This window comes from Marmota monax, unplaced genomic scaffold, assembly GCF_021218885.2.
Source record: "Marmota monax isolate L192 unplaced genomic scaffold, Marmota_monax_Labrador192_F-V1.1 WCK01_AAM20220418_F8-fsc00034, whole genome shotgun sequence".
In the NCBI taxonomy this organism is placed as follows: Eukaryota; Metazoa; Chordata; class Mammalia; order Rodentia; family Sciuridae; genus Marmota; species Marmota monax.
This window is the reverse complement of record NW_026693934.1, coordinates 12,032,499-12,104,587: the sequence shown is the minus strand read 5'-3', so window position 1 is coordinate 12,104,587 and position 72,089 is coordinate 12,032,499. Positions and strand designations below refer to the sequence as shown.

At 42.9% G+C, this 72,089-nt stretch overlaps 1 long non-coding RNA gene across 2 annotated transcripts; it reads right to left on the bottom strand.

The window, feature by feature from the left end:
- Positions 1-17,747: 17,747 nt before the first annotated feature.
- LOC131424920 (uncharacterized) lies at positions 17,748-65,486 on the bottom strand. Of its 2 annotated transcripts, XR_009228568.1 has the most exons (4): positions 65,339-65,486; positions 28,072-28,170; positions 27,022-27,133; positions 17,748-17,987 (listed from the first exon to the last, which is right to left on the bottom strand). It is a non-coding gene; the product is annotated as an uncharacterized LOC131424920 (long non-coding RNA). The 2 variants fall into 2 exon arrangements; XR_009228567.1 differs by lacking the exon at positions 17,748-17,987 and having other exon boundaries at positions 26,167-27,133.
- Positions 65,487-72,089: the final 6,603 nt, after the last annotated feature.

Sequence of the window (72,089 nt, the reverse complement as noted above, 5' to 3'; positions counted from 1 at the left end):
TCTAAGTGGACTGAGCACTTACTTTGCACCAGGTATGACCTACTCATTAACTTAATACTTATAGCAGTGTTCTGAAGTAGGTGCTTAGTTATTAACTTCACCAGATTAAAAGATGCCTAAAGAATTGGTAGAACATACTTCTGGAGATATAGGAGGAGGTGTTTCCAGAGAAGATTGGCATGTAGGCCATCCAATTGAGTGGGAAATTCTGCTCTCAATTTGGGAAACACTATCCAATGGTTGGGGGCCTGGATTGAACAGGCAAGTAGAAGACAATGAATCCTTCCCCCCGCCCATTCTTCCTAGAGCGGGCACATTTCCTGCTGCTGCTACCCTTGCATATCAGACTCCAGGTTCTCCAGGAGTAAGCTCTGGGACTACTTTCATTTCATCTTACTTTCATTCCAAGTCATCAAGTTTTCAGGGGGTACTTCTTATGGTATTGGCCCTGTCTCTGCACTGTGTCTACAGAGAGGAAGGTCTCCCCTCAAGGAGGTCACAGAGACAGCAGCAGTACCGGTCACCAGCAGCCTTCTGAAGATTCACAGGTCTTCATCCTCATTCTGGCAGCTGCATCGTCGACCTCCTTGGTTTCCAGGTTTTTTGACTTCTTGGACTGAGCCATGCTATCAATTTGTGATGATCATGGTGGAACTTTTCAGACCCTGCAATCATGAGGGCCAATCTAATAAACCCATATTCTATTGGTTCTGTTTGCTTGGAGAACTTGGAGTAACACAATTTTATTATTTTTACCCTATTTTACAGATGAGAAAGCTGAGAAAAAGAGACCTTAGGAAGTTAATCCAGATTGCAGAGCCCAGTGTGGCAAGGCCAGGATCTGAACCCAACCTCCAGCTAGTATACTTAACCACTTCATAATTTTTTTAGAACCTTCTGGTTCTGAAATAAGAGCTATATTGAGTTTCTGGGAGCTTTGGATCTGTTCAACTTAAAGGACTGCAGGAGAATTACCTCAAGAGGGCCCAGACACATACCTGCAGGATGTAAGGTGAATGAATTCATCCACAGTCCTGAACATACCCAGCCAGTTTCCCTGTGTACAGAGCTGATCTTACTTCCAGCTAATGAAAATGCTTTCCACAAACCCCCAGAAGTCAGGGCAAAGAAAACCTCAGAGATTTCCAACAAGGTATTTGTTTTTCAGGATTTCCCCCACCTCACCAGGGATGTAGCCTAAGATGGGTAACACAAAGGTACATCCTTCCAGAAATGTTCTACCTGGATGTAGACACAATCCCTAGAGTAGCGATGGGAAAGCCTGAGGGATGAATTTGAGCTAGGAAACTGTGTACATTGTTGAAGACAGAGAAGAATTCGTAGAATCCTGAGTGCATAGAACACAGAATACCACAGTGCACCAAGGTAGGAGTTTTATTCCAAGTCATCAAGTTTGCACAGAGTACTTCTTATGGTACTGTCTCTACACTGTGTCTACAGAGAGAAATGTCTCCCCTCAAGGAGGTCACAGAGACAGCAGCAGTAATAGTCACCCAAAAATGTCAATATGGTTTTCTAAGAGCAGAAATAGAAAGAACCACAAGGTGCTTCCATATACAACCCAGAAGATGATGGGGTGGGGGGAGAAGAGAAGTTGGCCAAGCAAACCTTCCTAAGGAAGAACTCTGTTGATCTGAATAGCTAAGTAGGAATTGATGATCTGAATCATCAATTATTGAGTTAATGAATGGGAGATTGGGGGAAGTGGAGGCTTACCAGGCAGAAATGGCTGTGGAATGTCCAAAGTTCTGAGTATTTGATGGATGTATGAGGAACAGGGAAGGTGACAGGGGCTAGCCTAGAGAAGCAGAGAAAGATGCCCACTGGTAGCCTTGAGGTTCCAGCTATAAGGTTTCTATAGTTATGTGCCACATAATGACATTTTGGTCAACAGCAGATCACGGGTTAGACAGTGGTGCCACAAGATCATAATGGAGCTGAAAAGCTCCCATTGCCTAGTGAAGCCCAGGTATCATACCAAAACACAATGCATTCCTCTGGTGTGTGCAGTGATACCCGTGTAAACAAACCTGAACTGTCAGCCACATAAAAGTTTAGCACATGCAATTACGTACATACAGTACCCACGACTTGGTAATGAATGACTGTGATACTGGTTTATGTGTTGACTATACTTTTATTGCTATTTTAGAGTGTACTCTTTCAACTTATAAGAAAAAAAAAACTTAATGTAAAACAGCCTGCTGAGTGATGCAGGCAGTAGGCTCATACATCTTGTTTACTGCATTGTCTTCTTGACTTTATCAAGAAGCCACTTCGAGCGACAAACCTGTACCATCTAGGATCATGTGAGAGCCGCACTTTAGAATGTCTGCACAATAGCAAAATCCTCTAACAGGGCTTTCTCAGAATGCATCTGTGACTCTTTGGCTTTGTCATCCATGGAATCCCCTGGAGGATTCTAAGCAGAGAGTGGCATGATTTAGAAATATCACTTTAGTGTCATGAGACATGGGTTAGATGGTATCTTCACCCACTGCAGGCCAAAGGGATAAAAACTCTCACTATTTTTTAAAATCCTTAGTCTAGAGGAATATATTCTCTTTGGAACAGAAGTGAGCAGAATGCAAATATCTTCCCTGGGCATCTCCTCTTGTGTCTCTGGGTAATTTCTCAAAACTCATCTTAATACATTAGCATTCACCAACACCTAAACACCTACAGCATGGGAGGAGTTTCTTAGATTTGGTGGCAAAGCAAAAGTAGGTGCCCCAAAACATGTTGCATAGGAAAGGTCATTTGATTTATTTTTCTATCATTTTTTATTCTGTTAGAAGTAATGGCTCCAGTCAAGATAGCACGAGTAAATTCCCTCTTCAGAAGCATCTGTTCTAAGTATATGGTTATACGAGATAAAGCACAGGAAAGAGATTATCTCAAAAACAAAGAGAACATTTCTGTGGAATCAGAAAACGAACAAAGATGCAAAGAGCACCAACTTGCTGAAGTAGAAACAGATCTGGTTGGATCGTAGGTAGTAAAAATGTTCACCTGGAAAGGAAGACATGGCTCAGGAAGCCAGACTCACAGAAAATGGAGAATGATGACTAAAACTAAGCTGACACCTCGACACATCCCAGTGAAGCCACAGAAGAGAGGGGAAAAGAGAGATTGCACCCCAAGGAATGGCATTTGGGCTGATGGGTAATGTCTTTACAGCAAAAACCACGTCAACAGATTATCTACAAAATGCTGAGCAAAAATTAACTAGAAAGTACCAAATAGGAACAAAAAAGATGGTGGGCAAAGTCATGAGCTAAAAGATATGTGAAGGATTGAGTAAAGAGATCTATAAATACAATCAGAATTTTAGATGGGGAAGAGAGAAATGGAGAGCAGCCACAGGTAGCTGGGAACTTTCCAGAATTAATTAAAGACACAAGTCTTCAGAATATAAAAATCCTAAGATTTCCCAAGCCAGATAAACACAAAGAACCTACACCTGGGCATATCATACTGAAACTGATAGACGGCAATGAGAATGAGACTATAATAGAAGTAACTAGAAAGAAAATACAGGCTAAATTTTAAAGTATCAACAATTATTTCAATATAAAACTTCTCAGCAGCAACAAAGGAAATCATAAAGACTGAAAAAATATTTTCAAGGAGAAAGGAGAAAAAACTGTCAAACAAGAATTGTATACTTATCAAAACAAACTTTTAGAAACATGACGAAACAGGACATTTTCAGCAAAACAAGAAATTCTTATTAAAGGAAATTTCTAAAACAATTTAAGCAGATGAAAGTAAGACCAGATAGAAAGTTTAAGATGCAAGATGAATGATAAGTAAAAATCATGAGCAAATTTAAACACATACCATTTAATAAAAGAATAATAATAATTATCATTCCTTGTGAGATTAGAAATTTTATGGTCAAGCTAAAATGTTGGGTATCAATACCAATAATTAGAAAGAAGAGTTAAAATTAGACAGGTGTGAGTTCTGTGTTGTTTGGGAAAATGACAATTATAAATGACAATTAAATTTTGACTTTGAAAAGTTAAACATACTTGTTAAGTAAAGTAACAGGGCAAAATCTATAAATGAGAAAAATATTTAATTCCAAAGAAGGTAAAAAAAATAGACATATAAAATTTTGGATTAAAAGCACAACATGTGTCATTGGAAACCAATCCAATTATATCCCAAAGCTAATATATCAGTTATAAACTTGTGTGGATCTAAAAATATGGTCTTAAAATATATAAAGCAAAAACTGATGGAATCAGCAGGAGAAATAGGCCGACTCACCATTATTTTAGGAGATACTGACCCAGCTGTCTTATGAATAGACTAAACAAGCTAACGAAGAAAGGGAGAGAGAAAAAGAAGAAACAGACATAAACAATTTGAAAATCACACCAATCAATATGATGGAGATCAGGAAGATAGAGACAGACAGCTAGACAATGATAATAGATGGATAATTTTTACAGTTTGGATTTGAGGTGTCACTCAAAAGCTCCCATATTTATGTAGGAATATTCAAGATGAAATGATTGAAATATGAGAGCTGTAACCTAATCAGGCCATGCTAGTTTAAATGGACTAACTAGGTGATAACTGTTGGCAGGTAGGGTGTGGACGGTGGATGTATGCCCTAAAAGGGTGCATCTTCCTGTGCTCTCCTCCCACTTCCATCCCTTTGCTTCCTGACTGCCAAGAATGGAGTAGGTCTCCTCTACCACACCCTCTGCCATGATGCTCCTCCACCTTACCTTGGGCTCAAAGCAAGATTCAGCTGACCTTGAACTGAAACTCTGAAATTGTGAGCTCAACATCAATGTTTCCTCCTTTCAGCTATTCATGTCTGATACTTTGATCACAATGACAAAAAGTTAACTAACACATTGATTTTCAGTGTCCAACAGCAAAAGAGCACACATTGTCTTCAAATATAAGTGGAATATTTACAAACATTGCTCATCAAATAGAACCAAAAGGAAAAAGAAAAAAAAGTTTCAACTACTTTCATTGGATTGGGATCTTGGTATCTTACAGACTCTATTCTTTGATCCCATTATAATTAAATTATGAATAAATAACATAAAGATAATTTAATTATTATTGTAATGCATTCCACTATTGTCATGTATGTAAGAAATTTTTTTAAAAAGTTAAAAAAAGATAATTGATGCACATACATAAATTCAACAAAATACTTTGGAATAATGTGTCAAAGAAGACATCATCATAGAAATTAGAAAAATATTTAAAATTGAAAGATAATAAAAGACTGCATATCAAAATTAAATGGAATGATAATTTGATACATAGATGGAATTTATAGCCTTAAATGTTAATATAAGGAACAAGAAAGGCTACAATTTAATGAGATAAGCACCTGAGTTAAGAAGAATAATAAATACACCTAGTGAAAATGGAAAGAAGACATTAAAAACCAAAGCAAAAGTTAATTTAAAAAAAAATAAGAATACTCAATAAAGAGAAAATAAATATCAAAGATTGCTTCTTTGAAAAAAATGGCCAATTTTAAAACTTCAGAAAGAAGTAATCAAGAAAAACATGAAGGAGGCATGAATAAAAAAATTTAGGAATAAAACAGAAAACATAACTTTAAATGCTACAGATATTAAAAAGCAATACAAGGACATTATGAACCACACTATACCAATAAACTTGAAAACTTAGATGAAATGTGTAAATTCATTAAAAAATGTAACTTACCAATGCTTAAGAAAAATAAAAACTAGAAATTTGGAATTGTCCTATAACCATTAAGAAAACCTAGAGAGAAACCATCAGGACCATGAAATTCCATAGAGAGCTATATCAAATATCCAAGAGATACACAATTCTAATTTTACTTAGACTCCTCCAAAAATCAGGAAATGAGCTCATTTTATGAGGCTGGCTTAACCTGGATACCAAATCTCACCACAACAGAATAAGAAAATAAAAGAACAGGCAATCTGTCTAGCATGAATCTAGTCCATAAAATGTACTGGTAAACTGAATCCACCAATTTTTTAAGAAAGCTTATGTATTGTGACCATGTAGCCTTCCTAGGAATGTAAGATTGATTTCTCATTTACTAAAAATCAATAAATGAAATTCACACATTCACAGATGGAGGGAAAAATCATGCAGAAAAAGCATGCAATAATAATACAAACATCACATATAATGGTAACAAATTGAGAGCATTCCTTTAAAAATACATAAAAACAACAAACAAACAGAAACCTGCCCCAGGTGACAACTGTGTTTTCTGCAATGAGTTCATGTTCAAGGTAATGATAGAACTGGTTTTGCTAACAAGTCTTGTTTGCTTGTGGCAGTGTGTTCAGTGTATGCATCAGCTCTACCTGCTATAACAAATACTACATACGGGGTGTCTTCAACAACACACCTTTATTTCTCATAGCTCTGGGGGCTAGAAATCCAAGACCTTAGCCTCTGGTGAAGGCCCTCTTCCTGGCCTGCAGATAGCTGCTATCTTGCTGAGTCCTCACATGTGAAGGAAGAAGAAGAGAAAAAGAGAGAAGGAAAGAAAGAGAACACTCTGGTGCCACTTTTTATAAGGATAAGAATTCTATTGTGAGGGTTCCACCCTCATGCCTCATGGTCTCATTTATGCCTAATCCACCTACCAAGGACCCCATCTCCTAATACCTTCACATTGAAGGTTAGGACTTGACCTACAAATCTGAGGTAGGGAAACAAAAACATTCAGTCTGCAACAAAAGGAGTCCTCTATTTCTAACTGTCCATATTACAAAGGATATCTCCAGCCTTGCCTGCCTATCGACCTTCCCTTCTTCAAGGGCATGCCATCTCCCACACCTCCTCTGAAGTTTTCACAGGACCCTCCATGCTCACAGAAATTCACCCTATGCACATAGTTGGTCCAGGGGGAAGCACCTGACTGCAGGAAGACCATGCATTTTCAGTAGTTTGGGAGAAGGGCCAGGTGCTCCTGTAATCCCAGCAGCTCAGGAAGATCATGAGTTCAAAGCCAGCCTCTGCAACTTAGCAAGCCCCTAAGTAACTCAGAGAGACCCTTTCTCAAATTAAAATATAAAAAAGGGTTGGAGATGTGACTCAGTGGTTAAGCACCCTTGAGTTTAATCCTCAGTACCAAAAAAAGAAAGAAAGAAAAAAGAAAAAGAAAAGAAGTTTGGGATAAAGTGTGCTGTGGTAGAAAGGAATGATTCTGCATGATTCACAAGTAAGTAAAATCTAAAAAAAAAAAAAAAAGCTGAGGTTGTATTAAGGAACAAATGATTCTCAGCTCTTAATACCCTGCCTCATTCACTCAATGTGGTACTGGGTTGGCCCTTTTGGGTGTTGATTGTGAAAAATTCATATAGAATATTGGTCATTCTGAGTAGTATTCAAGGTCAAAAATTGGTACCCAAAGAGCAGGATTCTATGCTATTTATAGAAGGCACACTCTGGGATCTATATTCTACTTAGTTCATTTCTGCTGCTATAACTCAATCCCTGAGATATGGCAATTAGGAACAGCAATTCATTTACCACAGTTGTGGAGGCTAGAGACTCCCAGATCAAGGCATTGCCAGATTTGGCTCTGCAGAGGACCTGGTCCCTGCTTCTCAGGTGGCACCTTAACTCTGTCCTCAGGAAGAAACAAACACCATGTCCTCACATGGCAGAAAAGATAAAAGGGCAAAAGGAGGTGCATCTAGTTCCCTCTACCTCATTTTAAGTGACTGTTCCCATTCATAAGGGTTTTACCTTTTTAAAATCCAATCTTATGATACCATTGCATTGGGGATGAAGTTTCAACATGAATTTTTAGGGAGTCACCAGCATGCAAACCATGGTCACAACAATTGGAAAATTCAAACATGAGGCTTTGTTATGAAAAGCAAAGATTCTGCTTTGTGTCCTTTGAATGTTTGTGGCCAGGAATGTCTTATTCCCACTTCTTAGGATAAGAAATTTTTTTAAATCTTAAAAAAAAAACAGAGCCATAATCTTTCAGGAAAGGAGTTAGTGAATGCCCCCAAAGTACATTTTCATTAGTAGGATCTGGTAGTACATGAATAAAAGCTCATATTTATCTAGCAGTATTACTCTGCCTGCATCAACATGACTTCTCACAATTTCTAATAAGAAATGGAATTTAGTAACTCAATTTTCAATTGCCATCCTGTGCTTTTCCATTCCAAGTCAACCACTTCATAAAAGCATTACATATTTCCCATCTCATCCAGCCTAACACATTCCATTAGCTGCCAGGAGTAGGTGAAGGGGGCAGAGAAAGGAAGGCTTCCAAAAGTCAGCAAAGTGCAATAAAAAAATCTTTCATTTAGTGTTTAGTGTGTGCAAAATATGTGTTACATATACTGGCATGGGCTAAAAATGCACATTATCTAATCTGATTCTAATGATAACAGTGGCAGCTATGTATTGTTTTACCCTTTAGTAAATGAGAAGACACTGGATCATGGAGACCGAGGGGCTCCAGCACATTAATTCTTTTCTTTCTTTTTTTTTTTGGCCTTTGCATTATTTCATTTTTTCTTCCTTTTAATTTATTTCTTACATACATGAAAATAGTGGAGTGCATTACATTCATAATTATCCATTCACAGCACAATTTTTTATAACTCTGTATATAAAGTATGTTCACGTCAAATTATTCCATTACACATGAGCTCTCTTATTACACATGCAACTGTGCCTGATCAAATCTCCATGTTGATTGCACCTGGAACTTAATGGGCCTTAATCCAAATTCCTCATTTCCATGCTCAAGCTTGTACCTCCTCTAGTCTCATTTCAGTGACTGGCAATTGCCAAAGGGTCAATCTTTTCTTGGGGAGTGAGAATCAAAGATGGTACCCATTTCATGGAAACAGCCCAGGGGCTGCTGTGTGGGGCAAGCAAGAAATACCCCCTGTAGGTGCTGTCAGCGGTAGATTATTTGCCATATGGTTGCCATTCTTCACTTGAATAAGACTATTGAGTAGTCCCTTACTACACTGCCTCCAAGCTGGCCATGTGACTTACTTTCACTAAGCATATGGAAGAAGTGAAGGTATGTCACTTCTGAGCCTGGGTCTCAAGAGGTTTTATAGCTTCTGCTCTTATTCTTTTGAAATTCTTCTCTGGGACTACCATGTGAAAAATATGGTCTAGTTTCTTAGAGAATGAGACACCACATGGAACAGAGGTGACCCTTAATCAGCCAATAATAATCATAGCCAACTGACAGGCAAGTGCTTGAAGGCACCCTTGACCATCTGTCCCTAAATGAATCACCTGGTAACTTCTGCCATATATATGACTGAGACAAGACCAGCAGAAGACCTCCCACTTGAACCCAGATGGATGACCCATAGAATTCTGCACAAAGGAAGTAGTTTTATTATTCAGCCACTAAATTTTGGTATGATTTGTTATGCAGCAAAAGATAACTTCATTGTGAGAAACTGATGCAAAATTTGGAGGTACTAAAGATCGCCTGGAATGGACATATTTGAATACATCATTTGGTTCATGGATTTACATATTTCTGTTGAGAAAATATTGTGGAATGAATTGAGTATATTAAGCTTCAGTAGACACTGCCAAACAGTCTTCCAAAACAAATTTCATTTATTTACCTGTTTACTTTTGCAGTGAAACAAGCCAATTTCTCTGAATGAACTATGCTTTAACTAGAATTGTGGCAAAGCACTGAATCCTCCAGTGGTCTCTGGGGAGATTTTGCCAGCTTCAAGATCATCCTGGCATGTACAGGCTGCATGAAGGATTGGAAATAACATCAGAGGGCTTTGGAGCTAGAAGGGTCTGCAACTAAATCCTGCCTCTGTCATGACTGGGACCTGAGCATGTTCTCCTTGAATTGATCTGCCTCTGGCCACTGGACTTAACTTGTTTGAGTGTGTTATGCAGGATTCTCCAAAAAAATAGAACCAACAGGGTGGGTTTAGATAGTTGTCCCTTGTTATCCATAGGGGATTGGTTGCAGGATCCTAGAAGATACCAAAATCCGTGGATGCTCAAGTCCCTTATATAAAATGACATAGTATTCACCTGGAGCTTACGTGCATCCTCCTGTGTACTTTATCTCCAGATGACTTTTAATACCCAATGCAATGTAAATGCTATGTGAATACTTGTCATACTGTGTTGTTTAGGGAATAATGACAAGAAATGTTTAGGGAGTTATGAGAAGAAAAAAGTCTGTACACATTCATTGTAGACACAAAATTTTTTTAAAGTATTTTCAGTTCATAGTTGGTTGAATCTGTGGATGCAGAACTCACAGATACAGAGGACTAACTGAATAAATACATTCACACACATACACATACATAAATAATAATAAAATAAATCAAAGTGTGTGTGTCTGGAGGAGGGGGGAATGAGAGAATTTTAAGGAACTGGGTCAAGTAAGGGTGGAGACTTGACAAATCCAAAATCTGGCAGGCTACAGACACAAGGAAGATTTGCAATTTGACAGTTTTGACATCTGCTGACAGAATTCCATCTTGCTGGTGGTTGTGAGGAGAGTGGCAAGAGGAAAATAAACCTTTGTTCTATTAAGATCTTCAAATGATTAGATGAGGTTCACCCACATTATGGAGAGCAATCTGCTTTACTTGGAGTCCACCAATTTAAATGTCAATCTCTTCCAAAACTCACCTTCACAGAAATATCCAGAATAATGTTTGCTCACATATCTGGACATTATGTTCCAGCTAAGTTGACAGAAAATTAGTGTCACAATGAATCTCAGTTTTCTTGACTTATGAATGAAAGTTATAACCCTTTCCTCGGAAGGTTGGTTGAAAAGACTTCCTAACACAGCCTATCAAGGCTACCCCATAAAGCCTGTCCCTGTGACAGACTCCCTGAAGCCCTGAATATGCCCTCCTGGACTCTGGGCTCCTGAGGTAGAGCTGTTTCTTCCTCCTGATAAACTATAAGAGGATTGACTGATGAGGCCAGGATCAGCTCCACACAGTGATTTTTTCCAAGACTCTTGTACTGGATGAGTAGTCAACGCATCTCCACCAGATGTCCTTGAGGGATGGCAGTGTCCTACTCATTTCTGTAGCAACAGCCCATCACAAACCCTGGCATACAGGAAGTGTGAGGAATGGTTGTAGAACTCGATGGGCCGAAGGGATTTTAGGGGGACTTTGGGTTTCCATCAACTGCTTTCCCAGTGCTGCTCTTGCCCTTTGCAATAGGCTGCGTGCGACCTGCCTACTCCTTCTTGTGTGCTATGGTTTAGACCTGGAATGGCTCCACAAAAGTTCACGTTTTAGGCAATACAGCAATGGTCAGAGGGGAAAAGATGTGACAGACAGCTGTTATCTCATCAGTGGATTAATCCATTTGATGGATTGTTCCTTTGAATGGACTCCTTGGTGATAACTGTAGGCAGGTGAGAGGGAGGAAGCAGGTCACTAGGGACAGGCCCTTGGGGATTATATTTTCCTCTGGACCTTCTTTCACTCCATTGCATGTTCTCTTCTCTCTCTCTCTCTCTCTCTCTCTCTCTCTCTCTCTCTCTCTCTCTTTCTTGCTCCTTCCTGGTTGCCTTGTGCTGAGCAGCTGTCTGTCCTTCATCACATCCTTCTGCCAGGATGTTCTGCTTCATCTCAGCCCTAGAACAATGGAGCCGTTTAACTATGGACTAAAAACTGAAACCATGAGCCCCAAATAAACTTTTTCTTCCTCTAAGTCGTTCTTGTCAGGTATTTGATCGCAGTGATGAAAATCTGACTAACACACTGGTTCACAGCCAACAAGCGGGACTTTGCTCTAAGTTCTGATTCGCATGTTTACCTCCCCCAGACCCTTTCACCAAGTCCACTGACAGCTCTGTCACCTCAATATGCCAGGCATCTGACCTGCTGCCCTCCCAACTTCAGGAACTCCTGTGGGGCAGCCCAAGTCTGTCTGCCCGGTGTCATCACACCTGCTTCCTCTTGGGGGATCTCTCTCTGCTTCCCAGAACCTCCAGCTGCCTCCTCACACTCCCAGATGACTTCTTTGTACTGACCAACCACTTGGTGTCCTGCTTGACTTGGGTTTCTGTTTTCCTCTGGCACCATAAACCTCACCATATTGAAGAACCTGCTCGCCATCTTGAGGAGCAAGTGTCCTCACCCCACCCCCATGCCCTGGTCCACACTTTTTCCTCCCAGAGCTCCTCTGAGCTCACTGGGAGAACATTCTCTCACTCTCTCTTAGAATCCCACACGTTGGCACATATATGACTGATGATCCTTTCTTCCTCCCTTCTTTCTGGGAACAGGATCCTCTTGTTGAAGGAAATCCCCACTCCTATCCCATCTGCTTGAGCCCTGGCTGTCCTGGTGAATGAACATGTTTTGATAAAAATGAGAATATCTGTGGAGTCACACAGAATCTGAGTTTTTTTATTTTATTTCTTAGCACTTTGGGCAAATTGTTCCATAATTTTTGAACTCCAGAGTCTTCAATTTCTGCCATTCACATGTCTGTCACATGACTTTACTGGACATTCAGATGCCTGACTCAGGGTGAGCCAGGACAGGTGGCTCCCACCCTTCACTGGCCATATCTCCCCAGATGCCCGGCACCCAAAACCCAGCCCTATTCTGTACTCTCATGGTGCCTAGTCTGAGGTTTGACTCCCTCCCCTCTGCTACACAAACACAGAGCAAAGGGCAGAGCTGCCCTAGCTTCTCCTGTAAGCAGGAGAGGGCTGAGCTGATCCAGGACAGACATCGTTGTGTTGGGAGGGTAAGTGTGAAGGGAAGAGTCTTTCCCTTGGTGGTGGTGCAGGCGGAAGGCAGAGGCCTCAGGGCCCAGAGTCACCGTGTTTCCAAGCTCCTGGTGCAGCCCTGGAAGGGCTCCAGTGCCCGAGGTGTTGGACTGGGCCTGTCAGAAGCTTGCTGGGCTTCCTTTTGTCCTTTATTCCTCTTTCCACTGCTATCCCCTTTTCCCCCTGTCTTTTCTCTGAGAATGTCCCTGCTGTGTGCTGAAGAGGGCTCTGCTCCCTCAGGGTGAGTGTGACCTTGTTTCCTGCAGCCTGAGCAGCGGCCTCTCCTCTCTCCTGCTTGTGGAGCTTGTTACAAGTCTGCAGTTGTGACAATTGTGATGACCTATGTCCTGGGTCCTGTCTTGCCACATGGTTGAGCATGTGTCCTGAGTTGTATTGAGCTTGACAAAGACCATATTGAGATGTCTCCTTCACTTGTATGTCTTAATGGCAAGACTAGGAGCTCTTTGAAGCAAGGACTGACTCCATTTTGCATCCAAAGTTCTTAGCTTGGCACATAGAGGGCACCCAGTGGATGGCACCTGCTCTTATTAGGTCTCCATAGCTCTTCTGGTGATAGAAATTTGAATCCCGTCAGCCATGGAACAGTCAACCCGCAGGCATGGACTATGTGTGGGGACGCAGGAAGAGTCCAGGTGCCTCAGCCATGACAAAGCAGACTGAGCTGCAGCTTTTCTGGCTACATATTTGATGAAGCCTTCCTGGTTATCTACGTGGTAGCTCCTATGGCTGCCTTGGGATACCTGATAGGGTGGGATGGAGTGCTCAAGTTTTCGTTTTGTTTGTGGTTCTCGGAATAGAACCCTGGATGTCATGCATGCTAGCAAATGCTCCACCACTGAGCTGCACTCCCCAGTCCCCGGACTGCTCATCTTTAAGGCCCTTGAACCCAGCATGCCATCCCCAGAGGAATGCTGTTGTAGTCAGCATTTGCGTTGCTGCAACTAAATGACCTGACCGGAACAACTGTAGAGGAGGACAAGTTTATTTGAGGGCTCAGTTTCAGAGGTCTTAGTCCACAGAAGATTGGCTCCATTCCTCAGGGCTCAAGGTGAGGCTGAACACCATGGTGGTCATGTGGCAGAGGGACACAGCTTATATAATGACCAGGAAGCAGAGAAAGAGAGACTCCCCACTCCATATACAAAATATATCCCCCATAGCCATGCCTCCAATGAACAACTTCCTCCAGCCACACCCCACCACTTCAGTGACCACTCAGTTAATCCCCATCAGGGGATTAATTCACTGATTGGGTTAAGACTCTCACAACCCAGTCATTTCTCTTCTGAACCTTCTTGCATTATCTGACATGTGAGCTTTAGGGGGACACCTCACATCTGAACTATAACAAGTGCTCACTTAAAAACTCAACAATGATGCTTCTAGATCTGGTGAACTGATGATGAACACCTCCTATAAGCTTTATGTTATCCCTAGTATCCCTCTGCTTTCTCTCCCCCCTTACAGAGGGGAGGTAATTTACTCTAGCAGTATGAGGTCACAGGGAGATCCAGGGCTGGACACAGATGTGGTCCACCCAGGTGGCTCTCAAGTCATCGAGATGTGTTCTGTTCATCCCTCCTGTGTTCTATTCCAGCTGCAGGGCAAAAGTCACCTTCTCTAGCCTCACTTGGTCCTGCCAACCAAATCCAGGTTTTAATGGAGCATCTGATGTTTTTTTTTTCTCACAGGACCTAATTGCCATGTAGGGAATTTTAGGCTACAGTAGAGGTGCTGAGACTTTATGGAAAGAGAGGTCCAGACAGCTGCAAGGGCTTCAACCACTACCGCAAAGGCACCAGACAGGTGACAGGAGTCTTAGAATGTTCCAGCCAATTTGGGTTCTTCATGAATGACCTCAAGCAGTACCTCATTCAACAGAAGAACCATCCAGTTGGTCTGATTGTGAACAGCTCAGAATAAATAATAATAATTACAGAATAAACAATTATTATTTTAACCACTTAGTTTTGTGATAGTTTTATATATATCCAAGGATAGCAGCCAAATTAATTAATAACTATTACTGAATAACATTGAATACCAAGTCCATATTCAAATTCCACCAATTTTCTCAAAATGACTTTTTTTGGTGGGGGGTGAGTGCCAGGGATTGAATTCAGGGGCACTCAACCACTGAGCCACATGCCACCCCTATTTTGTGTTTTATTTAGAGACAGGGTCTCACTGAGTTGCTTAGTGCCTCACCATTGCTGAGGTTGGCTTTGAACTCACGATCCTCCTGCCTCAGCCTCCAGAGGCGCTGGGATTACAGGCCTGTACCACCGGGCCTGATTTCAAAATGACATTTTAGGATCTTTTGTTTGGACTGGGATCTAAATGAGGCCGCATACGGCTTACTTGGTCATGTCTCTCCAGTTCCAGTTTTTCCTCAAAACATTTCCATTTCCACTGACATTATTGAAAAACTGGGCTAGTTGTTCTGTACTAGTTATTTGTTTACATGCTAGTTCTGGCTGATTACATCTTTGTGGTATTATTCAACTTGTTCTATTCCATATGCCTTTTGAAAATCAATAGATGGAGTGTGGTGTGGATGAGTTTTAATTTGACAAGAATCCTTAAGGAATGTTGTAATTCGTGCAAATCTGTGGCCTCACATTAGAATCATGCCCTGTCCAGTTATTCCTGTTAGCACACAACTCCAAAGTGTTAGTCTGAGGACTCCATTAACAAGCCTCATCTGGGGAGATTTCAATGGGCAGTCAGCATTGCAAACCCTGATAAGGACCTACCCTCTCATTTTTCATCTGAGCTGAGAGGTATGTGACTGTCCAAAGTCACACAGTGATTCAGGGCAGCCCCTGTTACATCCCTTGTACCCACTGTGCAGGAGGCCCAGACTCATGCTAAATTAAGGTCTTTTCTGAGACTCTCTTTTCTCTTAATTTTATTATTATTCATTTCTATTTTTAGTGCATTATGGTTTTATAGAACAATGGGGTTCATTTTGACATATCCATACATGCATATAACATAGCTTTCTTCATTTTACTTCCCTGTATTACCACCTCTCTTCCTTCCTACATCTCCCTGATCTCTTTCCTTCACTCGGTTGGTCTCCCATTTATTTGTTTGTTTATCTTTTAATGGGTGCATTATAGTTTTATATAAAATTGGAACATACTGTGGTGTATTCATACATATGCCTAGTATAATTTGGTCAATTTCATTCCCTAGTCTTTCCCCTTTCCCTCCATTCCTCCTTCCCTGTTGGTCCCCCACTTCTACTATGCTGATCTCCCTTCTTTTTTTTCTGAGATCTCCCTATTTCATTCATTTTTTTCTCTTTAGATTTTGTATATGAAAGAAAAAATTCAACCCTTGACTTTCTAAGTCTTGCTTAGTTCACTTAGCATGATGGTCTCCAGTTTCATCCATTTAATAGCAAATGACATAATTTCTTTCTTCTTTATGGTTGAGTGGAACTCCATTGTTTACATATACTACATTTTTTTTTATCCATTCATTGATGGGCTCTTAGGTTGGTTCTGTAACTTGGCTATTGTGAATTGTGCTGTCATAAACATTGGTAAGCATTTATTACTATAGTGTGCTGATTTTAGTTTGTTTTGGGTAAATATCAAGGAGTGGGACAGCTGAATCATTTGGTGGTTCCATTCCTAAGCTTTTGAGGAATCTTCATACTGCTTTCCAAAGTGCTTGTCCCATCTTGCCTGGGACTCTCTCTTGATCTCCCACATGCCCTTCTTACTGTAGAAATAGTGTCAAATATTCCCTGTGATATTTGGTGAGTGCTATAGAGAAACTGGAGACATCTGACTACTGTCATTCTAGCTACTGTAAATGTCTCATTCCAAGCCCTCAAAAGAGCTTGGGAAAGCCAGTTGATCAGCTAGAGTGCTGGACATAGTGTGGAATCCATTTCTAGATCTGGTCTATCTCAGCGCTGGGTCCAGCTGGCCCCGATCCCAGGCCAACTTCCCCAAAAAGTCAAGGGGAGACTGGTTCCTGGCTCAACCAGTCAAGTGTCTGTCTACTAAGGGCCTCTGGCCTCTGCTCTTCAATTAGAGTCCAGGGATTCCATGTTGGAGCTGAATGGGGGAGATTCTTGCCTCTGGGACATTGTCCATATTACATACTTTTCTCCACTAGCCCGCACACAGTGTTCTGGGTCCTTCTATAATTGTTCCCCTGTGCAGCCCATACTGATCCCTGGACTGGGTCCATTTTTTCTCTTCCCTGTCTGCAGCACTGATCACAGCATGTTAAAATTGGGAGTGTACTGGTAAGTGCTGAGCTGTGGCATCCCTAGAGAGCAGCCCTGATCTGCAGCATTTGCTGATATCTGGGTGTGGATAATCCCACCATGAGGATTTCAGGGGTTGATGCTCTCTCCAGGTCTAGGGTTGGTGGGGGCCCCTTGTCCTCCCTCCATCCTGACTGTCTGGTGGACCTCTTCACAGAAGTGCTTAGGAAGTGTCTGTGAGGTGACTGAGCAAATGGACAATTCTATCTTGCTTCTGCCTCACTTCTGAGGCTCCACTTCTGGGCTGAGCCTAGCCTCATCTATGGCTGAGCCATGTAGGGAGGTGACAAGAGGCTGTGGCCTTCACTCCCTCATGGTTTCCACGGGCATCTCTTTCTCATTCCTCTGGTTTTCCCAGGAGGGGTCCAGCACCTGTGAGGTGGGAAGTAACATCTCCAGCCTCTGTGCCTGGCTTCTTCTCAACCCATGGGGTCTGTTTGGACCTACTTGGTCCCCACCTCAACCTCTGCCTGCAGCCCCTCCTATACCCAGGTTATGGGGAACAGAACATCTTCAGGGGATAGCAAGAGACCTGAGCCTCAGGCCTCATGTTGATCAGCTCTGAATTTGGCTGGTCCAATTGACCAAGGTTAGAGGTGGGGAATTTGGTCACCATCCCCTGCTGGGTCTCTCTATTTACCTCTGATCTCTGGCTCAGCTGCAGCCTCTGCAGTGTTCCTAGGACATCTGAGCTCTTGGGCACTGGCAGTTGAGACCCTTCTGTCCACCGAATGGTTTGGATCTCTGGCTTCTTTCTCAGCCTGTGTCTTAGCTGAGTCTGGGTGCTGCCTAGGTCCGTCCTCCATTCCTTCAGCTCTTGCGTGTATGAGTTTTATGGGACATTACGCTCATCAATATGTTCACTTCCTAGAACAAAACCATAGAAGCAAAAGGAGAGTAACTACTTCTGATGAGTCCTTTCTGTGTGTCAGCCTTGTTTCATGTGCTTTAGGATCAGAGCCATCTGAGTAACTAGATGTCACCATCATGCCCAGTTTATCTTGGATAGATTGAGGCCAAGAGAGGTCAAGCACATTACTGTTTTAGTCAGCTTTTTCTCTGCTGTGACTAAAAGACCTGATAAGAACAATTTTAGAGGAGTAAAAGTTTATTTGGGTGCTTACAGTTTTTATTTCAGAGGTCTTAGTCAGTAGATACTCAGCTCCCATTCTTGGGACTGAAGGTGGGGCAGAACATCATGAGTGTGGTGGAGGGAGGTGGCTCACTTGATGATCAGGAAGCAGAGATAAACTCCATTTGCCAGATAAGAAATATAAACCCCAAAGGCACATCCCTCAATACCCACTTCCTCCAGCCATACTCTACGACCTTCAGTTACCATTCCATTAATCCTCATCAGGGGATTAATTCACTAATTGGGGCTCTTCTAACCCAATCATTTCACCCTTGAAAGTTCTTGCATTGTCTCACACATGCGCTTTGGGGGGGAAATCTAAAATCTGAACCATAACAGTCATCTAAGGTCACACAGCTGGTAAGCATGAGAGCTTGGATTTGATCTTGGCGGATATAACCATACCCTTACCACTGTGCTCATTGGGCTGAACACTCTTGGCCTGACCTTGAGTGAGTTTGCTCAGCAAACTGAGCACAGTGCATGTTGCCTCACAGAATGCATCAGGACCTGCATAGCTGTGACTCTATGCTGACTAGGATTGGGGGCCGAAATGACTTGGTTTATTTCTATGAGGAGGTTCAGAGTATAGATGGAATACTGCCATCTCCATTGGGAAGGCAGAGTAAATTCTGTTCTCAGATATGTTATACTGTAGTTTGGATCTTGAATGTCCTCCAAAGGCTCATGTGATCCCTGGCTTATGGAGCTATTGCAAAGAAGACAGATTATTCGAGGCATGGCCTTGAAGTGATATTGCAACCCTAGCTCCTTCTCTTTCTCTTTTTTATCTTCCTGGGTTCCGTGAACCAAAAGACCTTTTCTGCCATGTGTTCCCATTATGATATACTGCACTGCTATGGACCCAAAGCAAAGTGGGCAAAAGACCATGCAATTAAACCATGGACCAAAATAAACCTTTCCTCCTTTTAAGCTGATTATGTCAGGCATTTTTTCATAGTAACAGAAAACAGACAAACACAAGTTCCACCATTAAGGCATGTGACTACAGACTCCTCATTGATTCATTTGCAGTAGCCCCTTCCTTGGTAAAGGAAGGATTTAAAACTATGAGAAAGCAGTGGTGGGAGGAAGTTCTTCAAGCAGATAGAACAGGACAAGGAGCGTATGAATGTGTCTCCCAGAATACTTGGTCCTCACAGAGGCTGGACTGGGTGGGGTTGGCGCTGGCCTTCTGGCAGAGTGAGGGAGGAGTTTTATGGCTCATGGAATTAGTTCTCAGACACTCCTTTTGACAAGTTGCCATGAGGTGGTTTGTCTTACCATTACTTTGATGGCTGTGTTTTATGTAGCTTTTTTAAAAATACTTATTTAATTTATTGTGGCAAAAACAATTTACACCTTCTTAACAAATTTTTACATAGCTAGTATATGATCATTCAGTATAGGTAACATGCCATGCAGTTTATCGTTGATGGTTTTTTTTTGTTTGTTTGGTTGTTTGTTTTTGCACCAGAGATTGAACCAAGGGGTGCTTAACACTGAGAAACATCCCCAGCCCTTTTTATTTTCTGTCTTAAGACAGGGTGTTGCTAAGTTGCTTAGGGCCTTCCTAAGTTGCTGAGGCTGGCTTTAAATGTGCAATCCTCTCCCCTCAGCCTCCCAGGCAGTTAGTTGAGGTTACAGGAGCCTGTCATCATGCTCGGCTCTACTCTAGAACTTACGACTGAAACTTTATATCTATTAACTAGGAACTCCTCATTCCCCCCTCTTCTCAGCCTACCATGCCACTCTTTGATCCTATGAATTTGAATCTTTTAGATGTATCATATGAGTAAGATCTTGTAGCATTTTTGGTGATTGGCTTATTTCACTTAGCATGTCTTCAAGTTCTATCACTGTTGCATGTTGCAGAATTTTCTTCTGTTTAAAGGCTGAACAATATTCTATCATGTTTATATTCCACATTTTCTTTATACTTATCTGCTAATGGACTTTTATAATGTTTCCACGTGTTGGCTAATGTGAAGAGTGTGCAAATGAAACTAGGAGTGCATATTTTTATAGCTCCTTCAACACTTTTAGATAAATACCAAAAAAATGGGATTGTTGGATCATATGCTAATTTTATTTTTAATTTTTTTGTAAGGAACCATCACATTATTTTATATAGTAGGTGTATCATTTTCCATTCCCACCAACAGTGTATACTGTGATTTGAATGTGTTTTATCTCTCAAAGTTTCCTATGTGGGAAGCTTGGTCCTCAGTATGGTGATGTTGAGAGAGGGAGGACCTTTAAGACATGGGGTCTAGTAGAAGATGATTAGTTCATTGAGGAAACCACCCTTGGGAAGGATTGATGTAGTTCTGGTAGGACCCTGATTAGATAATGGGATAACAGTTTGTTATAAGAAGAGCAAATGAATCTCTGAATCTCTGAATCACTGAATCTCTCTGGACTCCTGTGTTGCCATGTGATCTCTCCTTTTCACATGTACTCCTATTGTGATGTTATCCACCATGCTGTGATGTATTTAGGGGACCCTGCCAGAGGCTGAATTGATAGGGTCACTGAGAACTGTGAACTAAATAAATTCTCTTTAAAAATAAAGTACCCAGCCTTTGATGTTATGTTATAGCCACAGAGAAAAGACTAATACAGAAACTTGGCCCTGACAGTTGGGGCTATTTCTTCCTGAAAATGTGGAAGCAAATTTGCATCTGGATCATGGGCAGAGGTTAGAAGAATTTAAAGGAGCCAACTAGGAAAAGTCTGTCTGTAATGTAATGGGAACATTACGGTGAGGGCTCTGAGGAAAAGGAATGAGGGATTGGATGTTAGAGAGAAGGGTGTCCTTCTTAAGAAGTAGAAAGAATTGAATACGGTTTAATAGAAAAATTTAAGAGGAATAACCTCGAATAATTGGTGGAGGAAATTTCTACACAGCAAAGCATTTAGGCTTCAGCATGAGTACTACCGTCTCTTTCAGTTAGATTTATAGTGAAATTCTGGAGTAAAGAAAACAGAGCTGAAGGATTTGGAAAATTCTCAGCCTGAACAGGGATGAAATAAAGAAAAAGTATGCAATTGCTAAACAGATTTGCAATGATGATTTGCACCAGGACAAATGGAAAGGTCCATGAGGGCATTTCAGTTCAAGGCTGACCCTTCCATCATAGGCACAGAGACCAAGAAAGACAGAACGCTTTCAGAAAATGGATCCACTGATCAGGGCTCTCTTGGCATTCTGCTCTTGTCTTTCCAGTGAAAGCTGTCATGACACTACAGCTATAGTTCAAGTACTCTCAGGTGTGGCTCATGGCAGTGGACTTTGGTGACCATGTGGTGCTGATTCTGCAAGGGTACAGACTGCAAGAGCAATAGGGTTGTGGCAGCTTTCACCAAGATTTCAAAGCAAAACCTGTGAAGCCAGGCAGAAGATTCCTGCAGGGTGGAGTCATTTCAGGGATTCTCCACAGCCTCATGGGGCTGCAGGAGTTGGGTAATTCCCTTAAACTTTCTTTACCCTTTTTCATTTATTTTTTTTCTGCTTTGATCAAATCATTTCTAGTGACTTGTCTTTGACTTTGTTGATCTTCTTTTCTCCTTCATCTGGTCTTCTGTTAAGCTATTCTAATGGATTTTTTAGTTCAGTTATTGTGTTCTTCAACTCCATGCTTTCTGTTGGGTACTGTGTAATACTTTGTAATACTGTGTAATACTTTCCAACAATTGAAATTCTCACTTGTTTTCTTGATGTCAGTGAGCAGCATCTTTAGGAAAATTAAAAAAAAAAAAATTCTGTCAGATAAATCATATAACCTCATCAGCGTCAGTTTCTGGAGATTTTTCTTATTCCCTGATTGCAATATTTTTGCCTGGTTCTTCCTCTACCTTGACTCTCTGCATGATATTTGTGCATTAGTTAATCAGTGCCTCCTGGTCTGGTCTTGCATAGAAAAACCCAGTCAACCAGAGTGGCCACGGATTCTGGACCCCTTATCAATTATTTCTCTCCCAAAGGAGAAGCAGTTAGCTATGGCTCTTTTTCACATGCTCAGGACTGAGCTAGGGTGGGAAGAGTTTAGCAGCCCAAGTTGCCATCTCGATTCTTTCCCATGCTGCTAGGCTGTGGTGAATCCATTCAAGCTCCAGGATCAGGTCAGTACTCTGAGTACTGGTTGCACAAAACAACCCTTATGTATATTGGGCAAAGCTGTAGCTAAGGAGGTCTCTTTCTGATCATATGATGCTGTGCTGGGTGCAGGGCCTGCAGTGAGAGGAAATTTACTTACTGGCTTTGGTGAATCATATTTTCCTAGGGAGCAAGAGTGTTTCAATTAGTTTCTGATTTCTCACAAAGGAAATTTATCCATGAATTGTTGCTGAATAAGTATGTTTTGGAGGAAAGGAGAATCTAGGGCTTCCTACTCTCCCATATTTTTGATGTCATTCTCTCTGGTTGTTATGTATCTTGGCAACTTAGACATAACTGCCAGTGGAGATCCTGCTGAGCACACTGTTTCTGAACCCTAGCTTCTAACTAGAAATTGTGCTGTTAGGTTTCAGTGATAAGATAAAATCTCAAACACTGGAGGAAGCTGCAGCAGCCTAAGGTCAGGCTGTGGAGGGGGTCATCTCAGGACTTTCATCTGAGGATGCTGCATCCATGAGGTGAGAGAGAGAGGATGGAACCATCAAAAGGGAGGAAGTCACAGAGGGAGAGGAAACAAATAAGAGGAAGTGAGACACTAAACGTGCTGGAGAGGAAGTGAGAAAGGAGAGAAGATAAAGTTAGGAGAGGAGCAAGGAAGGAAGGGTGGAGAGGAGCCAGCAAGAGGAATAAGTAGCCTCCACCCTTCTCTTCCATTCCCAGTTATTTCTTGCTCTTTTCCTCTGCTCTGTCCTGGCTGGCAGGCACTGCTTTTGGCAGCCCTTTTGTCTTGTTACAGCTATGAAAGTGGGGAAGAATGCTGTTGCACAGGGGTTTGCAGGCAAACAAGCTAAAGGTGCTGCATCATTCTCAGCCCCAGGGCAGAGGGTGTGCCCAGCTCATGGGTGGGAGGAACTGCTGGATGGGCCAGAAGCACCCAACATATTCCACCCACCATGTGACCCCTCAGAGGTCATTTATGTTGTAACCCTTTTGGGATTCACAATGAAGTTCTTGGAAAAACTGGGTGTGTCTTTTTATAGGAATGAGGGTGTAAAGGAGTCCACATCCGGCTTCACAGTTAGGCTTGGGGAAATTCAACCACTGAATGTCAGGTTCACTGATGAAAACAAGGTGGATTGATCCTATTGCAGGAAGAAAAGGGACTCTGAGGGAATCTGAGGCTTGAGCAGCCCCCCAGGGAATGTTCTGATGTAGACAGTGCTTAGCTAAAGGAAGAACTAATGGTTCAAGAGAGAATCCCTTTTGAAAGTCTGCTCCATGCCAGACGTTGTCCAATGTTGCTAAGAATCCCCAGAGACCACATTGTGTCCTACAGACCAGTCCTGGGCTTCCCTTGGTCCCTCTTTGGAGATGTATCCTTGTTTGGTGGTCACCTTTATGGTCCTTGGACCACTTTTGCCCACTTTTCTGGCCCTCCCCTTATCTCTGCTCCAGGAACAATGAAACAGACCCCTCTTCCGTTTACCCAAAGCATAAGTAATGCTAAGATCAGACACTTTACAGGGTCTTCCCTTGAAGCTTGAGCGTGATCTGGGAGATCACAAGGCAGAAGAGAACAGCTGCACACTAGTTTTGTACACATTTGTATAATATCTAAGGAAGGATGGACAGATCCTGTGTAACAGGTGGGGTTTAGGTTGCTGGAGAGAAGGATCCAAAGGATACTTGCTTTCAGATCTAAACTTCTTGAATTTTGCACTAAAATTTCCAAACATGTTTATGTATCCAGTTTTCCAATTCACTCAACCTTAAGCAAGCATGAACCCAGGCAATGCTGTTTCTGCAACCCAGAATCCCTTCATAGGACTCTTCTTGCAACCCCAGCTTGCTGCCATCTTGCCACCATGTGGGTTCTCTATATCCTGAACTCCCTCCCTGAGTCTCCAGGGCTCCAACACATTGTCAAAGGAGAAGGAAGAGAAATAAGCCAACCCTATCAGGCTCCAGTTCTGCTTTTAAATCTTGAGACATCTCCTAAGATGTCCTTGGCCCCTGGGCTGATGGCCTCTTTTGCCACATGTGATATACCTCTCCTTGTCTCAAGATCTTTTCTAGAGGAGGATTTAGGCTTTACCTGCATCACCCATAGTTCCATTGGAGAGACAAGTGGTCAAATGGAAGAAAGCGAACTGTCCCTTCTACCTTTATAAAGTGGTTGAGATTGGGAGTGAGTACCATTGATTTTAATTCGTCGGCTCACTTCTCATTGACTGAATCTAGTCAGCTATGCTTAGACTTCTTGATGAAGCTCCCTATTTCACAATGTTTGCCCCTTTCCAGTACTCAGTAGATATTCCCATAATATCCCCATTTTTTTTCCTGTTCTTAGGGCACTTGGGGTGACAAGGTCAGGCCCCAGACTCTGCTGCCAGATTATCAATGGCTTCTGCATGCTTTGCAATGCAGCCAGCTGTTGCCAGGGCCAGCTGAGCTATTTATACTTAGCCAGTCAGCTGCCCTGGAGCAATGCAGGGTGATCAGTCTGACCCCTTGACTGACTTCTCTGGAAGCTGGTGGTGGAAGGATGCTTGAGAGGAGGTGAGCTTGCAGGCCTGGGGAGGCATGTAGGAACTCAGATCTGTCTGAAGTAGATCTGCTCAACACCTCACTGAGGTGCCTCCGAAATTGTGCGTGTTCCTTGACCAATACATCCTGAGGCATTGCAAGTTTCCTAAGGGATTGGGGTGATTGCCAAGCCTTGGGATTGGGAGTACCTTTGGGTTATCCAAATTGGGTAGTAATTTAGGTAAAGACCTGTGAGGGTAAAATAGTTGGCTCTGTCATTTCGGTGACCTGAGGTTAGATACAAATAGTCCAAATGTAATGCCCACCATCTTTACCATCCCATGCCTGTCCCCACTGCTACCTAGATGTCCTTCAGTGGATGAATGGATAAAAAGAAATGTGGCATTTATACACAATGGAATATTACTCAGCACTAAAAAAGAATAAGATTATGGCACTTGCAGGGAAATGGATGGCATTAGAGAAGATTATGCTAAGTGAAGTTAGCCAATCCCCAAAAAACAAATGCTGAATGTTTTCTCTGTTATAAGGGGGGTGACTCAAAGTGGGGTAGGGAGAGAGAGCATGGGAAGAAGATTACCTCTAGATAGGGAATAGGGGTGGGAGGGAAAGGGAGGGAGAAGGGGAATAGCAAGGATGGTGGAAGGAGATGGTCATCATAATACAAAATACATGTATGAAGATGTGAATTTGGTGTCGACATACCTTATAGACAGAGATATGATAAATTGTGCTATAAAGGTGTATTAAGAATTGTAATGCAAAAAAATAAGAGGTCCTAAAATATATAAACATTTGTGATTCAACATCACATGGATGGTGCTTGGAGATACAGGACTGGAGAGTCACTAAGAGTGTGAACACATATAGAAAATTAAAGTGGTTATAGGAGTGAGCCCTGGAGCACTTCTATATTAATTGATGAAAGAATCAAGAAAAAGTCAACCAGAAGACTGAGACAGGGTGGCTAATACTGTAGGAGGAATAAAGGAAATAAAGTGTGGTCTCCAAGTACAGAAAATATATTATCTAGACAGACTAACCCACTTTGTCAAAAATGCCACTTATAAGTCAAATAAGGACCATGTGAAAACAAACAAGAACTAAACTTTAATTTTTTGCATAGCAAAATCCAGATGACCTTGGGTATGATGATGAATTTTTAAATACATACCCAAAGCACAATGAAATAAAAGAATGAAAATTTTGACTTTATTAAATAGAAAAACTTTTATTTAGCAAGTAACATTATTAAGAGAATCAAAAGACTGTGAGATAATATTTGCAAATCACATATTGCATAAAAGACTCATACCCCAAACATACAAAGAATGCCTAAAATACAACCCAATTTAAAAAGTGCAAAAAAATAGACAAAAAAAAAATCTGAACACCTATCTCATTGAAGAACATACATGGATGATAAACAAACCTATGAAAGAGATGGTCAATTTAATTTTTTCATTGGGAAATGCAATTTAACACAATGAGATATCACCACACACCACTTAGAATAGCTAAAATTCAAAAACCTAACAATTCTTATTCATTGCTGTGAGAAAGCAGAATGGTAGAATTGCTTTGGAAAACAATTTGACAGTTTTTTAGAAAGTTCAGCAGAGTTTTACCACACAATCCAGAAATTATACTTACAGGCATTTACCAACTGAATTGAAAACTTATGACAACATAAAAATCTGTTCAAGAATTTTATAACAGCTTTTTTCATTATAACTGTAAACTAAAAATAACCAAGATATTCTTTAATAAGTGCATGGATAAAGTACGTTATATCTATGCAACAGAAGATTAGTCAAAAATAACAAAAGAAATTAAATATTAAGCCATGAAAGACACGATTGACTCTTATGTACATATTGATTAATGTAAGAAGCCAGTTCTGAAAATATTGCACACTAAGTCATTCTAACATGACATTATGAAAAGGAAAAATTTATAGTAATAACAAAAAAATAGTCAGTTGTTTTCCAGGAATTTGGGAGGAGAGAGGATGTATTTACTCAGAGTCGTGAAATATGTTACTCCACTTTTCATTCCCGAGACTGAATCCCTTACAAAAAAAAGGAGAAACAATTTACTTTGGCTCATGGTTTCAGAAGATTGAGTCCATGGTCAGCCAGCTCCATATTACTGCAGGCCTGAGGTAAGGCAGAACATTGTAGTGGACAGGTATGGTGGAGGACAGGTGCTCTGTTTGGGAAGGAGAGAAAGAGAGAGAAAGATTGAGAGGAAAGGGTCAGGGACATGATGAACCCTTCCAGGATGCTCCCCCCATAATGTACTTCCTCCACCAGATCCCTCCTTCCAATAGTCCATTTAGCTATCAATGGATTAATCCACTGATGAAGCCAGAGCCCTTATGATCCAATCATTGCCCCAAAGTTCCACCCCCAAACCTTGCTGCGTTGGGGACCATGCTTTCAACGCACAAGGATTGTGGAGGACAATCCATATCCAGACTGTAACAGGAATATTTTATAATGATAACTGAAATGGTAGATACATAACATTAAGCAGTTGTCAAAACCCAAAGGACTTCACACTTGAAGAGTGAAATCTTAATGTATGCAAATTTTTTAAAAAATAATGATTTAAGAGGTTAAGGGGTCCCAGGATACAAATGCAGACCATGACAAAAGATGCTTCACTATCTTTTAAACGGTATAAAACAACTTTGCTAAAAAGGGTGGGATAAAAGGTGCTGATCTAAGCAACTTTGGAAATCAGGAGAATCTAAAGGCAAAAGAAATGTATAAAAATACTGACTAATAAAGTTTTTCCCCGAGGAGGTGCAGGTTAATAATTCTGTTATTGTTGTACATATACATTGAAACTGATCAAAGTAAAAGGATGGGGAATGCAGGGAGTCAGGTTTCTCACTGTTGGAGTGAGAGTTTACAGATGAGCCAGGGAAGGAGGCTAAGATGATCATGAGATAATGGATTAGAGCTAAAGAATCCATGGATTTGTGTTTAGCTTAATATAGATACACATGTTACATATAGGAATAGTCTAGGTATGTGCATATACACAGCTTAGTATACACGTGTTTCCCTGTTCTGTCTGTCTAGAGATATGAGGAGCTATGATCCCCAGGAGCAATGAGCACACACAGATCTTGGTCCTACCCAGATCTTGGTTTCTGACACCATTCTCCAATAAGAGACAGTAGGACTTCTTAAACAACAGGCAGAGTCTAGGACAGGGACAGAAACATCCTATGGTGCCTAAAAAAAAAAAAAATTATAGGGCTAGAAAGTATGAAAATGCATCCCCCCCAAAAAAACCCACAATAATGAGGATCCGTCAAAATATCACTTTCAAATGATTTCATTTTATTTTATGTGAATTTCACCTCAATAAATTATTTTCAAAGGTCAACACAAAAGATTCTTATGCTGATATAATTGTTTGGTGTCTTGAGTATGGTGTTGGATACCTGGACTTATACTTGAGCTAACATTGTATACAACATGTACACACACAAACACACACACACACACACCCCTACATGCACATGTACACACACACACACACACACATACACACACACCTACATGCATATACACACACAAACATGCACAAGTAGAAGTAAAATGGAAAATACAAATAAGACCTGTAGGTTATATCATATCAATGTCCCGGTTAAAGATGTTACTTTAAATTGGGTAAAGAGTCAATATTCTCTATATATTGTTTCTTAAGTTGCATGTGAATCTATAATTATCTTAAAATTAAAAATTACATTTAAAAAAATCCCTCTTCCCATCTTTAATGACCCTCACCCTAGATGCTGCTGAGAAACTGAGAGAGATGACCTGGTTACCATCTCTCCTGCCTTGAAGACCAAGTGGATCTCAATACTAATAGGGTCTCCAGGAACTGAAGAAGCCTCCTATGACTCACCACCTATTATACTGGTGCCTGTTCACTTGATGTGGCCACAATTTTTCTCAAGTTACCTGATTTAATGCTTTTTTCTATGCTTGAGGATTAGCCTGGGCTCAAGATTTATTTATTTTTTCAGAGCCAAGTATTTTAATAGAGTTCAATATTACAGCTTAATACTGTCCATCTCAGCCAGAGTGACAATTCACACCATATTCACATTTGAACTGGGAGACATAAAGGAAGAATACAATTTTCTTACATTGTGCCAATTTCTCACCTAGGGAAAAATAAAGTACCAAGGGATTATTAGTTTGTTTTCCATTGTTATACAAAATACCCGAGGCTTGGTATTTTATAAAGAAAAAAAAAAAAGATTTGTTTAACACACAGTTTTGGAGGCTGAAAGTCCAAGATCAGGTGGCCCCATTAATTTGGCCTCTGGTGAGGGCCCCATTGGCCATATCACATCATGATGGCATAAGGCACAAGAGGGAGATATAGCACATGCTGAGACAGAAAGTCAGAGAGATTCAGGGGCCATACAATTTTTTATATCAATTTATATCAATTAATTTGCTCTTTTAGAAACTAAACAGTGTCTCACTAGAACCATATCAACTAGGTTCCACTTCTTACATGTTTCACCACCTTGACATTGCCACACTAGGGAACAGGCTTCCAGCACATTAACTATTGAGCTACATGCTCAAACCATAGCAAGCAGCATTCATTTTTAGGCATAAATCTTTTTCTTCAGAGAAGTAAAAATGACTGGTTATTCGGCAGCTTCTCAGCCTGCCTGACTCTGCTTTGGAATGAATACAATGTGTACCTAAGAGTGGAGGGCTATGTTAACTGCAGAGAGACCCTGCAGAGAGCCGCTTCCTCTCTCCTGACCTTACTTCTCTCATTTCCACTCTGTGAAAGTTAAATTGGTTCCTTTTGAAAGTCCCTCCAATTCAAAAGCCCTGTGATTCTTCCTCTCTGCCATTATGAATCCTAGCTTAGTAATTTAACCCCAGTGATCCCCAGACAATAGTGTATCCAGTTCTACAAAATACTAATGTAAATAACTAAAGCAAATAAAACCAGTAGGCTGCTGGAATTTTGATAGGGATTGCATTGAATTTATGGAGCAGCTTGAAGAGAAGTACTGTGGTACTTTTGAATGTTCTCACCCATGTACAATATACATCTCTGCACATATTTAGATTTTCAGTTTCCCTTAGCAATGTCTTATAGTTGTCAGGGTACAGGTCTAGCATTTCTTATCATATTTGTCTCAAAGCACTTAATTTCCTGTTATTCAAAGATATTTTATTTCAGTTTTGACTGTTCATTGCCAGCCGATAGCCATGCGATTCAGTTTTGTTCTTGTATCCTACATATTTGCTAAATTCATCCTTTACTTCTTCTTATCTGCTATTTATTTTGTTTGCATGCCTTATTGCCCTACTATGAACTACCTAGGTCTGAGAAACTTTTCCCCTGTGACCCTTCCTCAAAAAGGAATTGGCTTCCCAACTGGAGATTTGGGGCTATCTTCCCTAAGAGCAGAAATAAAGAGTGCTCTTCAAGTCAATGAGAATTTCATCAAGGGCTTTTGCAGGGATGCAAGAGGGACTCTGGCGATCTCTTCCTCTCACAGTCGACTTTTAAACACTGACTAAGGATGAATGGTACTTACAGCACAGGCCCCTAGACCAGCTCAGGCATATGAAGACATCTGTTGGGGCTCTGAGGTTTAATTCAAAGATAAATATAGGGTCCCCACAGCCCAGATTATGAGTCTATAACAACCCCTGCAAGGGCTCTTTACTTTAACATTTTATTAGGATAACAATGAGAACTGTGAATTATTAAACCTGCACATAACGTGAAAATTATGCAGAATTTATCCTATGCAATTGCTTTATCCTGGTTTTCCAATCAGGCTCCATGAATGTCACTCCACACCATATGGCTTTCTTGGTGTTTAGGAAGCAGCTCATTTAGGAAACGGCCATCTTCTCCATGACCACCACCTCCCGAAGCCTCCATTGACATCCAAAAATGCTCACTCTCATACAAAAGTCAAAGCCTAAGTGTTTTCATACTTCAACCCTGGAGCCAGAACATGGAGGCTCATCCTGATGTCCTAAGGCTTCCCCAAGCCTTCTTGAATGCAAACAGATGCAGAACTTTGCTGCTGCCACTATAGTCCGGATTGCACATTTGCTCAGATCACAGAGGTAGCTCCTGAGGCTGTGAAGGGACATTCTTTCATTCAGGATATCCTCAGCCCCAGGGGCTCCCTGCCCAAATGCACCTGATGGATGTAGGGTTCACCTGTAGCCTCATTTTAGAACTCCTGCTTTCTTCTCTCCTCGCTCAGTCCTCTCCTGAAAGCACTGTACACTGAGGTTAGAGGCAGCAGACAGTAAGGACAGTCTAACTTACAATAAAAATGTTTGCTTTTCTGTTGAGCTGAATGTCTCCTCTGGCTGCACACAATGAGGAATTATTCTATAATTATTTTGTGCTTAGTATAGATGAATCTACACAGAGATTTCCCATTGCAATGAAAATGCTTATATCCACTGTCTTTTCTTCCTCTATTAAAAGTATATAAAGTTTATTCTCCTCTTTAAATCGACTAGAAAGGTAAAGAATTAACAAATAAAGCAAGCTACTCAACATAAGGGTCTCAGTATCTTCATCTTTAAAATGGGAATCATTAACTCCAACCTGAGGGTTAACCATATAGGTGGAGTGGCTGCCACAATGGTCACCAGATGGTATGTGAATACTCGGAATCTCATTTCTGCTATTACCTGTGAGGTCTTGCAGAACCCTCACTCAGTATCTCTTCCTCTGGGCCATGCTGATCTCCCTGGCTCTCCATCAGTGGTTCAGCAGATACTGACCCCCAGGGGGAGCTTTGGAACTTTGTGGGACATTGGGGGTTATTATCAGCATGATGGGGGTCACTTATGCAATACACAGAAGGCTTCCAACTCCACTTTGAATATGCTACCAGATATTCACATAGGTGATAGACCTGTTTATGATTTAAACATCATGTCACATAAACACAAAGTGTATTTCCCCAGTTTCATATACAATTCAAACTGCAATAATTGTGAGACTCAGAGGAAGACTGGGTTCTTTAACAAGCATTGCTCTTCTGGGAAAATCCCATTTTAACACCAGTGCCCTTCCACAGGTATGAATCATCTTCAGCCCAAACCCCACCTGTGATTTCCACGTGACCCCCTGAATAAATAACTTCTGCATGTATAAGTATAGCTCTGCACTCTTACTTCAAAATGTCAAAGAAAAGTCTTCAACAAAATTACTGCCTTCTTTCTCTCCATCCACACTTATTCATTTTAAGTGGATGCAAACATCTGATTACTTCATTATGTGTTTTAATAAAGTCAGACCTGAATGAACATTTACATGTTATGACAAATAGCATTTTACTTTAGATTACTTTCCTTTTGTTTCTCCCTTTTCACTGTATTATGACCAAAGCCTCATTGTCTTTATAAAAAATCACGTGTATAAATAAGTGATGCTACCCCTAAGTGTCTTTTCAATGTAGTAAAGAAAATGTTATAAAATATTTTATACAAAGGGTATTGGTTCTGACAGGGTTGAGAAGCACTGTTCCGTATTACTTAATCCCCCCAATTATTCTGCTCTGGAGAAAATTCCTTTGATAAATGAAGGTTGGTATTAGATATTGATAGGAGATAAACTAACTTAGGGCTGAGGAGATTATGTGAACTAGACACACATTAAATATTTAGCTGCATTAGAACAGCCATGCCAGGGTCAGCCTTAGGTCTTGGGTACCTAGTGAGATCACAATTCCGCCCACCAGATGTCAGGTGTCAATTCACAAGCAGAAGCAAGACCTAATTTAGCAAGATTTTTTGGTTTCACTTTACAGCTGAATATTGAATCGTCTTCCGAAAGGGTAAACTATTGTTTGGGTGAACAGAGCAGTTGTCTCAAAGGTCATGCCCCTTCCCTCCTGATCATCTAATTGATGCTCAAGATGGATTGAAATGAGGATCATGAAACAAATGTATGCAGGATTGCACAAATACGGAAGGTCGTCAGGGCAAGAGGGGAGCCTGGCTGAGTTCAGTTAATACCTCTTTCATGGGCACCCTCAGCCACTTAAAGCTGTGCAGTCTGAAGAGGCATGACCTAGCTCCTGATAGGAGCCCTCTCCTCCTGTCTGGAACCCTGCTTCTGCAGGTCACAAATCTTGGTGCTGCAGGAGAGATGGGAGTTGTTTCCAAGGGAGGAAGTGCCCAGGTGCAGGACCCTTCATCCATCACAAAAGGAAGCCACCTATTGGATCCTGGACAACCTTCCACTTAAAGCTGGAAGTAGGTCTTAGGTACCTAGTGAGCAAGGGCAGGCCAGTCCTCCTTGAGGATCTACAGGGTTTGAGTCAGATTTTGCATTGCTACTGCCACAATACCTGGAAAGAACAACTTAGAGGAGGAAAAGTATATTTTGGCTCACAGTTTCAGAGGCCTCAGTCTGTGATGGCCCACTCTATTGCTCTGGGCCCAAGATGAAGCAGAATACTGTGGCAGAGGAAAGCAGCTCAGGACATGACAGCCAAGGAGCAGAGAGAAATCTCTGCTCCCCAGGAACAAAATATAAACCTGCAAGGCAGGACTCCAGTGACCTACTTCCTGCAGCCACATCCTACCTACTGCAGTCACCACACAGTCAATCCATTCAAGTGGATTAATCCATTGATTAGGTTATATCTCTCATAATCTATTTCACCTTTGAACTTTCTTACATTGTCTCACACCTGAGTTTTTTGCAGGGCACCTGGTATTGAAACCATAACAACCAGTTCATTTATTCAGTAGTAATGTTTGGGGGCAACCAGACTTGCCTGGTGCTGGAAATAGATGGTGCACAAAGCAGACATGGCACCTGCTCTCAGAGAGCTGACCATCTGGCAGAATGCAGACATTGGGTAAAGTAATAGCCATATAAACAGTGTGCAATTATAATAGGACTTGAGCACTATTCAGTATGGAATGGGATGGGAGGGGGCATCAAGAAAGACTTTCTTGGGAAGCAGTGCTTGAGCGAACAGTTGAGTAGAATTTAACTCTGAGAAAAGGAAGGAGAGCAGGGGGAAGAGGATGATCTGGAGATGAGGGTTGAAGCACGTGCCAAGGCCCTGTGGTAGGTAGGATAGCACCAGATCCAGTTGTCCTACAGGCCAGTGCAGAGGAAAGAGGAACATGGGGGAAAGTGAGACTGGGCAGATGGGTGCAGACCACGCAAATCTTAGAGTCAAATCAAGAGACTTTATCTTAAGGATGATGAAAAGTCATGCCAATATGTTATACCAGGGAGACTTATTGACAGTCTCACATTTTGGAGCAATCGTACTGGCTGCAGACTAGAGAAAGAAGGATAAGGGTCCCACAGCATGGAGTCAGCATCCTTCCCTGTTCTGGAGGATGGAGGATCTGTTAAATTCTGATTAAGCCACTTGCCCTGGATTGGGGAACAAAGAACCAGGCTCACTAATGCCCTTCAGATGAGTGAGTAAACCCTGAAGGTATTAGCCCTACCTTTCACCTGGACATTGGGAAGGTGTCATGCTAGGCAGAAAGGATTTCTCTGCAGAAAGTGGTGGTTTCAGGCTTTTCTGAAGACCTCCAGGTTATCTGTCTCAACCTGTTGCCTGCCTTGCAGGTGTCAAGCTGCATGGGAATAGGCAATGGGGAAACTGGTGTCCAGCCCACATGCGGGCCAAGTCAGAGGACACACCTTCCTGGCCCCTGCAGGATTGTCCAAGTAGACCCAAGACTGAGACACAGCTAGTGGGAAACTTACACATTCTATGACTTTAAAAATACCCAGGACCAAGGAGAGGGCTGTCATCAGTAATCAGAGCAGACTGGTTACCCCCACAGGCTACGACAAAGCTGTTCACCACTTACTCACTGTGTGACCTTGGGCAATCTAAATTCTCCAAGCCTCAATGTTCCACATCTAGAACAGAGACCATGATAGTACCTACCTCACAGCACTGTGTCATGATAAGTCAGAATCCCTGAAAACTGCCTGTCACCTTAAACCTACCCCATAAATCTTCCCTGTGTGTGTTTTTTGCTATAGTGAATAGCTGGAGGTAAATATTATTGTCCTAATAGTGCTTTTGAAGCTTGGAGAAGTCAATTAATGGGCTGAAGGTCACCAACTTGCTAGAGACAGAACCAAAGGTAACAAGCGGCCTCATCTTCACTGTCAATCACATCAGCTGCTGCTTAGGCATGGCCAAGAAACCAACCCAGGGCACATATACAAGATGCTGCAGCTGGGGCAGAGAAGGAGCCTCCTAGCACAAGGCTCCACCAGTCAGGCCACCCTCCTTCCTGGACTTCCAAAATATGCACAAATCCCCATCAGAAAAACAGGAAGTGGGAAGCTGATCTCCTCCACTCTCACACACCACAACCAGCTTAGAGCTGTGCCAGGGTCATGTGCCCTCCAGAGCATCACTTATGTTTTCACATGGTGACCTCTCTCTGAGTTTCTCCAGGAGAAACCCTGTGCTCATCTGCCTGGTGGCCATGATTTTGCCTCTTAGACCCAAATGCCATCAGCAACCATCTAGTATGCTTGCCACTCTTGAGAGTCTGTGTGTATTAACAGTTTGATCTCATTGTAACTCTGAGAAGACATTTTATTATCATGTTACAGATGGAGAAGCTAAGGCCATGATTGACCAGAGAGATTAAGTAATTTATCCACAAACACACAGCTAGTAAGTGGCAGTATTGAATTCCATTTCAGGCAGTCTGCACTTAAAGCTAAGATTATTTTTAATAATGTCAAATTTACAGAAAAGTTGAAAACATTATTGCCAAGGACTTCTATAAAATAATTAACATTTTACCAATTTTTAATTATCATTCTCCTTCTCTGACAGCTATTTGAATATTTGAAAATGTTACTCACGTGTCCTTTTACCTCCAAATGGTGCAGCATGGAAATCCCAAGAAAAATTACATTTATTTCTACATCCAAATTGCAATTACATGAATCAGGAAATTTAACCTTGATAGAATAATATTATTTACCTCTTTCTCAATGATGTTTTTCTTAGCTACTATTTTTTGGGGTGCAAAATGTTTTGTGGGGCTGGAATTGTGGCTCAGCGGTAGAGTACTCTCCTAGGATGGACGGGACCTGGGTTCGATTCTCAGCACCACATAAAAATAAAGGCATTGTGTTGTGTCCATCTACCAAAAAGATTCATTCATATTCTCTCTCTCTCTCTCTCTCTCTCTCTCTCTCTCTTTAAAAAATGTTTTGTGCCTCCTTTAATATGGGTTAGTTTTTTGGCCTTTTTTTTATTGTATTGAAATTTTAGGAGTGCCGAGCCTTGTCCTTTTTTTTTTTTTCCAGAATTTCTCAATTTCCTCTGATGTTTTCTCATAACTAGATTTAGATTGTGCCTTTTGGATTGGAATACCCAGAAGTGATATGTTCTCCAAACATTGTTTCAGGAGGCTCATGATGTTAATTTGTTCCATTTCTACTGATATAAACTTTGATCACATGGCTCTGTTTTCTCCACAATACAGTTACTTTTCCTCCCTCTGTAATTAACAAATCTGTGGAGACATACTTTGAAAGGATGTAAATCGTCTGTTGTCATCAAACTTTCAACCACAGCCTTAGCATCCTTTGATGCTTCTGACCTGAATCTAGTGGTGCCCCAGCGGGGTACAAGTAGCTTCCAGCTCTGTCATTACTTCTGCGTTTATTAGTTGGTGTTCTCTTCCTCCTTGTTTACTATCAGTAGGGATCATGGATTCTTAATTTTTTCATTTGTTATCATCTATCACTATTATTTATTTATTTTGTTACTGGGGATTGAATTCAGGGGCATTCGACCACTGAGCCACATCCCCACCCCCTTTTTGTATTTTATTTAGAGACAGGGTATCGCTGAGTGGCTTAGTGCCTTACTTTTGCTGAGGTTGGTTTTGAACTCAAGATCCTCCTGTCTCAGTCTCCCAAGCTGCTGGGATTACAGATGTGTGCCACTGCAACCCAGCACTATTATTTATTTTGATACTTAAATTATCCCAAGTATGGCTAGCCGGCATCTCCTTCTGTTTCCTTGGTTCTTAAAACTCTGGGAGCACTTTCTATTCTGCACAAAAGTTCCAGCCCACATTTCCCCCAGCAGCCTTGGTTTCATCCAGTTGACATAGAATTTAGAACCCAAGGTCTGAGCACAGGGTGCTCATTACAGCTGGTGTCTCATCCGTTCAGGCTTGTGCTGCTCACTATTGGGCAACCCTGCCCCTCATGCAACTGCTCAGGTCTCTCTTCATATAACACCTCAACCTCAGGCAGTCAAACCTGTGCAGAACCATTGAGACTTGCATTTGGAGTTCTGTTCCTGGATTGGTTCTCTCTGGCTCTTATCAATCTTCTTTGTCCTACTTCCAAACTATGCTACTCTGTGACACTAACCAGCCCACCATTACATCCTGAAATGCAACCAAAGCTATGCCTCTAAGCATCTGTGGGCTCATTCATTAAGAGCTGTCTCATCATTAAGAAGACATATCCCAGGTCATAGATCCAACATGGCCGCGGGCGCGGAGAGATCAAGTCTCTGACCTCTTCAGCTGCGCGGGCATAGGGAGTCGTAAACCGTCTAAATGCTGTTTGCTCAGGATCACTAGGCAATGCTGAGCTGACGTGGATCTGGGGCGAACAGTCTGGGCCTCTCAGAACACACACTGAGCCCGGATCGGCTGAATTCAAGCTCCCATTCGCCTGCTTCTCGCAGACAAACTGCTGTGACTCAGCACTAAACAATCCCGCTGAAACAACTGGTCGACCCTTCTGATCGTACGGAGGTTAATGCCAACCGAGCCTTCATAGGCAGTGGCCACAGGAGTGAAACGGGGCTTGGGAGAAACAGTCAGGACCCACCCGTTGCATTGGTCACCCGGCAAAGGGAACAAACTGTCACCATTTGCATGAGATACCACCATGGCAGAGAACTGACGTCACCAGAATGCAGTGGAGGAGATAACTTCATTGAAACTAGCGGCGACAGGTGTGTAATCCCCAAGCCTTCCCTCTCCACACAGCGGGGAAACCTTAAGGGCACCTCCCAGCTCTCCCGTGAGCACAATAGCTAGACCGAGGGAACAAGGAGTGGCGAGGGACCCGCAGCGCGGAACTCCCGGCTACCGCTCCCACCAGTGATGACAACTGAGGTCTCTTGCACCAGCTACCGGGGGCGTGGCTACCGGAGGGCTAGCAAAATTCGCTGAGGGTTCTCAGCCCCAAGCTCTACAAACTTAGGGTCTGAGGGAGGCAAACAGGGAGAGTGTGCCCAGTCGTTCATGAAAACAGGGCTCCCGGGAGCAGCAGACCTGGCGTGTAGCCAGTATTGTGATGAGCGTCACCGGTGAGCAGGGCCTGGCTTGAGGAAAAGTGGGGAAGTGACTAGACACAAGAGAAGGCCCTAGGCACTCAGGATTGGAGACCCGCCCAGTCTGGGAGGAGGAGCTGCTGCACAGTGATTGGTTCCCGCGTATTGAGAGGAGAAGCTTGGCCCGGTGGGCACAGCTCCACCTACTGGAAGAGACATTAATCAAACTCTAAGACTGCATTTATTAATTTTTTTTTAATTTGGTTTTTTTTTTTCATTTTCATTTTTTGTTGTTGTTTTTTAAATTTTTTTAATTTTTTTTTACTTTTTATTTTTATTTTGTTTATTATTTTTTTTACATTTTTTTCTTTTTTTATTTTCTTTTGTCTTTTCATTTCTTTTCAATTTTCTTATTCCCCCTTCCTTGAATTCTACCTGCTTACTCTCATTCTCTTTAGTGACTTCTTCCCTTCCTTTCTAATACCTTTCCTCCCAAGCATCAAATAAATTTATAGGAGTAAACAGTAACTCAGCAGTCAAACAGAACAAGAAGTAACATGAGCAGCATGAAAAAGCAAGGAAGAAAAGGAGTACAAACAATGAAGGACAGCCTAAATATTCAGGAGGACCTAGAGTCATCAGAAAAATGGTCAAATAAAGAACTCAAGGAATACCTTAGGCAGATGGAATGGAACCTTAAAGAGGATATGAGACAGCAAATTCAAACAGTGAAAGAACACATTGAAAATGAATTACATAAGCAGATAAAAGAAGAAGTTAAGCATCTTTATCAGGAGATAGAGATTATAAAAAAATCAAACAATAATTCTAGAAATGAAGGAAACTATAAACCAAATTAAAAACTCAAATGAGAGTATCACTAACAGAGTGGAGCAAGTAGAAGCCAGAACGTCAGATAATGAAGACAAAATATATCATCTTGAAAAGAGTCTAGCCAACTCAGAAAGGCTGGTAAAAAATCATGAGAAAAACATCCAAGAGATATGGGATAACATAAAAAAAACCAAACTTAAGAGTCATCGGGATAGAGGAAGGTATACAGATTCAAACCAAGGGAATGAGTAACCTGCAGAATGAAATAATTACAGAACTTTCCAGAAATAAAAAAAGGAAATGGAAATACAAATTGTAGATGCATACAGGACACCGAGCACACAAAATCACAGTAGACCAATGCCAAGACACATTGTTATGAAGATATCCAATATACAGAACAAAGAGAAAATATTAAAAGCTACAAGAGAAAGGAGGCAGATTACATTCAGGGGTAAACCAATAAGGTTAACAACGGATTTTTCATCACAGATGCTGAAAATGAGAAGATCCTAGAACAACGCATTTCAAACACTGAAAGACAATGGATGCCAACCAAGAATTCTGTATCCAGCAAAACTAAGCTTCAGGTACGACAACGAAATAAAAATCTTTCATGATAAACAAAAGTTAAAAGAATTTGCAGCCAGAAAACCAGCATTGCAAAGCATCTTGAGCAAAACACTACACAAGGAAGAAATTAAAAACAATAACCAAAACCATCAGTGGGAAGTGCCTCAGTAAAGACAGAGGGCGGGGGGAAAGCTAATCATGGAGAAACAAACTAAATTAAAAAAAAAAGATAAATAATCAAACATGGCTGGAAGTACAAACCATATATCAATAGTAACTCTAAACGTTAATGGCTTAAACTCTCCAATAAAGCGACATAGGCTGGTAACATGGATTAAAAAAACAAATCCAACAATATGCTGCCTCCAAGAGACACATCTGATTGGAAAAGACATTCACAGGCTGAAGGTGAAAGGTTGGGAAAAAATATACCACACACATGTTCCTCGTAAGCAAGCAGGGGTGGCCATCCTCATATTGAATAAAATCGACTTCAAGACTAAGTTAATCAAAAGGGATAAGGAAGGACATTATATACTGTTAAAAGGAACCATTCACCAACAAGACATAACAATTATCAATATTTATGCACCAAATATGGTGCTGCGACGTTCATAAAACAAATTCTCCTCAAGTTCAAGAATCAAATAGACCACAACACAATAATTATGGGTGACTTCAACACACCTCTCTCACCATTAGACAGATCCTCCAAACAAAAGTTGAATAAAGAAACTATAGAACTCAATATCACAATCAATAACCTAGACTTAACTGACATATATAGAATATATCAACCATCATCAAGTGGATATACTTTTTTCTCAGCAGCACATGGATCCTTCTCAAAAATAGACCACATATTATGTCATAGGGCAACCCTCAGTAAATATAAAGGGGTGGAGATAATACCATGCATTTTATCTGATCATAATGTAATGAAACTGGAAATCAATGATAAAAGAAGGAAGGAAAAATCCTACATCACATGGGAAATGAACAATATGTTACTGAATGATCAATGGGTTACAGAAGACATAAAGGAGGAAATCAAAAAATTCTTAGAGATAAATGAAAATACAGACACAACATACCAGAATCTATGGCACACAATGAAAGCAGTTTTAAGAGGGAAATTCATCGCCTGGAGGTCATTCCTCAAAAAAAGAAAAAAACCAACAAATAAATGAGCTCACACTTCATCTCAAAGCCCTAGAAAAGGAAGAGCAAAACAACAGCAAATGTAGCAGAAGGCAAGAAATAATTAAAATCAGAGCAGAAATCAATGAAATTGAAACAAAAGAAACTATTGAAAAAATTAACAAAACTAAAAGTTGGTTCTTTGAAAAAATAAATAAGATCAACAGACCCTTAGCCATGCTAACAAAGAGAAGAAGAGAGAGAACTCAAATTACTAACATATGGGATGAAAAAGGCAATATCACAACAGACGCTTCAGAAATACAGAAGACAATTAGAAATTATTTTGAAAACCTATATTCCAATAAAATAGAAGATAGTGAAGACATCGATAAATTCCTTAAGTCATATGATTTGCCCAGACTGAGTCAGGAGGATACACACAATTTGAACGGACCAATATCAATGGATGAAATAGAAAAAGCAATCAAAAGACTACCAACCAAGAAACGCCCAGGACCGGATGGGTATACAGCGGAGTTTTACAAAACCTTTAAAGAAGAATTAATACCAATACTTTTTAAGTTATTTCAGGAAATAGAAAAAGAGGGAGCTCTTCCAAATTCATTCTATGAGGCCAACATCACCCTGATTCTGAAACCTGACAAAGACACCTCAAAGAAAGAAAACTACAGACCAATATCTCTAATGAACCTAGATGGAAAAATCCTCAATAAAATTCTGGCGAATCAGATACAAAAACACATCAAAACAATTGTGCATCATGATCAAGTAGGATTCATCCCTGGGATGCAAGGATGGTTCAATATACGGAAATCAATAAATGTTATTCACCACATCAATATACTCAAAGATAAGAACCATATGATCATCTCGATAGACGCGGAAAAAGCATTCGACAAAGTACAGCATCCCTTTATGTTCAAAACTCTAGAAAAACTAGGGATAACAGGAACTTACCTCAACATTGTAAAAGCTATCTATGCTAAGCCTCAGGCTAGCATCATTCTGAATGGAGAAAAATTGAAGGCATTCCCTCTAAAATCTGGAACAAGACAGGGATGCCCTCTATCACCACTTCTATTCAATATAGTTCTCGAAACACTGGCCAGAGCAATTAGACAGATGAAAGAAATTAAAGGCATAAAAATAGGAAAAGAAGAACTTAAATTATCACTATTTTCGGATGACATGATAATATATTTAACAGACCCAAAAGGGTCTACAAAGAAACTGCTAGAGTTAATAAACGAATTCAGCAAAGTGGCAGGATATAAAATCAACACGCATAAATCAAAGGCATTTCTGTATATCAGCGACAAAACTTCTGAAATGGAAATGAGGAAAAACACTCCATTCATAATATCCTCAAAAAAATAAAATACTTGGGAATCAACCTAACAAAAGAGGTGAAAGATTTATACAATGAAAACTACAGAACCCTAAAGAGAGAAGTAGAAGAAGATCTTAGATGATGGAAAAATATACCCTGTTCATGGATAGGAAGAACTAACATCATCAAAATGGCAATATTACCAAAAGTTCTCTATAGGTTTAATGCAATGCCAATCAAAATCCCAACGGCATTTCTTGTAGAAATAGAGAAAGCAATCATGAAATTCATATGGAAAAATAAAAGACCCAGGATAGCAAAAGCAATTCTAAGCAGGAAGTGTGAATCAGGCGGTATAGCGATACCAGATTTCAAACTATACTACAGACCAATAGTAACAAAAACAGCATGGTACTGGTACCAAAACAGGCGGGTGGACCAATGGTACAGAATAGAGGACACAGAAACCAATCCACAAAACTACAACTATCTTATATTTGATAAAGGGACTAAAAGCATGCAATGGAGGAAGAATAGCATCTTCAACAAATGGTGCTGGGAAAATTGGAAATCCATATGCAACAAAATGAAACTGAATCCCTTTCTCTCTCCATGCACAAAAGTTAACTCAAAATGGATCAAAGAGCTTGATATCAAATCAGAGACTCTGCACCTGATAGAACAAAAAGTTGGCTCCGATCTACATATTGTGGCGTCGGGCTCCAAATTCCTTAATAGGACACCCATAGCACAAGAGTTAATAACAAGAATCCACAAATGGGACTTACTTAAACTAAAAAGTTTTTTCTCAGCAAGAGAAACAATAAGAGAGGTAAATAGGGAGCCTACATCCTGGGAACAAATTTTTACTCCTCACACTTCAGATAGAGCCCTAATATCCAGAGTATACAAAGAACTCAAAAAATTAGACAATAAGATAACAAATAACCCAATCAACAAATGGGCCAAGGACCTGAACAGACACTTCTCAGAGGAGGACAGACAATCAATCAACAAGTACATGAAAAAATGCTCACCATCTCTAGCAGTCAGAGAAATGCAAATCAAAACCACCCTAAGATACCATGTCATTCCAGTAAGATTGGCAATCATTATGAATCAAAGTACAACAAGTGCTGGTGAGGATGTGGGGAAAAGGGTACTCTTGTACATTGCTGGTGGGACTGCAAATTGGTGCGGCCAATTTGGAAAGCAGTATGGAGATTCCTGGGAAAGCTGGGAATGGAACCACCATTTGACCCAGCTATTGCCCTTCTCGGACTATTCCCTGAAGACCTTAAAAGAGCATACTACAGGGATACTGCCACATTGATGTTCATAGCAGCACAATTCACAATAGCTAGACTGTGGAACCAACCCAGATGCCCTTCAATAGATGAATGGATAAAAAAAATGTGGCATTTATACACCATGGAGTATTATGCAGCACTAAAAAATGACAAAATCATGGAATTTGCAGGGAAATGGATGGCACTAGAGCAGATTATGCTAAGTGAAGCTAGCCAATCCCTAAAAAACAAATGCCAAATGTCTTCTTTGATATAATGAGAGCAACTAAGAACAGAGCAGGGAGGAAGAGTAGGAGGAAAAGATTAACATTAAACAGAGACATGAGGTGGGAGGGGAAGGGAGAAAGAAGGGAAATTGCATGGAAATGGAAGGAGACCCTCATTGTTATACAAAATTACATATAAGAGGTTGTGAGGGAGATGGGAAAATAAACAAGGAGAGAAATGAATTACAGTAGATGGGGTAGAGAGAGAAGATGGGAGGGGAGGGGATGGGGGACAGTAGAGGATAGGAAAGGTAGCAGAATACAACAGTTACTAATAGGGCATTATGTAAAAATGTGGATGTGTAACCGATGTGATTCTGCAATCTGTATTTGGGGTAAACATTGGAGTTCATAACCCACTTGAATCTAATGTATGAAATATGATATGTCAAGAGCTTTGTAATGTTTTGAACAACCAATAAAAAAAGAAGACATATCCCATTTTGCAGCAGGAATGAGAGAGGGCAGCAGAGAGAATCAGTAGATGAATGCTGAGCTGTGGCTTCATGTGGCGCTGGCAGCCTTTCATCTTAGGGGCCTATACTGAAATGTCTCTGAGGATTAGTGCTTATTATAGAGGGGTGTGTGTGTTTGTGTGTTCCAATAATTTGATCCTCACTGGGTGGGGAGCCCTTGATAGGGGTGAGAACTGGAGCTGCAAACCTCCCCCTGCACCAGCACACCAGGTCTACCCCATGGCTACCAGGGTGTAAGTCTGGGTCTGCATTGTCCAACAGAGTCTTCACCAGCCTCAGACAGCTACGGACATCCTACTAGATTTCACTGTGGCTCAGTCCTACTACCAACATTTCAAGAGTTCTGCACAAGTATAAAAATTTCCAGCAAGCACAGAAACTTCCATGAATCTGTACAACTCCGGGCTGAATTATGCTGGTGGCTGGGAAGAACAGAGGCCCAAATCAGGAACCTCCTGATAAGGCCTGGAAGCCAGGTCACCTGGCAGAGCAAAGCCCACTCTCGACTTCCTCTCTTAATAATGGGCACATATAGTGGGAAACACTGTAGGGAGGGATGGCCTGCAATATAAGCCTCATGTGGAATAGAGAGAAGACCTGCAGCATGTCAAGACCATTCAGAACCAGAGCTGGGGAGTCTGGGAGGGATATGGGCCTGGGATAGTGTCCCAGGGACATTGGCCAAACAATGCTACGTCCTTCAGCTCCTAACTTCAGTGTCACAGGGTGTCTTCTCTGCCGCCCTGTTCAAAGCAGCAGTCCTGGCTGGCCCTCACACTTTCACTCTCCTTTTCTTTTTAATCCTGGCCACTGACTTTGTACACATTTTACTCAATTTTTTTTTAACATTTTTCATTGTAGATGGACATAATACCTTCATTTTTTTTTCTTTTCTTTTTTTTTATGTGGTTCTGAGGATCGAACCCAGTGCCTCACAAATGGTAGGCAAGCACTCTACCACTGAGCCACCACCCAGCCTGCATTTTACTCATTTGCATTGTTTATTATCTGTTGATTTTTGTTTGTTTTGTTTTTATTTTTTCACAAAATGTAAGCCCATGCAGTCAGGGGGTTTGGGGCCTTATCCACCTCCTTTTCCCTCAGTCCTAGAGCAAGGCCTTGCATATGATAGTCAAATGATAAATATGTGTTGAATGACTAAATGTAATATTTGTGATACGTTCTTGTAAGTTTCAGGCCAACTCTTATAAAGACGAATGGAAGTACCCAAGTGTGTTCTCTTTGAGGACAAAATATTACATATCCCATCACTAACAATACTAAACGAAGTCCTCTAATTTTCTCTCTCCCCACCTGCCCCCATGCACATTCACACACACACACACACACACACACACACAGTTACCTGACTTACCATGCTCTCTTCCCTGCCCCCAGGATGTCCTTCTCCCTAATACTTCCTCTTCAATCCTCCATGAACATGCTGTCTTCCTTACAAGGTCAGCCTTGACCCCCAAGCTGACCCAGGGTTCTAGGATACCCAGGCCCTGTCCTAGGAGCCACAGGGCCACTTAGAATCCTCCGGTAGGTAACACTTCTACTCTCCTTTCCCAGTTTGAGCTTTTTGAAACTTGGATTGTTTCTTATTCATAGGTCTTTGTTAAACCTATTCTAAGTCTAAAACAATTTTGTTTTTCTGGAGCCTTCTCAATAGCACCCCCACAACATCGTACCAGTTCTATTCAGAATATTAGGGTATTAGTTAAGTTGGCCATTTGGATCTATGCAAAAACTGAGTGGCTGTGGGCTTACCATAAGTTCTTCTTCCTCTGATCTCATACCATTTTCTTGGCTCCCACAATGTCCTAGGACCAGCTTTGGACAAAGCCAAACCAGTTATTTACCACATCTCAACACTATTCTTTCTTTACACATTCAGTTGATGATGGCTACCACTATAAAGGGCTCTTTGCCTATTATAGTAACGTTACTTATTCCTAACGAAAGTAATAAATATACTTGTGTCTGCTTCTTTGTCTCCCAGCTAATTGTTAGGTTAAAAATAAATACGCAACACATGGTATTGCTTTTTACAGAATATTAAGGCCTGAGATCTTTATCGATTTCATTTATTCACTTGTTAAACATATGTAAGACCCACAGTTATTGTTCTAGCAATAATTATATGAGTAATACAGAGACAATCCATCATGAATCTTGCAAACATGTAGCTGGTTATCTGGAGAGATAAAGTACCATATTTCACCACATGACTGTTGCAGATTTTATGCCTTTTTATATTTGATTTTTGCAAAAACATGTGAGGTGTGACCCTATGTGAAGGTTTTATTTTTAAAAATTGTGGTGGTATTACTTAAAAATTATATTACTAATCTGTGTGTGGTGCAAGATTAGGATATATGAAATACTCATGAATATACCTTGATGTGGTGGCAATGATTATATGGTGAAATACTGTATATAAAAGTAACATAAATAAAATCAGGGTATAACATAGAAGTGTTTGAGAAAAGACCATTTCTCATGGAGAGGACCTGTTTGTTAAAGAGCTTCAAAAGTAGAGACACTAGCATAAACATGGATACTAATTCAAAGGGAAGAATGAGAAGTTTATTTCAATTGCCAGGGCATTAGAAATATTTACAATATTCAGAAGGATCCATTTGTCCACTGGCTTTCCTTTAAGCCATCACACAAGTATCTTTCTGGTCCCCTTCTCTCAGCCAGCCATATCACCCACTCAAATTCTGGCTCAACATGAGCCACGGTGCAGCAAGATAGGAGAGAGTGACTCCAAATCTTCTAGGAAAGGAAGGAGGTGAAGGGAGAAGGTGGAATTTGGAAAAAGAGCTTCCCCTCCATATTCTAACACATCTCTTCACTGAAACAATCTCAGGAATAAACCTTCTGCCTTTTAGTAAACTGAAATAAGAATATCAATTTGCTCCTGTTATGGTTTGGATTTGTGGCGTCCCCCAAAATCTCATGTTTGAGACAATGCAAGGAAGAGGTGAAACAATTGGGTTATGAGAGTCTTAACCTAATCAGTGCATTAATTCACGATGGATTAATTTAATGGTAACCATAAGCAGGTAGGATGTGGCTTGAGGAGGTGGGTCACAGGGGTGTGCCTTTGGGGTTTATATTTTGTCTCTGATGAATGGAGTTTACTCTCTGCTTCTTCATGGCTCTCATGTCCTGAGATGCTTTCTCTACCATGCCCTCCCACCAGGATGTTCCACCTTACATCAGGCCCAGAGCAATGGAATTGCCCATCTAGGGACTGAGATCTCTGAAATCATGAGCAATATATAAACTTTTCCTCCTCTATGAGTTCTTGCCAGGTCTATTGGTCACAGTGACAGAAAAACTGGCTAAAACAACCCCCCAAAGATAAAAAATGTTCCTGCCACCTTGATGCAATTTTTGGAGCTAAACACTGAAAGCAATTTTATAAATTTAATTTCTAATCCAACATAATAATAAAGGCATATGTTGTTGTGAAATAACATTCAATATGTAGCCTTAAAAATAACAGTAAATCACTCAGTTGTTAAAAATTAGTAAATAAGTAAGTAGGTATGCCACATTAACAGCTCCTAATGAGAGCATAGATAAATAAAGCAGTAGACTAATAAAAATAGTATGAAGAACACACTCTGATGTTTTTGCTTCTCGTTAGACATGGTTCATTAAAAACATAATTAGCATTGTAAATAATCTTGTTTCTGCACTAAGTTTTTGCTTTTTGCCACTGTGGTTTCTCTGTTCACCTCCACATACTGGGGCTGAGGTGAATTCTTCTGCATCTTTGTTTACTTGCCTTGTCCTGTTGAATAATTCACTGCTTGATGCAGGAGTTTCCGGGAGCTGCAGAGCAGAGCTGGGGGAAGTTGTGAAACCCAGAAGTGCCAACTTTTTGCTTTTAATTAAAGTTTCTGCCCAGAACGGATCCCATGCACTAGCCAGAGGACCAGCCCCTCCCTGACACTCTACCTGAACACAAACAACCTTACAAGCCACAGAGCTGCCTCTCCACTATCCTCATGCCCTCACCTCAGCTAGTGGAAATGGCTTATAAATTAGAACAATTTATACAGAGCCCTGTTGACAGACAGCACAGCCTGTCAAAAGTTAAATAAATAAATGAACAAAAAAATTATGAAGGGTACGCCAAGCCCTGAGTCTCCCTGACTGCATATGCAAAATGAAAGGAGTGTTAAGAGAAACTGGTGGATGCGTCTTTTACATCTCAGCTAAACCCATAGGAATGCACTTGAACGTGTACATCTCCCGCCCCCCAAACTGGTGGGTCAGAGAGCGGTCAAATGCATCTTCCAGACACTTTCAGCCCCAGAGTGTAAAATCACACTTGCATTGAATAAACAGTCACTGACTGCTAGTTAAGAGCCAAGTCCTGTACTAGGATGCAAAAATGAGTCACACACAGGCCTTTCCTCTAGGAATTCACAACCTATACAGGAAGAAACAAGAAAACAGACAAGTTCCAAACACAGGGGGAAATTGTGGGGCCAGGAAAATATAGAGGAAGTCTTGAAGAAGAGACAGGCTCCTCCCACTGAGTGGAATCATAGAGACGGAGTAGAACATTCTGGGCTAAATGTATGGCACCAGTAAAGGCCCAGAGGTGAGAAGTGGCCTGACTAAGGAAGAACATAAGGTCCATTCCCTTTGGTGTTGTTGGAGCCCAGAGTTTAAGACAGGGAGAGGAAAGGGAAGTGGAGGGCCAGGTCATGGATAAGCCTCCTCCAGGCTTAAACCATTGCAAAGGGCAGCAGAACCAATGCAGCAATCGTAAAAGCCCAATTCACAGGGACCTATGGCACAGGCCACCTGGTCACAGTGTCCCTGGAAAAGAAACAAAAGCACAGCCTAGTAAATTACCATCAGATCTGTATGAACAGAACTCTAAGCCCAATCAACAGAGTTTGACTTGGGTCACCAAAACAGAAGGTGAGCAAATCCACCAATTCCTGGGCAAGCTGAGTTAAATAATCCAGAGCCCTTTAAATGAAGTGGACTTAAATGCAATTTGAATGATGCAGAGGTCAGGTCTCCTAAAGGAAGGACCCTATTATACTGTCAAAAATTTGCACTGTTAATTTTTCTTCCAGACCTCCCACAAAGGAAGCTACAGCCATTCACTGGGGTAACTGTGCATTGAGGAAAAGGAAATAGGCCTTTCAGGGGTTACTGGAAACTGGCTCTGAACTGATAGTAATTCCAGAAGACCCCAAATATCCCTGTGGCCCTTTAATCAGAGTAGGGGCTTATGGAAGTCAGGTGATTGATATTTAGCTCAGGTCCATCTCACAGCACCCTGTGATTATTGCACTAGTTCAGGAAGGCTTGATTGCATATGCATATTCAGCAACCCGCAGAATCAGGTTCCCTAAACTATGGAGTGACAGCTATTATGGTGGGAAAAACCAAGTGGAAGCATTGTAACTGCCTTTACCTACAAAATAGCAAACCAGTAGCAATTTCACACTCCTGGAGAGGACATGGGACATACAGAGGTGATGATTCTTACCACATCCTTGTTAAACTCGCCCATTTGGCCTGTGTGGAAGACAGATCCAAGAGGATGACCGTGGATTACCATCAGTTTGACCAAGGTGGTAACTTCAGTTACAACTGTGATTCCAGATGCAATTTTGTTGCTAAGGTAAACAAACATATCCCTTCAGACCAGCTCTTCAGCTCTTGATCTGGCAAATACTTTGTTGCCTCTTTGCACATTAGTCAGGACCAGCAGAAGCAGTTTGCTTTTAGCTGGCAAGACCAGCAATGCACTTTCACTGTTCTCCAGTCTTATCTCATAGTTGAGACTGCAGAGATTGGTCACCTTTTTCTTCAAAAAGAACATAAGATTAGTCTATTACATTAATGGCATTGCTCCTATTGGACCTAATGAACAAGAAGCACATTGGTAAAACATTTATGTGATAGAGAGTGAAAAATAAATCCCACAAAATTCAATGTCCTTCTACTTTGGTGTGATTTGTTGGAAGTACAGTGATTTAGGGTGTATTGAGACAACCCATGAATGTGAAGGGCATATTGCTGTATTCAGTCCTTCCAGCACAAAACAAGAGGTGCAATACCTAATGAATTATGGAGGACTTGAATTTTGGAGGCAACATGTTCTCCATTTGAGTAAGTTACTCTGTTGCATTTACTGAATACCCCCCCAAAATCTACTAGTTTTGAGTAGAGCCCAGGACAAGAGAAGGCTCTACAATAGGTCCATGCTGTTGTTAAAAATTCTCTGCCAGGGGGCATGGTGGCACATACCTATAATCCCAGTGACTCTGGAGGCAGAGGCAGGAGGATCTGTAGTTCACGACCAGCCTCAGAAACTTAGCAAGGCCCTAAGAAACTTACTGAGACCCTGTCTCAAAACAATATATAAAAAGGGTTAGGGATGTGGCTCAGTAATTAAGCACCCCAGGTTCAATCCCTGGTACAAAAAAAAAAAAAAAAAAAAAAAAAAAAAAAACCATTTCAGCCACTTTGGCCACATGTTTCAACTTGAAGTGTCAGGAACCAAAAATTTACACTGTTAAAGGGATGCTATTTGGGACCTTTGGCAGATCCCATACATGAGTACCTTAGGATTTGGGAGCAAAACCTTGAAAATATCTATAGAAAACTACTCTCCTTTTCATAAAGACTTCCTGGCCTACTCCTGGATCTTAATGGAGATCAAAGGCTTTACCATGAACCACCAATCTACCATGTCACCGGTCATGAACTGGTACTGTTTGTCCCATGTAGCTATAGCATTGCATATACCTGCTAATGGGCAAGGCTCTCCCAGCCTGATTATACAAGCCAGGGTTTTAAATCTTTCCTGATGTCAAAGCTCAAAGGCTAGAGGCACCTGTCTTCAGCCTAATTCTAATATCCTATGCAAAGGAGGCTGCCCACTCCTTGAACCAAGCCAGGTTCATGGAGACCAATGGCTTATCATTAATCATGAAGGCTTTGGGGCAAGGGTAGCTGAGCATAAGCCAAGAGTGGAGTGGGCCGAGCTCATACTCAGCAAGTTCCAGTTGTGCATGGTCACATGCATGTGACACAGGGACTTGAGGGCTCTATTAATGACAGATTAATACAGTGAAATCGAAATGCCTGAGCTTCTGGGGGTTTGGCCTATTCTATGTGGCACTCTTGGCACAGTTGATTTAATGCTGTGGCTGGGAGGCACACAGAGTGATATATTAATTTATTGGCATTTAGATTTATAGGCTTCAAGACATGCTAACCAAATATAATTAAAATTAGCCAACCTGACCCTCGCTGTCCTCAAACCCGTGAGACAGTTGAGAGGATTTATATTTCTCTGCAAATTCAGGAGTGCTTTGGAATCAACCCGGTTTGGGGGAGACTGCTGTGCTTCATTAAGTCAGGGGAGAAGAAGGGGAGAACATATATTAGCTACATTTTAAAACCCTTATTCAAGTTCCAGAGGCACTTTCCTGGCTTGTCCCATAGATCTGATAATGTAGTGGTCTTTTAAAGATTGTTGGGGAGGCAGTGACAAAAAAGGGGGAAAGATTCATCAAAAGGCAGCAATTTCCAGCTAAAGTTCTTGATAACAAATGTGCTGCAGGGTATCCCTGCCCAATTCCTAACAAAAGCAAAATCTACAGAAAGTCCAACATACACATGTATTGATTGACCAAGCTACACCACTTAAAAATATAGTTCTCCTTTGGTTTCCATGAGGGATTGGTTCCAGGGCATCTGTAGACATGCAAATCTTCTATATAAAATAGCACAGCATTTGCATGTTACCTATGCACATCATTCCGTATACTTTAAATCATCTCTAGAATATTCATGATTCAAAATGTGATGTAAATGCTATATAAGTAGCTGTTACCTATCATGTTTAAAAAAGGGTAGCATTAAGAAAAATCTGTACATGTGAATGATATTTTGAATATTATAATATTTTGAATCCAAGGTTGGTTGAATCCGTAGATCCAGAATCCACAGATATGAATATGTGGATATGAATATGTATACAATTTTTAACCTTTAACTATGCCTTGATGAAGTTGGAGAAAAATGAAATGAAACTAACTTGTCATTTAAAAGAAAAAAAATACAGTGAAAGCATAAATTAAAGGTCTCATTCCCTCAAAAACAAGTTACACCAACAGCAATTGAAGGGGGAATGGGATTCAGACTAGTGCTATATACATCCCAAGTGGGAAGCTGCCTACCACAGCATGTCTAACCTACCCCACCCCAGATAAACACAAGCCAGTCTGCAAAATCCTGAAAATTCTTGCCAATACCCTCAAACCTAGAGTGGGCAAAGTAGGGTGATGGTTAGTCTGAATTGTCGACTGGACTGAGAGATGCCTAGGATTAAGAGACTTCTTGGAGGATTGATGGTGTTTCTAGATGTGAGTAGCATGTGGGACAGCAAATTGAGAGGAGGCCCACCCTGAATTTGGGTGGTATTGGCCAACAGGCTGGGGGCAAGATGGAGCATAAAGCAAGAGGAGGAGGAAGCAGCAGAGAACACAAGCACCATACTTTTCCAGCAGGTGCTTCCACTGTGTCTCTGGCTTCCTCCATCCCCTGTGGATATCGGTCTCCAGCTCCTTCCCTCTGCCAGTGTGGACTCTCACCAGTGATTCTCCAGGGAGTCCCCAGACCTTCAGTCTCCCACTGGGGTGGCACCATTGGTCCCTCTTATTCTGAGGCTCCATATTCCTGGACTGACCACCTACTGGTTCCTCCAGCTTTCCAGCCTGCAGACAACCACTGGGGGGACTATCGTGTAAGCCAATCTAATAAATCCCTTTTATAATCATATATATATATATATATATATATATATATATATATATATATATATATACAGGTCCAGTTGCTTCTGTTCCTCTAGAGAACCCTGATCAATACCCTAGGGCTGAAGGGATGGGCATCTCATGCTTTCTTTTTGTGGAAAAGCAGATGTATTTGCTGGTGACTGGGCTGTCAGTAAAGATCTGAAGCCCCCCTCATGGCAATGGGGAGCACCCCCAAACAGGTGTTGGCCTCAGTGTCAATGTCAGCCCCCTGATGGCAGCTCCAGCCCAGCCAGGACTTCTCCTAGACACAGTGCTCCTCCATCACGCCCTCTGGTTGCAGAGACCCAACAAAACAGAGGCTCTGAGAGGGGAAAGACCAGGTCTCAGATAACAGAGAAATGTCATCTTCATACTAATCAGAACAGGTGAAAGTTCTGGACAGGAGCCAAGATGAAAATATTCAATTACACAGACAACAGACCCACAGACAACCTCCCCCCACTCTCTCCACAGACAACAGACCCTCAGACAACCTCTCTCTCTCTCTCTCTCTCTCTCTCTCTCTCTCTCTCTCTCTCTCTCACACACACACACACACACACACACACACACACACACACACACACACCACAATAATAATAACAATGAAGAAAAGGAACACAGCATGAAGAACAAAGAACTCAACCTAGAAGAAAACATCCTCCTAGGAGCAAAATGAAATGTTCCCCAATTGCTTTAAAGAGCACCATAAAAGGGCATAAAGTGTAGAACAAGAGAGCTCAGTGACAGGATGATAAAACAGAATGAAGTGGAAAAAAAGAGACTCTAGGTATACAGGAGCAAACTAATATCAAAACAGCAGTATTACAGACCTAATAATATATTAGGAACAGCAAGAAAAAGGATGAGCATTACTGAAAATAATTTGTTCCCTGCAGAAAAAAAGAAAAAGGCTCGAGTGGATGTTTATTTAACAACATATATGACACTTATTGTATTCTAGTACTTTCTAAATAAGTTACTAATATTAAAGACTCATTCCCATAATAATCCTGAGACAAGGACATTTATCATCTCTATTTTGCAAAGGAGGACAACAAGACACAAAGAAGTTCAGCACCTGGCCCAAGGTCACACACAGTGGCAGTCTGGCTCCAGAGTTCTTGTAACTAACCACTTTACAATGGAAATAATAATAATAAAATATATACTAGTAAAAATCATGATCATTTTTAATATGACTTCCATGGGCTGAGCACAGTGTCAAGAGATTTATACATATTAATTATTTTAATCCTGGGGGCTTCCCCCTTAGAAAGGTATATTATCTTAACTCTAATGTGAGGAAACTGAGGCTCAGTGAGGTTAAGTGACTGGATAATGAATACAAATAGAAAAACAGAAAGAGGACAGAGGGATAATGATGAGAGAAAACACACAAAAAGAATCAAAACAAGGCAGAGGTTGTGGCTTAGTGGTAGAGCACTTTCCTCGCACAGGTGAGGCACTGGGTTTGATCCTTAGCACCACAAAAAAATAAATAAATAAACAAAATAAAGGTATTATGCCCATCTACAACTAAAAAATAATAATCTAAAAAAATTAAAGATTCAAAACATGTCCCAACCTGTGGAAAGGATAACATCATCCTTCCAAAAGAGGAAAATTTCTGAATTTGAACAATGGGGAAAAAATCCATATGCTAAAAATATGCATATTCTAACTAAGGAAATTTTTACATAAAGTTCATCATGTTGAAATGTCTTATTTCTTAGGTAACTATTAAAATTAGAGAATAGCCAGGCATGGTGGCACACTCCCATAATCATCCCAGCAACTCAGGAGGATGCGGCAGGAAGATCACAAGTTTGAGGGCAGTCTCAGCAACTTAGTGAGATCTTGTCTCGAAATAAAAGGGCTGGGGATGTAGTTCAGAGGTTAGGCATCCCTGGATTCAATCCATAGCACTGGAGAAAAAAAAAAAAAAAAAAAAACTCTTCCGCCATCCTGACAGAAAACAAAGTAGAAAGATAAAGGTAAAAAATACCAATCTGGCCTCAAATTTCTCCACAGTAACAGTGGTGTCAGAAACAAGGGAGCAACCTGGGCAGGAAACAATGATCTTAACATCCAGGGGAGACTCCATTTGAGTGCAGAAGCCAGGAAGTTTCTTTCATCACTTGGGCAATGAGTTGACTATGCAAACGTGGAACGAGAAACAGAGCCTATCAAACCCAGTCTTTCCCCTCTCCCTAAATAAGAGAGGGATGATAATAAATAATTCAAGAATGGAGAAACAATGATTTGGAAGAAATAGTGGGCGCAACAAATCTGCTTATATCTATAGCTACTATTAAACCACACAGGAACTCTGCTTATAGAATAGAACACAGATGCTATATGTCCAGAAACATTAGAACAAATAAACATGGTAAGCTATTAGGAGGCTGACTAGACAGAGAAAAATTATAAATGGTGCTGATATTCTCATCTTTTATAACAGGGAGTCAATGGGTACTGTATAAAATTGAAATAAATGGCTAAAAATGATTTCAGCTTCCTAAGGGGTTTATAATGTCTCTTTTTTAAACCTGAAGGAATCTTGCTTCTTTGGTTTCCTCTGATAGCCTTCATTTATTCCCAGGTAGTAATAAATAAGGATAAAACTAGCCACCACCCTGCACCAGGCTCCAATGGCAAGCTCTCCAGATTCACCCTAAGCAGTGGGGTGGGTGTGGCCAGAGATGGACCTGCCTGCAGGGGCAGATCTGGAATAGCCCAGCTACCCTGAGGCCAATACTGAGCATCCAAGCAGGGTACATTGTCCTTCTCTTTCTTCTAGGTATCCCAAAATACAGGGGAAACAGCAGGAATGAGCATAGCATTAAGGAATCATTTCTGTGGGATGGATTCTTGTTCTTTGAACTGGGAAGAAAGCAATGTATTTAAAAAAAAATCTCCTTGTAAAATTTCAGATATGCATCACTCAACAATGGGAACACAGTCTAAGAAATGCATTTTCAGTTGATTCCATCATTGTGTAAACATGGTAAACTATATTACACAAACCTACATGGTGGAGCCTACCCTGAGGCTATATGGCAAAAATACGAGGCAGCCTATCACTCTTAGGACCATGATGAGCAAAACAGTATGAGATTAAATCATGTGCAAGATAAAATGATACAATCAAGAGAGGCAATAAACACAAGATGTATGAGGGTGCTCTGATGTCACACGGCATACAGAAAACTTTTTCTTGTATACATAGAAGGAGTGCATGCTAAAATAATGATATACAGGATAGGATAAGATAGTAAATACAGCAACCAGCAACAGAGCCACTGATTATTAAGTGTGTGCACCCATGTACTTGTATGGGCTGGACTTTGAATCACCTGGTGGTGCAGTAGTTTTCTTTACACCAACATCACACAAACATGTGAGGAATGCCTTTTGCTGTGATGTTGCCAACGCTACAGCATCGCTACAGGATGGGAACTTCTCAGCTCCGTTATATTCTCATAGAACCACAGTCATGGGTGCAGCTGACCAAAATATTATGTGGTATGTGTCTGTGTTATACTGTGTGAAGGTGTAAGTAAATAAAACGAGGCAAAAAAAAAAGTGTTTTTAAGATTCTAACAGCAAGCATTCTATTTAAAGAAATGCCTCAACATAACAACTTAGAGGGAAGGCTGAACTGCAGTCACCTGGAGAAGCTCAAAGACTTCTCACTGGCAGCCAGGTGGGGAGGTAAGAGGTGAGTTAAGCCCAGCCTACCTTGACCTCCAAGGTCTCTCAGATACCACAGACATCTGGGAGGTAGCTTCTAAGATGTGGAATGTATATCTTTTTTAAAAATTTTTTTTTGTTCTAAAAATTTGGATGTGGAAAAAAAATTTACTTTTTCTAATCTTCTCCATGATTGAACATAATTTCTACTTCAAGCCCCATTCTGCTGATTCTAGAAATTTAACCAAATGCCTTTTATGCATATGAGGATTCCCCACATGCACACACCCCCGTCTGTCTGGTTTTCTTCCCAATTCCTTTTTTTTGGGGGGGTGGGGGAGGGTACCCAGGATTGAACTCAAGAGTACTCAACACTGAGCCACAACTCCAGCCTTATTTTGTATTTGATTTAGAGACAGGGTTTCACTGAGTTGCTTAGCACCTCATTTTTGCTGAGGCTGGATTTGAACTCATGATCCTCCTGCCTCGGCCTCCCGAGCCACTGGGATTATAGGCATGCGCCACCGTTCCCAGCCTCTTCCTGCATTTTTTATGAGGGTGGTAGCTGGTCCCTGAAGGGCTATGAATAGTGCTTAGCCAGTGACCTCAGTGTCCATGAGCAGCCACTGAGATGCTTAGTACCTGGCCTATCTTTTCTGGTCACCTCTCTGGCACCAACTGAGGAGACAATCTTACCTGGGCCCCTGGCTCTCCTCCCTACATTGTCCTCTCTCTCGCCAGCAAGTACCTGCATCTCAGGAACCTGAAAAGCTGTGGTTTTCTCCTACCTTACTTTGGAACGTGGGTTTTCTCAGGCCATCTCAACCCTCTCACTGCCAAGTCTGTATCAGATTGGGAGGTGTGGTAAGATGGGACTCAAGGAACTCACCATCTCCCTGAGCCTTTTCCCAGGTCCAGCCCCAGGTCCTTCTTCACCAGAAACTTCCAGTCCCTCTGAAGTGCTGTTGATCCTCCAACCCTCAGAACTCACAGTTGAGCATGCCTTCCTCTGGTCCACAATAGTCTCCTCTCCACTAAGGAGCACCCCAAACATCTCAATTTCAAGGTCTAATTTCATGGACTGAGGTTAGTATTCTAAATTTAAAAACAGGAATTGCCACAAATGAAAACTGCTCCTGTTACTATATTAAAGTATCACCAGCCCCTTTGGAGACAATGTATGTGACTGCACCAGTGAACTGCATTCAGATGGAGATGCAGCTCTGTTGAGAGGGATAAGCTTCCTTTTTCTGGAAGATCTGACCCAGCCCTCCACACTCCTCCCCCTGCAGGTTCATCAGTATTACACCGTCCCCTGGATGTGGCTCTGGGCAGTCTGGGCTCTCAGTTTGCAGAGAGTCTGGGTCCTATATTCCACATTGGGATTTTGTGCCTGTTCCAGAGTAGGACAAGGAAGGCCAGCAAGAAATCAGCAAGGAACCTCCAGTGGCCTGGCAAGAAGCAGCCCTGGGGAGCAGGACTCACTCAGATGGAACCAGTCAGACCTTTAATACCCAAATCACAAGGTGTTGCTCATCGACCATTAAGAGACAGCAGGGCCCAGTAATTCCGCGCCATCTTGTGGTGTAGGTTTCAGGTGATTACCCAGCTTTCCAGGCATTATCTCCACATGGTGCATGACTATTATATGAGAAATTAAATGGAAACATTTTCCTTCCCAGCAGTTGATGCTCCTGAATTTCCTCGCCCCGCCCCTCCCTCTTTCTGTGAGATCTCAATAGTGAGTGCTTTGGTTTTCTAAATGGGGGTGAGAGCTGTCCTGAAGTGGGGAGAGAATCCCACTTCCTTATCAGTAGGATGCTGCTCTTGGGGACCTCTGGGGTTCTCTTGGGGACAGCAGCATGCAGTAGGACTCAGGAAAACACACAGACCTGGAATCAGATGAGGGCTCAGATCCTGACTCTTCTAGAAACTTGTTCTGTCTCCTTAGGTGGCTTCACTTGGCAAAGCCCCAAACCACCATTTGACCACACCTTCCTCTCAGGGTTGGCAGATCAAATGGAGGACAGGGACATGGTAAGGACAATGCTCCAGTCCAGCACTTCAGGGGAATGGCTGCTGAGAGCACCTGGGGCGCTCCCTCTACTCTCCCTTTTTCCTGCCCAGCCCTTGGGAGGCCATGGACATAAGGGCCTGCCCTGTTTCTTCTGGACACCCACCTGAAGCACTGGTCATGGTCACACTGACCCTATATACAGTCCAGTTCAGCCCTTTCCTGTTCCCCAGGCCTTCCCAGGTAGGAGAGCCTGGACCTGTCCTGTCCACTGTACCTCTCATGGTGAGGGAACTAGAAAGGCACGGTCACTTCTGGAATAATTTTTATTCTATGTTAAGAACTTGAGTCTTCCCAGAAAATAAATTAAACAGACAAATTCCCTTTGAAAAGTTTCTCAATGGTCACTTTGGAGCTTGGCCCATCATGCCATCTGGAGCAGGTATCTGTCTGGGTGTGCAAAGGAGAAGACTAATAGCCTTGTATGGCAGGTCTCTTCTGGTCCCCAAGGGCAGCAAAGTCCCTGGGATGTTTGAGGGGCTGTATGACCATGTTACCTCATTCCATCCCTAAATAGCTATTTGCAGGCGTTATTGCTATTTGGGGGAAACTGAGATCAGAGGGTGAAGAAATTGGTTCAAGGTCCCTGGGAGAGTAAACCATACACATAGGGCTGGTGGTTCACATTGTCCCTACCATGGTCCTAATGCTTTCCCAAGTCATGAAAATGTGGCCAACTCTCATGGACCCCTACCCCATCCTCCTTTGCTGACCACCCCTCAGATGACTGCATTCTGCCCCTCTCCCTGCCACCCAGGGCTTACCAGGTGTCCCACAGCTTCCTGATCACCGTGACCTGCACAGCCAGGTAAGCCTGGGACCTTTAAGCCACCACAGACCATGTCCCCAGCTGCTAGTAACCGTCCAACTGAAATGGCTTTGACAAGACAGATGATTAACCTTCTTTTACAGAAATGGAGCCTCAGAGGTGGGTGATCCAAAGTGCTGGGACGCTCCATGATCATTAGAGACTCGACCCCCTTCACCTTTCTCCTCTGCCCTCCTCCGTTTTACTCCTCTAAACAAACAGTCCAAGACTGCAGCAGCAGCTTCAGAGATCACATCCAAGTCCCCAAGAACAGGAAGAAAGAACAAGGGAAAGGCCAAAGGATTTCCCATAAACCCTCTCTAATGATTATATTTACATCTTATTGGCCGTTCTTACATGCTGGGAAGCTGGAAAACGTGGTTTTTCACCTGGGGTACTGGGTGGTGTTTCAGTCAGCTTTCTCACTGCTGTGACTGAAAGACCTGACCAGAACAACTGTAGAGGAGGAAAAGTTTGTAGAGGGCTCACAGTTTCAGAGGTCTCAGTCCATAGACAACAGGCTTCATGCCTCGAGACTCAAGGTGAGGCAGACCAACAGGGCAAAATAGTGTGGTGGAGAGAAACAGCTTATTTGATGATCAGGAAGTAGAGAGAGAGAGACTCCACTCACCAAATACACATATAGACCCCAAAGCCACGTCGCCAATGCTCCACCTCCTCCAACCACACCCTACCTGCCTTCAATTACCACTCAATGAATTCCATCAGGTGATTAATTCATCGATTGGGTTGAAGTTCTCATAATCCAATCGTTTCTTTTTTAATCCAATCATTTCTCCTCTAATCCTTCTTGCATTGTCTCATATGTAAGCTTTTGGGGGACACCTCTCATCTAAACCACAATAGGTGGTTAGCTACGCCCCCTGCTACGTAGCCACAGCTACGCCCCTTGTCTCCTTGAAAATCTGTGTCTCCGGCTCTCATTGTATTCCTTTGCCCATCCCTTCTCTGCCTCCTTCTTAAATGCTAGGGACTCATGGGCCTATTTTTCTTCCTCTTTCTCACCCTTTCTCAAGATAATCTCATGCATACCCGTTCCTAGCTGCTTTCTCTCTCACATGTCCCCTGGAACTTCTGATGGTGGCTCTGACTGCTACCCTATTAGGTCTACCTCTCACAGATTTTCTCAGTATCTTCCTAAATTCCTCTGGATCTGTTTTCCCCAGTGTTCTCTTCCTTGGGGGCCATCGAGATTTCTCAGCAAACAGCAGCTTCTAATTGGATGATTTTCCAGCAGGGCTGTTGTTTTCTCTACTGTGACAAATCTGTCACCCTTGGTTACCATACTCGGTTTAGCCTGCTGTAAGTCAGAATCAAGACTTGCTGGAGGGTTAGGAGTGGGAGATGGTGAGAAACAATGACACCAAGCCAGTGTCCCCTGTGCAATCATACTTGCTGGCCTGATACGGGGCCCCACTCAAGGTCACTCAATCAACCTGTCCTACTATGTGCTTGCATAGCAGCACTTGGCAAGGGGAAGAGAAAGCAGATAAAAAGCTATGGGGAACCAGGCCATGCATCAAGAAACTTAAACTGGATCAGGAAAAACAAAAAGACAGGAAGGGGAGGCATCCTGGGGAGGATGCAGAGGAGGGCCTAGACCGGAGGTTCTAAAACTGCTGAGAGACAGCCGTGTGGGAGGAGAGGAGCTGAGGAGGGATTTGGAGGCAAAGGGTTCCCAGTATAGCAAGATTCCAGAGTGATGTGGGGCATGAGCAGCTGATCTGACCCCCCAGAGATGGCTTCCAGAGAAGAGGAGACTAAGGAAACCTGTATCAGGTGAGCCATCAGGGTGAAAACCAACACCATGGAGAACAGGTGAAAGGCAGACTCGGAGACAGGGGCATGCCTCCAACATCAAACAGCAGGTTACAGTGGCCAGAAGGGACAAGGACCTCAGAGGATCAGAGCTCTGACAAGAGGTCTCAGGTGGCCAGGAAGTAGCATGTGGGCAAGACATTTCCACCACCTCCGCAGGGACACAAGGACATTCCCTTGTGGGCTTAGGCTTCATCCTGAAGGGGAGCTCCAGGGACTTGGCACATGAGAAGCACTTAAAAAGGGTTTCCTAAATGGAGTAAAGAGGTTTAAATTGGACAGCAATGAAAGAAACCCCAAGTTGAGAAAGATCCCCTTGAAGAAGACTGCTGTTTGACATTGGAAGAGAATTTGAGGCTGACTGGAGTGGCCTTGGGAAAAGCAGTTGGGAAGCAGAGATGACAATACAAAGAAAGATACCCAGAGGGCTGCTGTGGGAGCTCAGAGTAGAGAACTGAGGAGGAAAGGGATGGGGCGATTATAAAGAAGCAATCAATGGGATTTGTCATTGAATGTGGGGGGTAACAGCAATTGAGCGAATCGGGTACCATGCCCTTCCTGGATTGGGTAGTTAGGATGGTACAAGCCAGGACTGCATAAGGGCTTTGGAAGGAACTGAAACCAGCAAGTTCTATGTGTGCATGCCCAACACCCAGCCAGGCCATGCCCACACCACACACACTCTAGATGGTCCAGGACCACCCAGCTGGATACAAGCTCCAACCCATGTCAGGCTATGCATGACCCAGTTTGGTTCCTCTCTGATGACACAGGGCTTTCCTCTTGGACCAAACGACTTCACCAACTTTGAGACACTCATTGGAACTTCATGGCTTACCTATTAAATCATAGAAACCAGATTAGGGGAATTCAAATTGACCAAATAAGAACAAAGAACCAAAGATTGTCCTTGGGCTGGGGAGACAAAGGTGAATATATCACCATGGACCCTCAACTCTGGAAAGCAATAAAAATGTCTAAGATCCTTGAGCCCGTCCCAGGAAACAAGAGGCTAATAGCAAAATGCCAGATGGAATTTTATGTGAAGGGCAGTAGTTGCAGAACCAGGTGTAGGGAGACAGGATCCCAGTGCTTCTGGGCAAGCCAATCACCTAGAGTTTCAGTTCCCCTCTATACACAGGTGTCAGTGCTAATTTTTTCAGTGTTGGTGGGGATTATGAAACAATGTATTCACAGCATCTACAGCAGAGCCTGGCACACAGTGGTGGCAATTAGGAGAACTATTGGCCCATTATATACAGCAGCACTGCCCCCAATAAACACACACACTCACTCAGATGTATGCACACACAGGCACACACAAACTCTTTCATACATACACATACACATTTACCTGAATGTACATCTCATGTGAACACATTTATTAACATATGCTCACTTGCACATGCATACACACCTACATACATAAACTCACTGGTGTACACACACACATATACTTATATGCACACACTTACACATACCGACATGCACACATACACCAGCAGAATTGATGTCTTTTGTCCCAGGACCTGTTCTTACTTTATAATCCTTATTCTTGGTAGATGGCTTAGTGGGTAGGAGGAGGGCTAATGGAAGGACAAGAGTGCTACTGGTATAGCTGGCTTGTATCACTTTGAAGTCTTCCCTAAGACCCTTTTCCTGGATTTCCTGGTGAAACATGAGCAGTGGTTGTCATTTTACAGTGCTGGTCAAATTTTCCAAGTTGTCATATATGCCAGCATATGGCAGGGCAGCACCTCTTGGCCCCTGGAAGTTAGAATGCAGCCATGTGACTAACTATGGACCATGAGCATGGTCCAAAATAAGGAGCATGCCAGGTGAGTCTCTCCAGGGAGGTGCTCTGTCATGACACTGGCAGGCCATGTTTGATGACATTAGGCCTCTTTATCAGCTGCGCAATAGCGACTGTGGAGAGCAGTGAACCTGCCTATCACCATGGACTTGAAAGGCAAGTGTAATGTAAACTGCTCATATTTTAACCCACTCTGTGAAGTCACTATAACTACTGCCCTATCTAGTCTGTCTTATGGAAGCAGTTCTGTCTACAGACACAGTGAACTCCCAGAATGTTCTGGAGCCACATCGCTCTGGAGTGTCCCTCCAGCTGACAGTTTTCTTTGGGAGGACTTTTCCATTTGATGGATGTTATGGCTTTCCTTATTGGCTCCTTTGAGAGCCTTCTTTGTGGCAAGTCTCCTGCAGGGCAAAAAAGAGAAGAGATGTGGCCCTGCCTTCAGTAAGTACACCATATTCTGCAAGAGACAAGAGACAATCAGGAGCAGATTCATGCGAATCAATAGGGACAGGGAAGGGACCCAGGTGAAGACACCTAACAAATGGATGGTCTAGGCAGCTTCCTGGAGAAGGTGATGAGGGAGAGTCCTAAAACTCAAGGAATCAGACACACAAGGGTGGGGAAAGGGAGTTCAAAACAAATTATAAGAGCACAAATGTGTTATGTGTGGCCATGCACATAAGTGGGTGTGCGCACAAGTTTGGGGGAGGGAGGATGGAATGTGTGTCGGACATTTGTACATATGTATGGGTGTATGTGCACAAGTGTGAGCAGGTGCATGTGTGGATGCTCTCAGGTGATTAGGGCTGTGACTCCAGAGCTAAGATTAAAGACCTTATCATGGAGATTACTTCAAGGGGTTAAGTTGACAGCAGAAGGCATAGGAGTTGGGAAGGTTTTAGGTAGGAGTGTCCCCATAGCTTTCTATTTTCCAGGTCAGCAGTGAAGTGGACTGACCTGCAGCAGGTGGAGAGGCAAGGATCTTGTGATACTCAGAATGAGGAGCCCCATGAGCCAGAGGCAGACCTAGGATTGGAGGGGATCATGGAGAGAGCAGCAGAAGCCAGTATGCAGGTGGGCTGAGACGCCCCAATGGAGCACCGCCTAACATGAAGCCCAAAGAAAGGCAAGATTGTGGAAGACTGAGCTGGGCCCAAGTCCCATGAGGATTCAACAGCACCCGCGGTTGAGCACATGGAGAACCCCACTTCAGGCACAAGACCAAGGCTCCATCCCAGCCCTTCTTGGACTTTCCCAAAGACAAGAACAGAGTGGTGCGCAGCTTTGGATTCCCAAGTCTGTTCACCCTGTCATTTCACTTGACTTGGGACAAAGCGATCCTGATAGAAAAACTCTGACCCATTTCACAGTGAGAGAAGCTGACAAGAGGCCAAGAACCCGGCAGCCACTTGAGGATCCCCCAGCCCAACCCCTCCCCCGCAGGCTGTCCCAGCCGCCACAGTCACTCGCCTGCTCTTCCGCGGGGTCCCTCCCGCTTTAGAGATTCCCAGGAGGGAGGGGCCCGCGGGGAAGCTTAGGACGGCGTTGCCTGTCCGGGTCACCGCTCCTGGGGACTCGCATCAAGCCCGGACCTGACCTGTGGGAGATCTCCTCCAGCCCTCCACCTGAATCCTGGAGGCGTGGTTGGGAAGGTTCGGGTGCAGGCTGCTTTTCCCCTGCGCATCCTTGGGCAAACTGCTCCACTTTGGGGTTCTCAGGCGCCTCTACAGTTAAATAGGGATAGCATTGCTGGTCCGCCTGGGGCCACGGCAGGGTGGGAGATGAGGGGCTGGGAATGCGGAGGGCACCGAGCCCTCCATCCTCATCCCCGCAGGGTCCGCAGGGAGGCCAGGGGTAGGCCGCTGAATCTTCCCCTTCCTGCCCCGTCCCCGGAAAGAAGTTCATCCCGACTGCAACAGCCACCATTGGTATTTAGGCTCTGGGACATGCCCGGCCAGCCACCCCTTCTCCCCTGGTGGCCCTGAGGTCATCGTGCAATGCGCATAAGTCCCCACCTCCTTTCTTCCTCTTCCATTCAGCCCCTTACTCGCCCGGTGACCCTGGGCAAGCCACATCGGTTCTCCCGACCTCTGTTTCCCCATCGGTGCAGCGAGGAGCGAAAGGAACTGGATGGCTAAATGCTCCGACCGGAATATAATTGGGTTCTTTATCTGTAGCATCGCAGAGCCTGGGCGCGCCTGCGGAGATGCGCGTGCCGCGAGCGCCCTCTAGTGCTCAATCCTCGCCGCTGCACAGTCCTGGCTGAGCAAGGGCGCCCCCGGAGAGGACGGAAGAAAGGAGGTGTTAGGAAAAATGAGGAGTTCTGTGAAATGTGACTTTCGTGAACTGATGAATCAACGAATCAAGAGGGAAAGGAATGGATAAGTAAACTTCAGAGTGAAGGAATAATAGGTGAATGATAATGAGTGCTCGAAAGTACGAATTAATGTCCATCCAAATGAATGGAAGCAGTCTCCCAGGAAGGACCCCACCTGTGATCCCAGCTCCTGGGAAGGCCAGGGCAGGAGGATGGAAAGTTCTAGGCCGGTCTGGACAACTTGGTGAGACCCTATGTCGAAAAATAAATGTCTGCAGGTATAGCTCAGCCCCCTAGGTCCAATCCCCAGTACCACAATAAATATATAAATAGAAAAGCAAGCAATTGGAGGGAGTAGAACCAAATCGATAAATGGTCTTGTGAATGACTATTTTCAAACGTGTCATTTGGAATATGAAATCAGACTACAGACAAAGCCTTGGGCACGAATGGCATGAAATCCTGCCTACCCCCTCCTATCTGCTCACCCTTGGTGGGACACTTATGTGCTATAAGCACTTCAAGTTCTACTTTCACTTCTTAGTACCTCTGCACTGCCTGAAACCTCTTCCCCTAGCTCTCTTGGGACCCCCCCCTTCTCATCTTTGGGTTGAAGTGCTGTGCCTGCCCAGCCCTATGTGTAGCTGTTTCATTGCTTCCAGGGTTACTTCCTGTATTTCTCTTTCCCTCCAGACCTGACACACAGTGACTGCCTGGACACATCTGACAGGCACTTCCCAGGGTCTGCTGAGTGCCTGGTACATAGTAGGTGCTCAAAGTGCATCTGAAGTGCAATTTGCCCATTCATCTGCTGGAGCTGACAACCAGAGCCCCCTGTCCCAGGAGGGAGGAGGGAGTTAGGGCATAGAATCGAAGCAGCAACATCCAGTCTGGGGCTTATCAGGACTGACAGCTTTACACAACCTGATTCTGGGATTCTGGCTGGGGGATTCTAGGGGAGGCGGCAGGTTATTAAATGCCAGCCCATTCTTCCTGCTGGCCTCACCTGGGACACAGTGGATCAAGGAGCTGTGTTAATTAGCTTTGATGGTAATCACAGTTGCAGTGCTGGGATGGCTGGGTTCAGCCTCCAGCGATAACAGCATGACCTCCCTCCACCCTGAGTCCCTGCAATCTACTTTCCCACTTCTTTGTTCCAGAGAGCTGGGCAGATTTCAACAGGGCCCAATTAAAGGGGCTCTGACAGTGTCTGATTCCAGAAGGGTTCCTTCCCTGTGACCCAACAGTATCTCTGCCGATCAAAAGCAGGAGCAATAAGGCCCTGAGAGCTCATTTTCTCTTCCTTGTCTGTGCAGTCAGCTCTGTTTCATCTCTGCGGTCCAGCACACACCACCAGGCACCTCAATTTTCCAGTTATTGCCCTTTACAATCTGCATATGGGAGGGAAAAACATGCTGAGGCTTCTAGCTTCAGCGCTACATTTAATCAGGAGCACTTATGCCTTGGGTGGGCACCTCAGGCCATCCCTGGGAGCACCATCCTGGGAAAAGTAGGAGGGCTAACTGGGAGGCTAGAGACCTGGGTCCCCTTCTCCAATCTCAGAGAAGCCCTAAGAGTCCATTTCTACCAGCTGAATGGGGAGCCAGATGGAGGACATAGCCATGAAGGGGCAGCTTCTGCAAACCTGCAGGCTTCCCCTCCATTCTGGAGCACCTCGTGTGTCCCAGGCCTTACTAAGCCAAGTGTCCAGAAAGCACACTGATCTTTTTTAAGGATGGAGTCTCTGCATCTGGGATGGGACTGGAGCCCAAGGATGGCTGACCCCAGAGCCCAGCCTTTCCAATACAGCCTTTCCATTTCCTCCTGCTATCATGCTGCCTACAGAATATCCCCAGGAATGTCCCTGGGTCTCTCCTGGAATGTCCCTATGATTCCATAGAGCGGGCAGCTCTTTCTAATAGTTTTTGGATGGATAAGACTCCCTCTTAGCCAATGCTTTTTTATGTAGAGCTGAGACCTGTCTGCTGTGACATCACCTCAGGGCCTGTTTCACCCTGGAGAACATAAGGTCTTCCCATTCCCGTCAGGCACAGCATCGGGTGAGTAGTGGGCAACCACCACCACCCCAACTCCTGTCCCCTGGTCCTCTGTTAGGGTCCGTAAACAAGTCAAGATGGTGCCTGGCATTTTGCCAGAGGGAGTGGTTTGTGAAGTGACGCCAGCGAGCCATTAAGATGATAGAGATTCCTTAATGACTGACTGCTGTGTCTAGATTATGTCAATTAAGTTAAGCTGTGTGTAATCATTAAGATGAGGATTCCTTATTGGTTGACTGCTGTATCTAGTTTATGTTAATTAAGATAAGCTGTGTGTAATTAGTTATGTATATATACCCCTCCTGTCCTACAATAAACGGCTACCACTGTATCAACCTTCACAAGTTGCTCGTCACCCTCCGGTTAGTTTGCTGCAGCCAGACTGCGGCAGTCCTCCCCAGCTGGGCACTCCCAGGCCCTTTCTTGGCTCCTCAATAACATTTCATCCTCTTCTGCACCCACTTTCTCCCATGAGATTGTGTTTTCCAAGCAGGCAGGAAGCTTGGCTGGGCTAAAACTGGAGAGAGTGATTTTCCCTCTAAGTGGGGAGATGATTCCCCAAATCTCTGTGCAGCTCTTTTAGCTGCCCCCCACCCATCTGTACTCCCTGCATGGTTCAGATGTCTGCAAAGATTTGGCAATTTTCCTGCCAATTTGGGAGGTCCCCTCCCAGGCTTCCACTTTGTTCCCTGGCTCTTCAAGCCCACTAAACTTTGGGTTTCATGTCCCAGTTTTTATGACCCAGTGGAAACACTTTGCTTGCAGAGCTCCCACTGGGGGAGGGGTGAACCTCCCTTCTTCCAATGCACCATTCTCTCTTCCACCTGTTTTGGGTCCCACCCTCCTAGGCCTTCCCCTGGTGGCTTTAGGAAGTATCCGGAGTGTGCAGTTGTTATCTGTGGCAGGGTTTGTTTAATAGGAGCTGCTCAGGCCTTACTGTGGGGAAGCCTTGAGCCCCCATTTATTGTCAGTTCTCTTATAATCTGGCCTTGCCTCTGAACACCCCAGCTGATCAGCAGTTACCTCAACTCCTCAAGCGATTGGCTCCAGGAACAATGACAGGTGGCACACCTCCTTTTCTTCACCACCACCACCACCACCGCCGCCGCCTGACAGGACCTAGAGATGGGAGGAGCCCTGGGACTCATTACAGGTGGCACTCTGGGACGAGCGGGACCCCCTCAAGAAGGCAGTTGTTGTCCTAGAAGCCTTTCTCAGTTGTCCTTGGCACCCCTCCCTTCCTGAATCCACTGCCTCCAGGTTTCACGCCGACTGCCATCCTTCCTTGTACACCTGGATCTCGGCAGGTGGATGGCAGGTGGAAGGCAGGTGCCCCTTTCTGCTCTCATAATAGCCAGTGGTGCCCTAACACCTGGATGTTGAAATAGCCTTATTGCTACCGACTCTAATCAAGCTAAATCGCATCTTTAACGTGGCTTTATCCCCGGGCCCTGGAACCCTGCCAGGCACATTCTTATGCTCTCCACAAATACTCCTGGAGTGAGTGAATGAGCAAATGGATGAATGATTGAATGAACCCTGTAAGGTGAGTCCCGCAGAGGAAGGGGAGCGCTCTCCTGTGGCTGGAGGGCACATACCTCTGACTCCCCACCACACACAACCTCTGCCAAAGGGAGCTGACTTTAACCTAGACAGGAGCGGCAGCGGCAGCGGCAGCGGCTTCTGCACAAGTGACAGGTTTTAATTTGTAATTGTTTTCATTCTCATTTCCTGCTTCTGCTCTGCTGATAGGCTGCCTGCACTTACATCAGCTCAGACCTTTCTGCCCAAGGAGAGATTTAGAAGCCTGGGGGTGACCCAGATGCATGATTTTCTTAGTAACAGTAGCTGTTGTGCACTGATGTGCAGAACCTCACAATGTCTCTGGACATTGTTGTGACCATTTTTAAGATAGGAAAACTGAGGATTGGGAAGTGGAACACCTTGACAGAAGCCGTTCAGTGAATGCATACTAGAGACAGGATTCATACTGGGGCTGACCAACTATGACTAGAGCATCCTTGAGTACCTGAGGTTGAGCTATTTCTTGCAGGAAGCAATTTGAAGTTTGCTGAGGCCTGGATCCCCAGCCATGCCCCCCCCACCAATTGCTAAGAGAGCCCACAATTCCAGGACAGTGCCTTCGTGGTGAGTCCTGATAGGCATTAACCCAAATGGATAAACTTATGCTGTGCATAACTTATGCTACTCCACGCCACACAGTGGACACAGAGATAAGCAGCTGCTCTGGGCTCAGACCCCAGGGCACAGGATAGTTACCAGGTAGCATAGCTATGCACCTCCCCCACTGTATTCAGCAGGGATGGGATAGAGAGCTATTGGAGGGGAGTGGAGGGAGGCAAGGCTTTCCACAAAGAGAACTGGGGAAAGCTGATTGTAAAGAATCAATCGTGTCTGGCCCTTCTTTGCTCCATAAGGGTCAGGGTACTCCAAGGAGAAGGAGCATGTGGAGTTCCCAAAAGCACACAGAGTTGAGGAGGAGACATTCAGAGCTGGCAGTGTGAGAAGAGCATGGGGACAAAAAGACTAGTTAGGAGCTTAGGGCAGATGGTGGCTGACACAAGTTGTAAACTGATGACTCAGGGTAAGCATGGCTGGAAGAGCCACAGCTTCTGGGAACAAGACACAGGGCTCCATCCCCTGAGGTGAATAACTGTTCCTGATGGGAGCCAGGAATTCTTTGCAAGTGTCCTTTCTATTTGTTACCTTCTCTTCCAGTCCCATCTGTCAAGTATAATTGCAAAGTGCTAAGGTTCAGAAATGGCAACCCTACCTGCGGGAGCAGCCACTAACAGTTCAAGCCAACCACACTGAGAATCCAAGAGTGGGACAATGGCTCTGATTGTACATGGTGTGATCAGAAAGGTGTCTGTCTTTGCACTGCACAATTCCTAGCATCTAGCACAGTGCCAGGCCCATAATAGGAGCTCAACTAACACTGGACGGATAGATGGATGGATGGATGGCCAGATGGATGAGTGAGTGAGTGGAGGGATAGATAAGTGGGTAGGTGAATAAGTGCATGGATTGATGGATGGTAGGTAGATGGATGGATAGATGAGTGGATAGATGGATGAGTAAGTTAATAAATGGATGGATGGATGGATGGACAGATGGATGAGTATCCAGGTCATTCCATTGTGAGGGAAGCACCAACCTGCACACTCAACAGCTAATACTCAAACACACATGTTCACTCACACTCACATCACACACTTGTACACTCACTCACAAACACATATACATACACACATAAATGACTACCATGCAAACACACACACCCACCAGACCCTAGGGAGGGAACTTGGCTACAGATGTCAATCCATAGGGTTACTGCCACAAGGGCACCCATTAGTGGCCCTGAAATTAATCTAGCAGGTCATGGCTAGTGTTCTTTGAAAAACTTAAAAATATAGGAGAGGATCAATGGAGAGGTGAGAAAGAGGTAATTTTGACAGCCTTAAGTGAGGATGCTGTCAAAATTCTCGGGGCATCTGCCTAGGGACACCATTCCTTCTGACTCTGGGTGCCATTTGGACAGAAAGCAAAGGTGTTTTTTTGCAGTGACTGGAGGTGTGTAAGCCAGATTTCTGTGAGAACCCTGTGACCATGAGTCTCTTGGCTCTGCCTTGAGCCTCTACCTAGCTTGTGCATCAGCCACAAGTGGAAAAGTCCACATGGCCTCCTTCAGCCCCAGGAAGCAACAGTTCCTGTTCCCCTGTCTTTAGAGTCTAGTTTTCAAAATCCAAAAAGGGCTAGAGAATTGCAATGTGGAGCAGTAAGAGGTACTGGGAGCATATGTACAGGGCTCAATGGGACTCTGTCATCCAGGGTCCAGTGACAAGGCATGAACATAAGCCCATTGAATACTAGAACTGACCATATGGAAAAGGGAAGGGGGCCAGGGACCTGGGAGGAGGAGTAGGGAGGGTCCTGCAGGTGGAGGGAACCACCTGGACAGAGGTGTGGGAGCCTGAGAGGTCACAGTGCTTTCTAGAAACAGGAGATTTTGTGTGACCTGAATGTAAAGGCCATGAGGCATGTGGCTCTGAGACAGCGGCTGTGAGTCCCCGTGGGTTGAGACCTGAAGCACACATGCTGTGCATGCTGACTCAGCTCCATCTGGCTGGCTCCAAGTGGCCAGGCTCACACAGCTCCTGGGATGTCCCCCTGTCAGAAGGAGGAGCTCCTGCTCCTCCCCAGACTCCATGCTCAGGATCCTACTTTGGGAGGTCTCTGCTTTGTTTTACAATCTCTGCATCAGGCAAGAAAGCATTTTTGAAAATGTCAGTTTGTACAAATTTCCAAGATCTCTTTCTCACCGATGTTTTTTTCCAGCTTGAGACCAACAAAGCCATCTTTCTTTGCCAG